We start from the raw sequence: 72,089 nt of genomic DNA, 5'->3' as shown, positions 1-72,089 counted from the left end.
TCCACCAATTAGCCAAAGTACGTTGCCACATAGCCTGGGCTGAACCTTGCCGCTCTTGATAAGCATGTTGACTGTGGCTTCCTAAAATTCAATTAATGACGTCTTTTTTAAGACAAAGTTGGCACCAATCAGGACCATCAAGTTTATTTGTCTTAGAATTTTCTGACATTCTGACGTTATTGCGAGATGCTATCTGATATGCCAACTTCGCAAGCTGTGTACTCAGTCTGGGAACAACTGGGTTAGGTGGACAAGAAATGTAGGGGAAATAGGTCAAAAACTACCGAGGCATCTCCCTGAAATGATATGGGAAAGAAGTCCAGAATCGATCCATTCAGATCAAAGAAAAGCTGCGCGGACCATCCATAGATTCCGATAATAACCGTTCTCATCAAAACGTGCAAGTTTAGACAGTTGTGGTTACCAAAGTACTGTAGAAATCGCCTCTCAGTTTGCTGTCTTCTTCTCAGCATTTATCAGAATCCAAGTCGTATCATTTATATTTTTGTATTCGACAGATCCATAATATTACTTTTGAATGTCTAATTGCTTTAAAACAGTTTCTCGAATAACGATTATAAGTTTCAGTACAACTATTCACTTTGGACATTCAGATATTAGCACCACAAGACATATCCAACGGAAAACTTAATTGAACTCAGTACTGGTAAATGTGCTTTACGACAGAATAGATTCTCTTGAAAATCGAAAATAGCAACACGAGAATTCAAAATATTTTGAAACTTCCCCTTAGAACAATTATACACGACTGTCCTTCAACTGACACACAATATTTTGTTAGCGCAACGCAATCTGACTTTCAAAATTCTCTACAAAAGAATGGCCCTGACTAACATTAAACTATACCTTTCACAAATCACTTACCTCACAAAAATCTTCGCTGCTCAAGCTACTGCAATACAGCGAGCGCCACTACTGCCAGCTAAATAAAAGATTCAAACTATGGAAGGCACTAACTACTGATAGGGATAGTTAGCAAATGAAAGATATTAATAGAGAACAAACAATGTATTTACCTTAATATCATCACAAGTCATAATATATATATCAGTTCATGACAAATTACAAATCTCCGCCATCTCTCTCCCCACATCCACCACTGCTGGCGGCTCACCTCCAACTGAGCAACGCTATGCGCTGTTCACAGCCAGCTGCCTAACACTACAATGGCGAGTATTACAACAATGCAAAGCAGCCACAGACTGCACACAGCACAGCCAGTGATTTTCATATTGAGCGCCACGTAACGTTGCCAATAAGAAAACATAAACAGCCTACTTACACAGAGAAAACATAAACAGCGTACTTACATAGAGAAAACATAAACAGCCTACTTACATAGAGAAAACATAAACAACCTACTTACATAGCCCCCATGCTCCCCACAAAAAATTTTACAAAATATTTTTGGGCAGTGGCCAATAATGATTTGATAAAATTTTTCATAATTACAATAACAAAGAAATCAAATGCACACACTTATTGATACAATGTTGGTCAAAAGCTAAAATTGTCTCACAGTCCATAAAGACAGTCCTAATCGTACATAACAGGAGAATAGCAGTGTTTTTCTCAAAGTCTGAGCAGTAAAAGAAAATGCACACAGAAGTAGTGGATTTCCATGCAGTCTTGAAGAAGTAGTGTTGTCCTTCCAATGGAAAGACAGTGCTGACTCTCGACATGCAGACAGGTAATGGGCCACAACAGAGCAAACCCACAGCAGAGTCAGTCGAAATTTTGAAGAGTATTGGTAGGTAGGTCATCACAGAGCAGATCCACTGTAGTCCTGGTAGAGATTACGGTATTGGTGGGCCACCAGAGGTGCAGACCCACTGCAGTCCTTGTAGAAATAATGGCATGGTGGGTCATCACAGATGCAGACCCACTGTAGTCCTTGTAGAGATAATGGTACTGGTGGGTCATCAAAGATGCAGACCCACTGCAGTCCTTGTAGAGATGGTCAGCAGCCATCTGTTGTGACTGTGTAGGTGCACAATCACCATTGAAGAGTCTTGCGGATAATGTAGCAAGTCCATAACCACCACTTGTGCACTCACAAAGTTTTTGAAATTGTCCTTAGAACCAGCAATGCTGTTATCCAGTCCCTTGCTGAGTTATTAACACACATGCAAACACTAACAGTCCCTACTTCTCACATATTGTCCATATACTATGACCAACGGAAATGTGTGCAGTGAAATGAATGCTTACATGTTACTTAGTTTGATAAACTGGTGTCAATTACAATTTTATAACATGAGAATACAATAACAAAGGTACAGAATACATCATTAAAGAACATAACAATACAGATAACATTTGTAGCAAAACAGGCTTTACAAAAGAATAGAAATAGACATATACATCTGTGTTACAGGAATTATGACGTAAGTAGATACATAAAATATCAGAATAACTTTTGGGACATCAACTTTATACATGAGCACTTAAACAGAATGAATAATGTCTAACATCTTTACAAAGTAAATAACATATTATTAATGCCAATTATATTTGAGGATAACAGTATTCCTCATCATAGTGAATGTAGCTTAATATTAAAAGAGAAAAAAATTCTATGAAACTACACAGAGACAGGAAGAAAACAAATACACAAGGGTACACAAACACATACTGGGATAACACAAAAGGAAAGGACAGGGTTCGTTTTCAGTGTAACATTTGGTACTGCAGTCCATCCCAAAACTTCATTCCATAGATCTTTCGTCTTATTTCAACCTTTGCTTCCACCAAAAAAATCTTATCCAAGCATGCTTTCTGTATTCTGTTCATATTTCTTTCAAAATAATTATTTCTGATTGTACAATACTCATTTGGGCCCAAATCCTTTTTATATAACTTCGCAATGCATTCTTTACCTATTCTCCATAGTCAGTTTCTCATATAGTCTACCCCCTCTTAAGCTAACTTAAATCTACTGAGCTCAGATGCTAAACTAAGGGACGAGGCAATGCAGCAGCACGTAAAACAATTATTATAAACAGCAATGAAGAAAATGGAAAATTGCAAAGCAAGCTACAGTATAAATTAGCAAAAGTCAAATTCAATAACACTATGCCTGGCAAACAGCAGCAACTTATACCTAAACATGACATAGCGCAAGCAGAAAAAATATTACACTAAAATGGCCATGTCTAATACCTATGTCACATCTTAACATTAGAGTGATGCATCACAATTTATTCTACAAAAGAAATTACCAAGTACTTGAAAAGAAAATTATGAATGCAGTTCCTGTGAGGGTAAATGTCGCTTTGTGCTCCCTCATTTTTTTGAAAAAAATTATTATATACTCGATCTGTAGACAGAAAATATTTATATTAGTACATCTATAAAATTTTATTTTAACCAATGCTGCAGTGCAGCTAGAATCTTGATATTAAACAAAATGTGTAAATAAATACATAAAGCAAGCCATATGGCATTTTTCTTAACTAGCAAGGCAATAGCTGTGAAATGTTTCTCATCGTTTCATTAGGCATTTCAGTAAATATCATAAATTACGAGCTCCACAGTATGCTTACAACAAGGAGATGTCAGTAGCGCGGACAATGGCCTTCCCTTTCTTTTTTTTCTACCTGTGCTTCTGACGAGGCACTCACACTAATGGCTTGTTCTCCAGGCGTCTGACACACCTGGGTGCCCACGACGCATTATGTGCAGGTGGTCACTTAACTTTCGTACGGAAATATTTACGACAGCAGTTTCCGCTACAGTGACAGTCATATATACAAAATTTCACAGGTCGAGAATTTACTTTGCAAATGTGTAGAAACAAAATCCTATGAATATAACAGTGTCCAAAAAAATTTTCAGTGGCATTGTGATACATTCACACATGATTCACACATGTACACACATTTCATAATTCTAAAGTACGATTCTTGGTTTCCAACATCCTTTTCCATAAGTCAGAGTCCCTAATCACTATTCATTACTCCTTACCTTATTACACATATTTATATTCGTCGACACGTCAACCTTGCGACGACACTTCAATATTTCATCATAATAAATACATAGCATAACCAAATTCCTCATATAGCACCAGCTTATTAATCATAAACATACCTCAGCAGCATAATACACATCGTCGTCGTAAAAAATATCATAACACCTCAGTCAAATCTCAAAAACGTCGTAGCTTTCTGCAATAATTTCAAAACCTAAAAAAATTCTCTGCTCATGTCAAAAGTGTCATCTGCCACAAACGTACTTTAAAAATCATGAATCCATACCAAATACATCATTCAAAGCTCTCATAGTATCACAATGGTTCCGAAAAAATATGAAGAGTTCACACAGTACAGACAAAATACAATTTCGTAAGTGTGAAGTTATCTAACGGTGTAATTACGTAAACATCTGTCACTGACGTAGTAAAAAATAAAATGTTTGTTTCTCTGTCAAATAATCAGATAGCTGTGTAATTGTGTGTTAGAGAAATATGGTACCGAAGTGTAAAGTTGTATAAGCAAATACCATATTAGCTAGGGTTCCTTGTGGTTGCCACACACATGGTACACAAAGTAAGCGTGTACCCCCCTGAGGATTAATGTAATTATACCCTCAGGTGTTACAGATTACAGCAATGGAATGAAATGTATCACGGAAAACTTTCTTTGTAATTCAAAAATCTTTAAAAATAAATGTTTTAAGTACAAAATTAATCACTCAAATACATGTACTGTAGTGCTAAATGTGCGTCTTGTTGCAACATAATCTCTGTGGAAGTGTCGTAGTTATCGTCCTCCGAAAGCTAAGTTCTGCAGAAGTCGATATACTTACCACATGATAAACAAAAGTGAAATGCTTTGCGTATAGATATCTTAGTTATTACGCTTATTGTTGTGATGAAGAAATTACTGTGCTGTAACGTATGGTTGTGCTACGGAAAGGCTGTCTCATTGTAGCTATATCACAAAAGTTACTACTAAAACATGTTTTACTTTCCAGAATAAAACAGAAAAACTGTGCAGATATAAAACAGAAACACCGCAAAAGCAACATTGTATATTGTCACTCATTAGTAGCGTCGTGATAAAATCATGTAGCTGTCACATAAACTAACCACTGTGTCATCTGGTATCTCACAGAAAGTACTTTAAATCCAGAATATATTTTCAAGTAAACCAAAATGTTTCATTAAAATCTCATTAGCAGTACTGGTAAATGTTCTAAGTATGTAAGCCTTATAGTCGTTCCATAATCGTGCAACTAACAAGCAAGAATGTACAAATACAACACTGTGTCATCTGTTCACTATAACAATGCATTCGTAATTTCTGTTTAAAAATGTTCCCTAGGTTCTAGACTGGATACTTAACTTCAAACATTGTTGTATGTTAACAGATTCTAAGTCTGACAATGCATATTAGAAATGTGAAGTGAAAAATTTTATGGCAAAGACTAAGTTAAAAATTAGATTATCTTTCAATAAACGGTTTTACATGTGAAGTGTGGTGCAATCCTTTACTCTTCATAGTACTCAGAGTTTGAACTTGAATGCAATTGTCAGGCGGTATACGTCGGTAAAGAATACTGGAATTTTTCTCAAGGTTAGCGTCTATGTTATTTTTCTCTGAGCCACCTGGCGCACGCGGCTGCCTGCTGTGCGAGTCATTGTCTGTCTCTTTGTTGGCGCGCGTTGTTATTGGGATTAGGAGACCTAACTTCTACAAATTCGCCTTTCCGAGAGGGCCCAGCTCTGTTAGAATCCCGCCAGTTCTGATGAAATTCACGTCTGTCGTTTTGTCGGTAGTTTACATAGTTTCTTGTTTGTCGGTCATGTGGTGGAGAATTTCTCCCTGAATCGTAACTCTGCGCCGAACTGTTGCGTCTGAAGTTATTCTGCCTCCCTTGATAATACTTGTTTTGGTTCCCATATTGTCTGTTTCTCTGATTGTCTCTGTGATAGTCATTACTACGGAAATGCGATCTTTCTCTGTAACTATTATTACTCTGCCAACGGTTGTCGTACGGGTGGTGTCTATTTTGGTCACGATTTGCGTTGTAAGAATAGACCTGTCGTGTCCAGTTATTGTTTCTGTCGTCACGGAATTGTGACGGATGTGACCTGTAATTGTTGTGTCCTTGTTTTCGCGTTCCGCGATTGTCAGTGTCACTTTCCAGTTCTTGTAACAGTCCCTGAAAAGCTTCAATGTCGTCTTTGCAACGTCCCGCCAAAATAATATGTCGTAAATGTTCAGGCAGTTTGATTAAGCAAATGCGGATGAGTTCTGAGGGGCTGTATGGGTTTGAAAGATACTGATTCTTATGCAACATGTCTTCAAAATATTTGACAAGACTGGAAAATTCAGATTGTTCAAAGTGTTTCATCATCATGATGCTATGTTTTACACGATCTTGTGTGGCTTGAGACCAATATGCTGAGAGGAAGGCATGGTAAAACTCTCCTTCACTGTGGCAATCGTGAATTACCGATCGCATTCTTACAGCTGGTTCATTCTCCAAGTAGCCACACATAAATTCTAATCTGCGCTCTAATGACCAGTTGGGAGGAAAACAATGAGAGAATTGATGGAGCCATGCTTGTGGATGAATGTCGTTGCCAGAATTCTTAAATGTTTTGAATTTACGTGTAGTCATGAACAGCTTATAGTCAAAATCATCGTGTCGGCGAGTAGCATCTCGGTCATAGTTACGTCGTGTCGGCGGTTCCATCTCAAAATTCGGTGTACCTTGCCAATTTCTTTCATAATTACCGAAATGCCCTGTGTTATTATTTTGTGGCTTTTGCGTATTTCTAAGTTCCTCTTCCCGTGTTGGAGCGCGAGTGTCTTCTGAAATACGTAATTCTTGTATTACCTGTGTCAGCTGATCTTGTACTTCCCGGATTTCTCTTTGGTGTTGCGTATCAATTTGATTCAGATTTTGTTTCAGTTTCCTAATTTGTTCGCTCTGTTCTGTGTCATTAAAGACTACCGGTTTTGCGTCATTCAGATTATCATCTACCTTCGTAGATAAATTATTTAGCTGATCCGAAAGTTCAACTACTTTCTCTGATAATGAACACATTTCCTCAGTGTGTTTTTCTGAACCAAGTTTCAGAGTGTCCATTTGTGTTGAAATCGAATCTACTGTGTCCTTTAAGTTTTCTTGAGTTTTTGCAAGTTGCGTAACCGAATCGGTAGATGCAACTGAGTCAAATTTAGCTTGCAAGGTCTCATGATTTTCATGAACAATAGTTTGCAGTTCTTTTATGGCTGCTTCGTGATTCCGTAATGCATTTTCATGCCGCGAAAAAATAGGTTGAAAATGCTCACAAATTTGAGTTTTTACGTCATTACAGACTTTTTGACATTTCGATTCAATGTTATGTAACTCAGTAGTTATATCTTCACGTGTTTGTTCAAGAGTTTGTTCCAATGAGTCTAACTTTTTAAGATTTTGTTCCACTGTGTCTAACTTTTGCTGTGTTTGTCTCTGATTTTGTTCCATTGTGTCTAACTTTTGAAGCTTTTGCTGTGTTTGTCCCATTTGTTGTATTAATTGTAATAACAATGCATTGGTGTCTGAAACATGTTCCTCAGTGCTTTTCGGCAGTGAATGTACACCGGAAACATTCACATTTTGACAAGCGGAAAATGTGTCTTGACTCATTTGAGAAAACGGTGAGGATGCAAAACCTGAATCTACAGTGTTTGCAAAATTGTGTCCTATCATTTCGGATTCCTGAGGCGAGCTGTTGCCGACCGATCGATCGATAATGCTTCCCTGTTCACTACCTGTTTCACTGCCTACGCCATTGTTTGACGCCCGCTCCATTTCCCTATGCACAGTTACCAAATTACTACTTTGAACATTAGTAAATTCATTACTCGGCGGCGCTGATAAGCTACGCTCGTCATCACTATTATTTCTCAGTTTAGTTTGGAGCCTAGTGTTACGTTTTTCACACGCCATTATTGTCACAGTTTTTCACACGACAACACAGAAAAACACAATTTGAAGATCAAAAATAAGAGAACACATTAACATAGCACTGAAAATAATATCTAGTTAATTGCAAGCGCAGCTGCGAAATACTTGGTGCAAATCTACATGCATGCCACAATTGTTTTACAGTACAACAATGAAAGACTGCAACTACAAAGGAGATTTTCTCTACAATTACGCGCTAGCAATAAACAATAGCTACACTAATTACACAAACTACAACAAAAAATCAGAAGATTCCAGTGAGGTATCCTAGGCTAAGGGTCGACATATGAAACATCCCCTTTAAACATTTATACAGGACTGTGCTTAACCTGACACACAATATTTTGTTAGCGCAACGCAATCTGACTTTCAAAATTCTCTACAAAAGAATGGCCCTGACTAACATTAAACTATACCTTTCACAAATCACTTACCTCACAAAAATCTTCGCTGCTCAAGCTACTGCAATACAGCGAGCGCCACTACTGCCAGCTAAATAAAAGATTCAAACTATGGAAGGCACTAACTACTGATAGGGATAGTTAGCAAATGAAAGATATTAATAGAGAACAAACAATGTATTTACCTTAATATCATCACAAGTCATAATATATATATCAGTTCATGACAAATTACAAATCTCCGCCATCTCTCTCCCCACATCCACCACTGCTGGCGGCTCACCTCCAACTGAGCAACGCTATGCGCTGTTCACAGCCAGCTGCCTAACACTACAATGGCGAGTATTACAACAATGCAAAGCAGCCACAGACTGCACACAGCACAGCCAGTGATTTTCATATTGAGCGCCACGTAACGTTGCCAATAAGAAAACATAAACAGCCTACTTACACAGAGAAAACATAAACAGCGTACTTACATAGAGAAAACATAAACAGCCTACTTACATAGAGAAAACATAAACAGCCTACTTACAATTTCTCAATTCAGTACAAATTAAGCACTAACCGCCGGTGGAACTTCGTTTGGTTACTTATCGCGCTAATTGCTATTTAGCCTCATCTTGTTAGTCATTTGTCTCACTGGTGTTGAATGATGTGACAGTAAGACGCGCGTGACCCAACACTGCTTCTCAGATAAAGCTCTCGATCCGTTAATAAATCAATAAATGTCACAGAACCTTCTTGCCTAACACGATGGGTAATGATGAGGGCAAGCATCGAATCTCAGTGATAACCGTTTCATTCTAAGATAACTCATGGGAAAGATACGTAAGTTTATAAGAACTTGTTCTGCAAGAAAACTGTGGTAAATAATCGTAGTAAGAGGGCACTCATTGCAACGGCCACTTTTGAGTTAAGACTTCCTGAGATACAGTTCGTCCCAGAGGATCATTCCCGTAAGCTTGTTTAAGATATTCAGCCATTTAGGTAAATATTATCCCTACCTTAACGCACAGAGTCACATTACATTGTTACTCCCCTAACTTAGACAACGCAAAAATCACCACGAACAACAATCACTCTGTAACGAAAGGAGATATAAATAATGTACGTAGATGTGATAACCCTCTGTCGCGAATAGTAGAAGACAGAATTAAAATCATGTAGGCTGTAGGCTGGAAAATTATTGCTACAGATCAAGCGAGGCGGACGTGACCAGACTATCTCATGTGTAATGTGTAATGTGTACTCGACTAACAAGAGCGGAGTATGCAGTATCACGAGGCTCAAGCACAGTTAGTGGCAACCCTTGGACGCAGCAAACAGTGGAGAATGGCTAGTTCAAATGGTTCAAATGGCTCTGAGCACTATGGGACTCAACTGCTGAGGTCATTAGTCCCCTAGAACTTAGAACTAGTTAAACCTAACTAACCTAAGGACATCACACACATCCATGCCCGAGGCAGGATTCGAACCTGCGACCGTAGCGGTCTCGCGGTTCCAGACTGCAGCGCCAGAACCGCGCGGCCACTTCGGCCGGCAGAATGGCTAGTTCATCACGTAGGCATCACATGCTGCCGCGTGACTAGCCTACTCAGGGCTCAAAGTTCGGGGGTGCTAGAACCTTCTAGAACAAGTGGTGCCGGGTGCACTACCCCCTATAAAAGCGGATAGCCGCTAGATCGAAGGACAGTGATGGAGTGAGGTACTTAGGACGCCGGTCCATGTTAGTCTGCGTCGGGATGCTGCAAGAGTTGCAGGAGAGTATTGAACACAGCAACAAGTAGGGACTTAGGCTGAATCGACACAGCTGACACTTAGCCTGGTGCGCTCGCCTCTGCTGTATTAGGACTTAGGTTTGGGAAGTTAGGAATGGCAACTGCATAGCCAGATAGACAATCATTGGAGACTGTATATACACTCCTGGAAATGGAAAAAGAACACATTGACACCGGTGTGTCAGACCCACCATACTTGCTCCGGACACTGCGAGAGGGCTGTACAAGCAATGATCACACGCACGGCACAGCGGACACACCAGGAACCGCGGTGTTGGCCGTCGAATGGCGCTAGCTGCGCAGCATTTGTGCACTGCCGCCGTCAGTGTCAGCCAGTTTGCCGTGGCATACGGAGCTCCATCGCAGCCTTTAACACTGGTAGCATGCCGCGACAGCGTGGACGTGAACCGTATGTGCAGTTGACGGACTTTGAGCGAGGGCGTATAGTGGGCATGCGGGAGGCCGGGTGGACGTACCGCCGAATTGCTCAACACGTGGGGCGTGAGGTCTCCACAGTACATCGATGTTGTCGCCAGTGGTCGGCGGAAGGTGCACGTGCCCGTCGACCTGGGACCGGACCGCAGCGACGCACGGATGCACGCCAAGACCGTAGGATCCTACGCAGTGCCGTAGGGGACCGCACCGCCACTTCCCAGCAAATTAGGGACACTGTTGCTCCTGGGGTATCGGCGAGGACCATTCGCAACCGTCTCCATGATGCTGGGCTACGGTCCCGCACACCGTTAGGCCGTATTCCGCTCACGCCCCAACATCGTGCAGCCCGCCTCCAGTGGTGTCGCGACAGGCGTGAATGAAGGGACGGATGGAGACGTGTCGTCTTCAGCGATGAGAGTCGCTTCTGCCTTGGTGCCAATGATGGTCGTATGCGTGTTTGGCGCCGTGCAGGTGAGCGCCACAATCAGGACTGCATACGACCGAGGCACACAGGGCCAACACCCGGCATCATGGTGTGGGGAGCGATCTCCTACACTGGCCGTACACCACTGGTGATCGTCGAGGGGACACTGAATAGTGCACGGTACATCCAAACCGTCATCGAACCCATCGTTCTACCATTCCTAGACCGGCAAGGGAACTTGCTGTTCCAACAGGACAATGCACGTCCGCATGTATCCCGTGCCACCCAACGTGCTCTAGAAGGTGTAAGTCAACTACCCTGGCCAGCAAGATCTCCGGATCTGTCCCCCACTGAGCATGTTTGGGACTGGATGAAGCGTCGTCTCACGCGGTCTGCACGTCCAGCACGAACGCTGGTCCAACTGAGGCGCGAGGTGGAAATGGCATGGCAAGCCGTTCCACAGGACTACATCCAGCATCTCTACGATCGTCTCCATGGGAGAATAGCAGCCTGCATTGCTGCGAAAGGTGGATATACACTGTACTAGTGCCGACATTGTGCATGCTCTGTTGCCTGTGTCTATGTGCCTGTGGTTCTGTCAGTGTGATCATGTGATGTATCTGACCCCAGGAATGTGTCAATAAAGTTTCCCCTTCCTGGGACAATGAATTCACGGTGTTCTTATTTCAATTTCCAGGAGTGTAGAATCTTATGTAAATCACAAGTGCCAGGGGTACTTCCAGTATAATCGTTCTATACATCGAGTGTTCATACATGAAAGCTTCCCTAAGATCCTATCCGAGTTCCGTACTCTAGCTCACCTTGCAGCCTTCTCTACAACAGAGCAGTGAGGAGTTGGCGGCCCACACCACCGAGACCTCGTTCCAAGTAAGTTCTCTGACGCGCACCAACGCAGTCCTTCCACTCCCTCTCAGGACACGTCAGTGGGACACGACACCTCGGAGTTGTGATCGATAAAGCTACGTCAGTAGCTCGCTTCGTTGTTCTAGATACCTTGGCTTCGTTGTTGTTGAAGTTCAGTCCAAATACTGGTTTGACGCAGCTCTCCATGCTACTGGTGTCGCCAAATCAACTTTTCTGGAACTAACTCTGGCTGTTTTCAATACCATTTAGCTGGCAAATGAGTGGTTTAGCTGCGGTCTGGAAGTAAGGCTTTTTTAAGCATGATTTAGCTTCTTTCCTGGTTTTCTTTCTCTTCGATGTAGGAAAGCATTACATTCCAAGATCATTAAAGGAATATTATTTGCATTGAACTAAGATTTCAAAACACACTTTAGTGTGCAATGAAAACATATTATCAGATTGAATTAAAAATCTGAACAAAATTAACCTAAAGTTGTGTTGTTACATGTTCCGGGGTCATAAGTATACACATACTCAAGAAAAATAATATATAAACAGTTGAGAGCGTTACTGGAAACACTGTTGTAGCATAGCTGACGTCGGTAAAGTAACGCAACTGTGCAAATAATGAAAGTTGCAGTTCTAAGCGTAGCATACACCACGTGATCAAAAGTATCCCCACACCTCCAAAAACATACGTTTTTCATATTAGATGCAGTGTGCTGTCACCTACTGCCATGTACTCCGTACCAGCGACCTCAATAGTCATTAGACATCTTGAGAGAGCAGAATGGGGCGCTCCGCCGAACTCACGGACTTCGAACGTGGTCAGGTAATTGGGTGTCACTTGTGTCATACGCCTGTATGGGAGATTTCCACACTCCTAAACATCCCAATGAAGAAGCAATGTGGCTAATTTAAATGCGAAATTTGATTGTTTTATGTATTTTGACATTGAAGAATAGTCGCTGATTTCAATATTTAGAAACTTTAACACAGTATAATTGCTGCAAAAATAAAACTGGACAATAATTCACCTTTTATTCCAGCTTTTTGTCTTGCTCATTTCTGTAGACACATTTAGATTACTTCGTTTTGGTGAATTGGCAACAATGTGTGCTACTCTCTCCCACAGAAGCCTCTTCATCATTGCACAACTACTGCCTTCTATTGTGCCACAGCACTCATTTCTCCCTGATTTGATTTCAGTAGTTACTCAATCTCCCAACATAATTTTCAGGATTCTTCTGTAACACGACATTTCGATTCTTTTCTCTCTGTGTATCGACCGTGTCTCATTCCTTTTTCACTTCGTTTTAAGATCATGTTTTCCACAAATACTTCCAGAAAAGACTTCATAACACTTATTTTACGTTCGACGTCAATGAATTCCCTTCTTCCAGGAACGTCTTCCTTGCTATTTTCAGTCTGCATTTTATATGTTCTTTATTTTTGCCATCGTCTGTTGTTTACGGCCCAAATAAACTCTTCTACAACTTTCAGTGTATCATTCCCTAATCTAATTATCTCAGAATCACCTGATTTGATTCGACTACACCCCACAACCCTTGATTTTTGCTTTTTATGATGTTCTTTTTAGATCTTGTTTTGAAAAAATGCTTTTCAGGAATTCTTTCCTTGCTATTGCCAGTGTACAATTTATATGCTCTTTATGATTGCCGTCGTCCGTTGTTTATTGTCCAAATAAATTCTTCAACAACTTTCAGCATCTCATTCCGTAATATAATTCTCTCAGTGCCACCTGATTCTTTTCGACTACGCACCATAACCCTTGAATTTCACTTTTGATTATGTTTATTTTATATCTTGCTTTCACGACACTATTTAGATCAACTGATCTTCCAAGTCTTTTGCTCTCTGTTAGAATTACACTTATTACAGTATCATTGGCAAACGTTATCTTTACTGACGTGAAAACGTCTATTGCCTCGACATCTACATCTACATCTACATGATTACTCTGCAATTCACATTTAAGTGCTTGGCAGAGGGTTCATCGAACCACAATCATACTATCTCTCTACCATTCCACTCCCGAACAGCGCGCGGGAAAAACGGACACCTAAACCTTTCTGTTCGAGCTCTGATTTTTCTTATTTTATATTGATGATCATTCCTACCTATGTAGGTTGGGCTCAACGAAATATTTTCGAATTCGGAAGAGAAAGTTGGTGACTGAAATTTCGTAAATAGATCTCGCCGCGACGAAAAACGTCTTTGCTTTAATGGCTTCCATCCCAACTCGCGTATCATATCTGCCACACTCTCTCCCCTATTACGTGATAAAACAAAACGAGCTGCCCTTTTTTGCAACCTTTCGATGTCCTCCGTCAATCCCACCTGGTAAGGATCCCACACCGCGCAGCAATATTCTAACAGAGGACGAACGAGTGTAGTGTAAGCTGTCTCTTTAGTGGACTTGTTGCATCTTCTAAGTGCCCTGCCAATGAAACGCAACCTTTGGTTCGCCTTCCCCACAATATTATCTATGTGGTCTTTCCAACTGAAGTTGTTCGTAATTTTAACACCCAGGTACTTGGTTGAATTGACAGTCTTGAGAATTGTACTATTTATCGAGTAATCGAATTCCAACGGATTTCTTTTGGAACTCATGTGGATCACCTCACACTTTTCGTTATTTAGCGTCAACTGCCACCTGCCACACCATACACAACTGAGACGATACCCCATAGGCCCGCAGCTTGGTTAGAAGTCGCTTGTGAGGAACGGTGTCAAAAGCCTTCCGGAAATCTAGAAATATGGAATCAACTTGAGATCCCCTGTCGATAGCGGCGATTACTTCGTGCGAATAAAGAGCTAGCTGCGTTGCACAAGAACGATGTTTTCTGAAACCATGCTGATTACGTATCAATCGATCGTTCCCTTCGAGGTGATTCATAATGTTTGAATACAGTATATGCTCCAAAACCCTACTGCAAACCGACGTCAATGATATAGGTCTGTAGTTCGATGGATTACTCCTACTACCTTTCTTAAACACTGGTGTGACCTGCGCAATTTTCCAATCTGTAGGTACAGATCTATCGGTGAGCGAGCGGTTGTATATGATTGCTAAGTAGGGAGCTATTGTATCAGCGTAATCTGAAAGGAACCTAATCGGTATACAATCTGGACCTGAAGACTTGCTCGTATCAAGCTCATTGAGTTGCTTCGCAACCCCTAAGGTATCTACTTGTAAGAAACTCATGCTAGTACAGTCGTCGGTAACAGTACCATCGGCACTGCGCAGCGAAGGTATTGACTGCGTCGACAATCGCACTCTCTTGTGCGACAAAACACCATCATATTTTAGTAGCCCATAGTTACAAGACTAATAATGCATAAACAAGGGTTGAGCCCACAATGTGTAAATCATTTCCGTAGAGTGCTGCAGAGTAAAGTGGCCGACAGACGGCAGGGCACACATGGAGAGAACAGTAGTGGTGGGGGTTGTGGGCAGGCGCCATAGAGGAAATGCCGAGTTCTGGAGGGGAAGTGCCGTTATAAACTGAAGACTATGCTCACATTTTCTGTTAATATTAAGTGGGGCCCTTCAACACCCACATCTGCGTGGTGACCACTCAGAGAGATCTAATGTCGCCTCTGCTTTAGTTGGTGTCTAGGAAGAATTCCACTGAAAATGCAACAAAAGCAGTGATTTATTTTCGCCTGTCTTGTTAACTATTTGTAACATTCAAAGAAGTGGCGAATTTTGAGTAAAACCTACATTTATCTTGTTGTTGTGTTAAAATTTGCTTCTTTTGCCAAGATACTGCGGAGTTTACACAATGTCACGTCTGTGGTGTCACCGCCAGACACCACACTTGCTAGGTGGTAGCTTTAAATCGGCCGCGGTCCATTAGTACATGTCGGACCCGCGTGTCGCCACTGTCAGGGATCGCAGACCGAGCGCCACCACAAGGCAGGTCTCGAGATACGGACTAGCACTCGCCCCAGTTATACGGAAGACGTAGCTAGCGACTATACTGACGAAGCCTCGCGCCTTTGCCGAGCCGATAGTTAGAATAGCCTTCAGCTAAGTCAATGGCTACGACCTAGCAAGGCGCCATTAGTAACATTGCATGTATCTAAAGAGTCTCACTTGTATCGCCACAATCTCCAGATGTACCAAAAGGATGGATTAAAGTTAAGTATTCCAGAAGCTACGTACTTTTCTTTATAGCATTCATTACGTATCCTGTTTCAGACCTCAAGCCATCCGGCTTGGCTTAGCGCGTGCCTTTCGGCTTCCTCTCATTGTGTCTAGGCTGTCTTGTCTAGACACAACAACGTCACTAACAAATTGTGCAGATACAGTTGCGAGAGAATCGTGAAACAGTAATTTATTAAGTTTATTAAGTGAGGAGCTGAGGAAAAGTAAGGTCGGTAGCTCATGAAAAAGCACATACTCTGTACAAAATAAAAGTGTAATGTCTTCAATTACGTTTTTCACAAACCCATAGGATTCCTCGTTTCTCCAGTTACCAATGGATCTTACAAATTACATTCTTTCATCAAAAAAGTATGTAGTTAGCGGAATAACATGGTAGATAATGAAGTTTTGCATAATAAACATATGGATAAATACTCTCCTCTTTGTGTACTATCATTTCCCAAAATTTCTTTTCGATATCTCAAATCGTTCTTGAAATATGAGGAGCGATGTGAATATTTCGCTCTGCTTTTATCGCTAGTGCGGCGCGACCACAAATGTGTGTGCTACATCAGATCAATTTTCTCGAAATTGGTGGCCTCTGCCCAAGACTAACGAAAAATTCGACGAGTTACTGAAATGTCATGCGTGGCAACATATGTAATATGCACCAAACGCAAAATCATACCGACCTCTATTTTTCACTGAAAAATGGTTTCGCAGCACAGGGTGGATCAGGTTGTGGAAAGGGACCAAAGTCAATTACTGTTAGTTATACAAGAACACACACAACTTTATTACTTAAACCAATGCACTTTAAAGCAACAAAGCAACAAAACGGCTGAGGGCCCAAATAATTTCTCCAGAATAAGTTTAAAGGATTGTTTTTTAAAAACCAGGATTTAGAGTGACGGCTGAAAGCCCAATTTAAAAAAATTTCTTTACATAATAAAAGAGAGACTTTAAGAATAAGCCTTTACACAGTACAACAGAAAAACATCTTAAAAAACTTGAGATATCTTGTCGGCTGAAGGCCCAAGCAATTACTCAAGAATAATTAAAGATAACCTTAAGATAAACATTTGCAGAACACGGCTGGAGGCCGTTTCAAGAATTCAGAATAATTAAAGAGAAACCTTAGAAACAAGGATTTACATATTAAAGCCACAGATTCTGAAACAAACGTGACTGAAGGCCAAAATACAGAGCAACAAGAATTGTAAATGAAACACGGCTGAAGGCCTAATCTTAAGGTTGTTATGCAGTTCGACTGAAAGCCATATACTAAACATAAAACAGACAATATTAATACACGGCTGAAGGTCTGGCACAGTACCTTCGACCAAATAAAATGACAATGACAAACAAAAAGCAGTGGTGCTCAGAAGTGTTCCAAGGGTCGGCCTGGGGAAGAAACTCTAACAACAGTTTAGATGACACAGGCAGCCAAGCTTAACACTAAATAATCGTGTGGCAGCACGACCTATGGACGGCTGAAGAACCAACAAGCTGTTGTTGTTGTAGTTGTTGTTGTGGTCTTCAGTCCTGAGACTGGTTTGATGCAGCTCTTCATGCTACTCTATCCTGTGGAAGCTTCTTCATCTCCCAGTACCTACTACAACCTACATCCTTCTGAATCTGCTTAGTGTATTCATCTCTTGGTCTCCCTCTACGAGTTTTACCCTCCATGCTGTGCCCTCCAATACTAAATTGGTGATCCCCTGATGCCTCAGAATATGTCCTACCAACCGATCCCTTCTTCTAGTCAAGTTGTGCCACAAATTTCTCTTCTCTACAATTCTACTGAATACCTCCTTATTAGCTATGTGATCTACCCATCTAATCTTCAGCATTCTTCTGTAGCACCACATTTCGAAAGCTTCTATTCTCTTCTTGTTCAAACTATTTATCGTCCACGTTTCACTTCCATACATGGCTACACTCCATACAAATACTTTCAGAAACGACTTCATGACACTTAAATCTATACTCAATGTTAACAAATTTCTCTTCTTCAGGAACGCTTTCCTTGCCGTTGCCAGTCTACATTTTATATCCTCTCTACTTCGACTATCATCAGTTATTTTGCTCCCCAAATAGCAAAACTGCTTTACTACTTTAAGTGTCTCATTTCCTAATCTGATTCCCTCAGCATCGCCCGAATTAATTCGACTACATTCCATTATCCTCGTTTTGCTTTTGTTGATGTTCATCTTATATCCTCCTTTCAAGACACTGTCCATTCCATTCAACAGCTTTTCCAAGTCCTTTGCTGTCTCTGACAGAATTACAATGTCATCGGCGAACCTCAAAGTTTTTATTTCTTCTCCATGGATTTTAATACCTACTCCGAATTTTTCGTTTGTTTCCTTTACTGCTTGCTCAATATACAGATTGAATAACATCGGGGAGAGGCTACAACCCTGTCTCACTCCCTTCCCAACCACTGCTTCCCTTTAATGTTCCACGACTCTTATAACTGCTATCTGGTTTCTGCACAAATTGTAAATAGCCTTTCGCTCCCTGTATTTTACCTCTGCCACATTGAGAATTTGAAAGAGAGTATTCCAGTCAACATTGTCAAAAGCTTTCTCTAAGTCTACAAATGCTAGAAACGTAGGTTTGCCTTTTCTTAATCTAGCTTCTAAGATAAGTTCTAGGGTCAGTATTGCCTCATGTGTTCCAATATTTCTACGGAATCCAAACTGATCTTCCCCGAGGTCGGCTTCTACCAGTTTTTCCATTCGTCTGTGAAGAATTCGTGTCAGTATTTTGCAGCCGTGACTTATTAAACTGATAGTTCGGTAATTTTCACATCTGTCAACCACCTGCTTTCTTTGGGATTGGAATTATTATATTCTTCTTGATGTCAGAGGGAATTTCGCCTGTCTCATACATCTTGCTCACCAGATGGTAGAGTTTTGTCAGGACTGGCTCTCTCAACCTAATGAATTCCCTTCCACCCGACCAACGCCACGACAACCAAAAATATCAGGATGAGGATACCAGCAGCACTGCGTCTTGAAAATTGGCGTCTAAATACAGTCAAGGCACAATAAATAACCACTGAAAAATGTGAACAGACACGAAGGCTGTGGAACTACACGCCGAGCCAGACTGCATCAACACACACTCGCTGCTCTGTCGCAACCGACCGACTGGCTACTCCAGTACGCAGACAGCATTCCTCTGGTCAGTGGAAATCATAGAAGCTACACGCAGTTCCACGTAAACACTTGAACCAAGAGCTCCGGCAATCGTAAAACTAATCACAGTGGAACAATAAGGAGAAATGTCAAGTCGACACACACACAGTTTCCATAGTCGGCCTCCGACAAAATCCACATCGTCTGATGAGACGCCGACCGAACGACCAACCAAGGTCGTCCCCACTCAAGTTACACTGCTGGCCATTAAAACTGCTACACCAAGAAGAAATGCAGATGACAAACGGGTATTCATTGGACACATATATTACGCTGGAACTGACATGTGATTACATTTTCACGCAATTCGGGTGCATAGATCCTGAGAAATCAGTACCCAGAACAACCACCTCTGGCCGTAATAACGGCCTTGATACGCCTGGGCATTGAGTCAAACAGAGCTTGGATGGCGTCTATAGGTACAGCTGCCCATGAAGCTTCAACACGATATCACAGTTCATCAAGAGTAATGACCGGCGTATTGTAACGAGCCAGTTGCTCGGCCACCATTGAGCAGACGTTTTCAGTTGGTGAGAGATCTGGAGAAAGTACTGGCCAAGGCAGCAGTCGAACATTTTCTGTATCCAGAAAGGCCCGTACAGGACCTGCAACATGCGGTCGTGCATTATCCTGCTGAAACGTAGGGTTTGGCAGGGATCGAGTGAATGGTAGAGCCACGGGTCGTAACACATCTGAAATGAAATGTCTACTGTTCAAAGTGCCGTCAATGCGAACAAGAGGTGACCGAGACGTGTAACCGATGGCACCCCATACCATCACGCCGGGTGATACGCCAGTATGGCGATGACGAATACACACTTCCAATGTGCGTTCACTGCGATGTCGCCAAACACGGATGCGACCATCATGATGCTGTAAACAGAACCTGGATTCATCCGAAAAAATGACGTTTTGCCATTCGTGCACGCAGGTTCTTGTTGAGTACACCATCGCAGGCGCTCCTGTCTGTGATGCAGCGTCAAGGGTAACCGCAGCCATGGTCTCCGAGCTGATAGCCCATGCTGCTGCAAACGTCATCGAACTGTTCGTGCAGATGGTTGTTGTCTTGCAAACGTCCCCATCTGTTGACTCAGGGATCGAGACGTGGCTGCACGATCCGTTACAGCCATGCGGATAAGATGCCTGTCATCTCGACTGCTAGTGATACGAGGCCGTTGGGATCCAGCACGGCGTTCCGTATTGCCCTCCTGGACCCACCGATTCCATGTTCTGCTAACAGTCATTGGATCTCGACCAACGCGAGCAGCCATGTCGCGATACGATAAACCGCAATCGCGATAGGCTATAATCCGACCTTTATAAAAGTCGGAAACGTGATGGCACGCATTTCTCCTCCTTAAACGAGGCATCACAACAACGTTTGACCAGGCAACATCGGTCAACTGCTGTTTGTGTATGAGAAATCAGTTGGAAACTTTTCTCATGTCAGCACGTTGTAGGTGTCGCTACCGGCGCCAACCTTCTGTGAATGCTCTGAAAAGCTAATCATTGGCATATCACAGCAACATCTCCCTGTCGGTAAATTTCGCTTCTGTAGCACGTTATCTTCGTGCTGTAGTAATTTTAATGGCCAGTAGTGTACGTGTGTCGGCAACGGTCGAGCGAGTCTTGGCTGTCCGGAGCTCACTACAGCTCCAACCCGACTCAACTCTATTGTCCGTTGGGAACTCGGAAACACGGCGACCCGGGCACACTGGCTCGGGCCCAACCATGCAGAGGTAACTCTTGCCCATTGGCCACGACATCTATGTACGTGGAAGGAACCGACCCACGTCCGACATGATGACCAACTGAAGAGACCCAGAAACGGTCAGAAGACCACATACACGTCACCTGATGAGACGACCGACCGAACGACCAACCAACGGTCGTTCCCGCTCCAGTCTCGTTCCGTCGGACAGTGCATGTGTGTGGCCAGCGGTCAGCGAGTACTGGCTGTCCGCACCTCACTGCAGTTCTGTCCCCACTGAACTCCCGACAAACGACGACCCGGAAACACTAGCGGTCGCTCGAGAGATAGTACGAGAGTGCACTTATCGATAAGCGCTGCTGCTGCCACTCACGGGCAAGCAAACCAGCAAATTAGTGACTGCAAAAAGACTGGATAAGAAAGAGGCGACAGAACACGATGACGAGTAATAAACGGCATGACCGCGAGCCACGCAAGGCTCATTCATTGCAAACTTTTTCGAATTTCTCGCAGTGTTTCATTCCATATAAATATCACAATAACTATGACCGTTAATGAAATGATGGGCATAGCATCAGAAAGCCATATAAAGCTATACATAATGCACATACGAATTTTTTTACCGAACAGTTTCTGTAAAATTATTTGAGACGTTCGCCAAGATTCTGTCATCGCAGTTCGTAGCCAACTGGCCGAAAGCGAGGCAAACAATGTCGGCCATCCCTTCCACACAAAAGAATGAACTTGCCCGGCCCTTCGTCACCGTATCCTATGCGGACCCTACGTGTCTGTCGCACGCTATTTGTTTTTCCTGTGACGTCATCGTATCAGTGTAGTACATGTACGTGATTGTTACGAATTAGCTTTATGTAAAGTTATAAATTGGTATTGTGCGGAAACGCGTTTAACTAGGACACAGATTCGGGTGTCATTGTGGAGAGCTTGCGGAACACTACTAGGTCGCAAATTGTGATAATAAAAGCATTCGCAGGAATATAAGTGCAAACCGGTATGAAAGTGAAAATTACAAAATAATGAAAGATATCTTATCATATGACTCGTAAATACGCTCAGAATTGTAGAAATCGCAGTCAGAGGTAAGGTATGTCGAAAGGAATCCAGAAAGCCTAAAAAGTGGAGTGCTGGGTGATTGCGACAGCTATAGCAGCATAAAAAAAGTGCAAAGCGATTATGTAGCTGGCCGATGGAGCGTATGGAGTATTATAGCGAGACCACCGAAGCTCATGTCACGTGCACCTGTAATATGCTTCAGGCAATTGTCGGTTTTATGGATCTTGTCACTGCTGATCATACTGACCTCATCTGTGATGAAACTATGGACATCGTTAAACGTCCCTCGCTCGATAAACTTGTTCGACTTCACGAGCCCACAGACCCCTGGTATATGGTATAAACTTGCGATTTATCTGTTATACAACTCTGTGTAAACATTATATTCAAGAGATCGACAAGTGAATGACGTATTAATACGAAAGACTTGTTATGATTTTATCCCGACGTTTTCAATAAAATCTATGGCACGAACCCGAACTGTGCACACAAATTCAACTTTTCATCTGTGAACTCTACTTACTTTTCGAAATTTCTCCTTAGTTTCCGTTATTGCTTGCTCTACCTGCAGATAAAATTACAGGGGGAACAGAGTACACGTTTGTGTAGTCCTTTCTTTATTTCCGTATCTCTTTCAAGCCTTCGACTCTTACAACTGCTGTTTTTTTTCTGTACAAGTTGTAGATAGCCTTTCGCTCCCTGTGTTGCTTTATAACTGAAGAATTTCAAAAAAAGATGTTTCCTAGTCGTGTGGTAGTTGTTCAGTTTTTTGTGATGGTCTTAGTATATATTTAAAATATGGCATGTAGAGCTGTGACTGTATAGATGTAGGTAGTTCTCAGAAAAGGCATTTATTAATGTTTTGCGGAACATCTTTCTCACACTCACCTCTTACAAAAGGACATTTTTTCAATTGATTGTCATATGGTTAAAAGCTGTTGGGAATCTTAAATGTAAGTGAACTTACGTTTTCTTTAGCGTTTTAGGATACACCTGTAGGTGAGTCTTGTGACGCTAGAAGGATCAGAGCTTAAGTTTATGCCCACCTTTAATACTGAGTCTTGCCCAGACAATCCCACATGCAGTCTTAATTCCTATCTCCGTGGATTTAGTTTCCTTGTTTACTGTGACAAATATATCACCTTCATTTACTATTTACCTAACCTTACGATATACACTTTGTTTCCTCCCAACATTAGTGCGGGTGGATTTAGAGACTAAAAATAGAGCTTCGAGCCGGCTGCGGTGGCCGAGCGGTTCTAGGCGCTACAGTCCGGAACCTCGCGACTGCTACGGTCGCAGGTTCGAATCCTGCCTCGGGCATGGATGTGTGTGATGTCCTTCGGTTAGTTAGGTTTAACTAGTTCTAAGCTCTAGGGGACTGATTACCTCCGATGTTAAGTCTCATAGTGCTCAGAGCCATTTGAACCATTTTTAAGTAGAGCTTTGAGCCGGTAGCTAGCTTAAGGTGGTTGGGGATAAAAGTGGCGGCTTTGGCTATGGTTAATTCACGTCCTTAAAATTTATTTTTTGTTGCACGAAAATTTGAGAGTAATGTTTTTTTCTCGCAATCTTTCCTTTAGGTACACTGCACAAAACATGTAGTCACTCTTTTGAATCCCCATCGCTGTTGCCGGCCAGTGTGGCCGAGCGATTCAGGCGCTTCAGTCCGGAACTGCGCGACCGCTACGGTCGCAGGTTAGATTCTACCTCGGGTATGGATGTGTATGATGTCCTTAAGTTAGTTAGGTTTAAGTAGTTCTAAGTTCTATGGGACTGATGACCTCAGATGTTAAGTCCCATAGTGCTCAAACCCATTTAAACCCATCGCTTTTCCTCATTGCTACGCAAAGGTGTGAAATTTGTCTCAAAATTACCTACAATCTTCCTCTTTAATGCTGCAAAGCTAGCACCCTGTGAGGTCACCCTCGGGCATGGCGCCGCTTCAGTAAGGTGTCGACACGTACGTAAAAAAGGCCAGACATCAGAAGTCCACGTGAGGTGTGAGTTGGGTTAGTGATCTCACCACACCTCAGCTGTGTGGCACTACGTCACTGGCCGCACGTAATATCTATGGGATGTCAAAACGGGAGCCTGCCACTCCGGCGCCTAGGAATCAGTGAATGGCTGTCGGCACAGGAACATTTTTAAACGCCCAACGACGGCGCGCGGGTGGCACCGATTATGTTGCCGAACTAAGGTCTTGGACGTACCATTTGACATTCCATTCGCGTGAGTGTCAATGTCGGACGCCATTCCCCCGTAAGCCTTTTCTGTGATTGTGCCAGACGAGGGTGCCCAACAGGAGGGCTGAGAACCCATAAACTCCCTTTGTCTTTCTCGTCACGTTGGAATCTCATCGAATGATTATCAAAGGTTCCTACTATTTCCATCCTGTACATCAGGGCAAAAAATTGCTGTAGCGATGCGCTCTAATGGGGTCAGATCACGTTCAATGGAACTGCCCACCAACTATGTTGAATCATCTGGGGTGTGTCAGCAATGTGAAAGGTTGTCAATAAAGCCGTTCTGTTGGTCGTCGCACCCACGAGAATGTGTGATTTCATTGACGTTCTTTATGCTACCTTTTTCGTGTCAATTCTGAAATGCTTCCCTCGGTTAAATATGAGAAAACCGTGTGTTTTCAATACTAGTCGTCGTGATTCTGACCTCCATCGCGTAGTCGTCAAGGGAACGGGAGAAAAGTGGGTAAGGGGAGGTGTGACAACCTTCTCACCATGTGACGTTTCGTCGTTTGTAGCGACATGTGGTGCCAATGTGGTATTATTAACCCACCTTACACCTCACATGACCATCTGAGCAGTGGCCTATTTTTAACACCTGTCGGCTCCTTGCTGTCTGAAGCGTTGTCGAGCTCGAGGTTGACGTGGCTGGGCGTCACCCTTTTGCACCGTTACAGAGAAAGGTTGCAGGCAACTTTGACTCTATTTCCCGTATCTGCGTAGCAATGGGGTAAAATGACAGCGTTTTAAAAAAGTGACCGTTTAATTCTTTTGCGCAGTGCATAAAATTGTTCAGAGGTGTGTGACTTCCTAAGGGACCAAACTCCTGAGGTCATCGGTCCCTAGACTTAATACACTGCTTAAACCAACTTAAACTAATTTATTCTAAGAACAACACGCACCCCCATGCCCTAGGGACCGCGCAATCCGTGACATGACGACTAAAACCGCGCGGCCACACCACGCGGCACGCAGTGCAATTGGCCTTTCAGTTATTGACTTTGGCGTTGTGAGAAGTTTAACCCTATCTTGCGGATCAAAGGAAGGCTGGCGACCCTTGATGATTAGTAGTGTAGCAGAGCAGATAATTAATTCTGGTCCCCCAGATAATGTTTCCTACTAAATCCACGTGTATGCAGGTTTCTTGTACCCAATGTGTCGGGTGTCCATTGGTTTTCCGGTGAACGAGGACGTCAAGGAAGGGGAATGCACCACGTATGGATCAAAGCAGAGAGAGATGGTGCATTGCTCTTCCTTGTTGTCTTCGTTCGCCGGAAAACCAATGGACACTTCAGCCACAATGTGTACAGTAAACCCACAAACTGCATGATCTTACCCCTACCATCCGGCACAAAAACGCGGTATTCTTAACACCCTCGTCCACCAGGTCGTCGCCTCAGTCACTGAAGATCTGCCACTAGAACTAAGCCACCTCCGAAAAGTCTTCTGCGGAAAACGGCTGCAATCACCGCCAAGTCTCACGGGATATTTCTAGTGGGACACCAAGGAGAAATACCAACGAAGGTGAGAAGAAGGGATTTGTGTTTTTGCATTTCCGTGGCACATGGGCGGGAAAGCTTCGCCGGCTCCTGAAGAGACACAACATCTCATCAGTGTTCAGGAACTCAGGAAAAATACGACAGCTCATGAGGTCTGTGAAGGACGATCTAGAGCTAAGAACGCTTGGAGTGTACAAGACACGATGTCAGTGCGGCAGCTACTACGTCGGCCAAACAGTACGCACTGTGGAGAAACGCCGGACAGAACACGAGAGATGGTTACGCCTATGCTGTCCTGAAAAATCAGAATCAGCTGTGGAAGAACACTTTAGAAATCGGACACCGAATTCTACTCGACATAACATCTGTCAAATTCAAATGGCTCTGAGCACTATGGGACTTAACATCCGAGGTCATCAGTCCCCTAGAACTTAGAACTACCTAAACCTAACTAACCTAAAGGCATCACACACATCCATGCCCGAGGCAGGAGTCGAACCTGAGACCGTGGCGGTCGCGCGGTTACAGACGAAGCGCCCAGAACCGCTCGGCCATCTGTCATTATGAGGACGAAAGAAACTGTCAGAAACAAAAATATCTGAAAGCACCATCTCAGCAGCCTGGGACCCAACCATCGCGAGGCTGAAGTAGGCGCAATGGACGCGATCGAAAACATTACCACATTTACATGAATCCACGGTGTATGTTCCTTCGGACATGCCCGAAGGAACAGCCACCACGCAGTGCCTTCAGCTGTTATTCATTATATGTAAATTAAAGGTGCAGAGCGGAAGAAAGGAAAGGGAGGGTATCACTGCTGTCAGCTGCACCGCGACGTTACGCGGAATCAGCGGCGACGAGTGAAAATGTGTACGGATGCACAAATACACTACTGGCCATTAAAATTACTACACCAAGAAGAAATGCAGACGATAAACGGTATTCACTGGACAAATATATTATACTAGAACTGACATGTGATTACATTTTCACGCAATTTGGGTGCATAGACGCTGAGAAATCAGTACCCAGAACAACCACCTCTGGCCGTAATAACGGCCTTGATACGCCTGGGCATTCAGTCAAACAGAGCTTGGATGTCGTGTACAGGTACAGCTGCCCATGCAGCTTGAACACGATATCACAGTTCATCAAGAGTAGTGACTGGCGTATTGTGACGAACCAGTTGCTCGGCCACCATTGACCAGACCTTTTCAATTGGTGAGAGATATGGAGAATATGCTGGCCAGGACAGCAGTCGAACATTTTCTGTATCCAGAAAGACCCGTACAGATCCTGCATCATGCGGTCGTGCATTATCCTGCTGAAATGTAGAATTTCGCAGGGATCGAATGAAGGATAGAGCCACGGGTCGGAACACATCTGAAATGTGCCGCCAATGCGAACAAGAGGTGACCGAGACGTGTAACCATTGGCACCCCATACCATCACGCCGGGTGATACGCCAGTATGGCGACGATGAATACACGCATCCAATGTGCATTCACCGCAATGTCGGCAAACACGGATGCGACCATCATGATGCTGTAAACAGAACCTGGATTGATCCGAAAAAATGACGTTTTGCCATTCGTGCACCCAGGCGCTCCTGTCTGTGATGCAGCGTCAAGGGTAACCGCAGCCATGGTCTCCAAGCTGATAGTCCATCCTGCTGCAAACGTCGTCGAATTGTTCGTGCAGATGGTTGTTGTCTTGCAAACGTCCCCGTCTGTTGACTCAGGAATCGAGACGTGGGTGCACGATCCGTTACAGCCATGCAGATAAGATACCTGTCATCTCGACTGCTAGTGATACGCGGCCGTTGGGATCCAGCACGGCGTTCCGTATTACCTTCCTGAACCCACCGATTCCATATTCTGCTAACAGTCATTGGATCTCGACCAATGCGAGCAGCAATGTTGCGATACGGTAAACCGCAATCGCGATAGGCTGCAATCCGACCTTTATCAAAGTCGGAAACGTGATGGTACGCATTTCTCCTCCATACACGAGGCACCACAACAACGTTTCACCAGGCAACGCCGGTGAACTGCTGTTTGTGTATGAGAAATCGGCTGGAAACTTTCCTCACGTCAGCACGTTGTAGGTGTCGCCACCGGCGGCAACCTTGCGTGAATGGTCTGAAAAGCTAATCATTTGCATATCACAGTATCTTCTTCCTGTCGGTTAAATTTCACGTCTATAGCACGTCATCTTCGTGGTGTAGCAATTTTAATGGCCAAACCTCCTGTGGAAATCTCAGAGAGTGAATGATAGTTGGCGCTCGATGGGAGTGTGGATCGGTCGTGACGCGTGCTGAGATAGTCTACGCTTTGGGGATAACGCTGCGTCACGGATGGAGCAGTGGCTAACGCTCCTGCGTAATAAGCAGGAGATCCCGGGTTCGAATCGCGGTCCGGTACACATTTTCACTCGTCGCCGCTGATTTGGCGTAAAGTCCCGATGCAGCTGACAGCAGTGAACCCCTCCCTTTCCTTTCCTTTCTTCCCCTCTCCACCTTCAGTTTGCCGCATTTGGCGAAAAGTGAGCGCCAGTGGCGTCACAGCCGGCAGTGTGGCTATAGTACTACGAGGCCATGGCGATACGGCAGTCATTTATCACTTGACATCGCTTGAGGAGAGCTCGGTTGAAAGCTCGTTTGATTTTAACCACCTGACGCGACTGAAAGCCCGAAAAGATTTTATTAATTCATATCTCCGGGAGGCCATCCATTCATACAAAGAAAAAGATGCCCAAGTGAACAAAGCTACGGATAAATATATTACATATCGCTGCCCGTAAATTTGCAGTTGTTATGTATAACCATTCTGAGGGAGAAACGAATGGATTTGGATACGTAGAACACGTTGCATGACGAAGGGACGCACATTTAGCAGAAGAGCTACCCTCTGACCACTTCTGAGCATGATATCATTGGTGATCACACACTGGAAATTCTGTCGATAGCTTGTGAAGTGTCTTGACATTTGCCCACTGAGCATTACTTAGCAAGAACAGCGGTTACTCGCGTAGTGGCAAACGTCACCTTTCTCAGATAAGTCCTGAACAACTCTTATCAAACACAAATTGGTATGGTATAATAAGAGACTAACAGGAGAAGTGTCGATAGCTGTTCAGGACTTAGCTTGTGGTCTATTACTGTACCATATCCAGTAACTAGTCTCATTTCTGCACTTGTACAGACACTTCTATTTTACGCATGTAGGCCTTCCTTGCAACAGTTCATTGGCGTAGCGATGTACAGTCGGAAAAAGCATTGCGGAAATGGTTTCAACAAAATGATGCAGGTTCTCTACAAGAGGGTGGTGTAAAAGTCAAGGCGACGAGCGCAGAGGGGAAAACGGTGCGAAGGGAACTGGGCATCGAGCTGTTTTTGAAACGCAATTTGAAAGCTATCCGTGTCTTGTAATGGCTAAATGGCAAATAGATATTTTGAAACTTTTGCATAGATTTAATTCCATTTTTTTTTTTTTTTTTTTTTTTTGCCAAAGCCCTCTGATAACGCTATACGACTCGAAAGTTTTAGCGACAAACGGTTAACTTCCGCAAGCAGAAAGTAAATATCACTGATGTTTTTCCGAAGGAAACAATGTTAGCTTGTAATTTTGCAAAGGTAATGCCGATTCGTGTGACAAATCCCATCTCATAGACGAAGATTCGTGCAATGCAAATGTCTTTGCCTTTTGTACGAGCTGAACTTTTAAATCCTAATGATTATCGACGAAATTACTCAGGAGACCGATCTGAAATCGTCACTGCCAATAGAACTGCATTCAGTGACAAACTGACACGCCAATACTTACGTGGAACTGAAAGTATTACATGAGATAAAAGAATAATGCATCGTGATACAAAGTGTGTGTATTTCTCTTGCCAAATGAACCGTTAAATGGGACAAAGAATTATGAGAAAGATAGTACTGGTTGTGAATAAGGGAAGTCACGTGGTTTCATGCAAAGGAAAATTTTAATATAATGAATAGACCGAAGTTGATACTTTTGTAAAGGCGGTCTTATATAAGTACTTTGGTAAACCGAAAAGCCAAAACACTATGACCACTGCCCGCCGTGTCGTTGGATGCCTTCTGGTGGCGTTGCCGGCACTTGACGCGGAAACATAAGTATGTAAGCAGAGCGACTCGGAAAGCGGAGTACCCTAGCGAAGACATGAGCTGCAAATGGGGAAATTGATTGAGATAAGTGGCTTTGTCAAAGGGCAGATTATTATTACGCAGGGCCTATGGACGAGTATGTCGAAAACGGCGAAGATGGTCGAATGTTTATGCGCTGCTGTCGTGAGCAGCTACGGAAGGCGGTAGAAGGACAGTGAAACCAACACTAGACGCTAAATAGTTGGACGTATACGACTCTTCATAGAACGTGGGTATCGGAGGCTTGTCTGCTCTGTAAAGTACGATAGATGGTGATCTGTGGCATCTCCGCCGATAGAACAACGGTGATGCAAGCACAATAGTTTCGAAGCACACCGATCATAGTACATTGTTAAAAATTGAGTTCCGCAGCAGACCGCCCCTATGTGTTCTCATGTTGACTCAACAACATCGTCAATTACGATTGCAATGGGCAGGCGACCAAGACTACAATAACAAATTCAAACAATGCCACCCAGCCACAGACTGCACACAGCACAGTCAGTGATTTTCATACAGCGCTACGTGACGGTGGCGTTACCAATATAAGAACCTAAACAGCCTACTTACACTATAATTTCCTTCAAACCACTGTAGCAAGGTTCCGGCTCCGAGACACGGAGAATTATATGGCTGAATGATCGGGGAAGACATCAAGCATGAAGGGGTGCCGGTGGTTCGCAACTGTCACCTTGTCTTCGATTACTACTGCAGGACCATGTAAGCACAGGAGAATGTCTTGTCCTTTCGCTTGTGCCTTATTCCCGTGGCTCTACCCTTCATTCGATCCCTGCGAAACCCTACATTTCAGCAGGATAGAGCGCGACCGCATGTTGCAGGTCTTGTACGGGCCTTTCTGGATACAGAAAATGTTCGACTGCTGCCCTGGCCAGCACATTCTCCAGATCTCTGACCAATTGAAAACGTCTGGGCAATGGTGGACGAGCAACTGGCTCGTCACAATACGCCAGTTACTACTTTTGATGAATTGTGGTATCGTGTTGAAGCTGCATGGGCAGCTGTACCTGTACACGCCATCCAAGCTCTGTTTGAGTCAATTCTTCTAGGTATAGCAATTTTAATGACAGTTGTGCATTTATTTCTCAACATAGTGAGGCTGGCGACGAACTCATTTCTACTAACAAGACCCAAGTTTGTGGATATCCTCACTGTAGAATATTTGTCGACGGAACTACATACTGACCTCCATCACCATTTCTTGCTACCCGGAGTACCCTCGTGGCCTTAGGCACGGTTTGCGCCCCCCCCCCTCCACCCCCACCCCCCCCACCCCGACGGAGGTTCGAGGCCTCCCTCGGGCATGGGTGTTTGTGTTGCCCTTAATGTAAGTTAGTTTAAGTTAGATTTAGCCTAAGGACCGCTGACCTCAGCAGTTTGGCACCATAGGAATTTACCATCTATTTACCACCACTATCATAGTGAATTCCTCGAAGTTGTTCTGTAAGTTCTGGAAACAGATGAAAATCGGGACTGTATGGAGGACGATTAATAACAATGAAACCGAGGCGTCAGTGTGTTGCAGATGTCGCAGCGCTTGTGTGTGGTCTGGCATTCTCATTCTGAAGGAGAGGGTTCTCCATGTGTGCAAGAAGTCTTAGAACTCGAAACTCGATTACAGCAGGCGGTTTCTCAAGCACCGACGTAGTTACGTTACACACCATCATGTTACACTTTACGATTAGGAGGCCTCTAGCGACAGAGAGCAGCAAATATGTAAACATGAAGAATAGAAATGTAGGATGTTAATAACGTTTGTTTTATTTAAAAAGCCTTAAGACTGACGAGAGGTATCGGTGTCGGTCGGTGAGGCCTGGCACGAATTAGGCGTTCCAAAACATCCCAAAGGTGTTCTATATGATTCAGGTCAGGACTCTGTGCAGGCCAGTCCATTATAGGGATGTTATTGTCCTGTAACCACCCCGCCACAGGCCGTGCATTATGAACAGGTGCTCGATGGTGTTGAAAGATGCAATTGCCATCCCTGAACTGCTCTTCAACAGTGGGAAGCAACAAGGTGCTTAAAGCATCAATGTAGCCCTGTGCTGTGATAGTGCCACGCGAAACAACAAGGGGGGCAAGCCTCCTCCGGGAAAAACACGACCACGCCATAACACCACCGCCTCCGAATTTTACCGTTGGCACTACACATGCTGGCAGATAACGTTCACCGGGCATTCGCCGTACCCATACTCTACCATCGGATCGCCACATTGTGTTCTGCGATTCGCCACTCCACACAACGTTTTTCCACTGTTCAATCGTCCTTAATCCAAGCGAGGCGTCGTTTGTCATTTACCGGCGTGATTTGTGGCTTATGAGCAGCCGCTCGACCATGAAATCCAAGTTTTCTCATCTCCCGCCTAACTGTCAGAGTACTTGCAGTGGATCCTGATGGAGTTTGTAATTCCTGTGTGATGGTCTGGCTATATGCCTGCCTATTACACATTACTACCCCCTCCAACTGTAGGCGGTCTCTGTCAGTCAACAGACGAGGTCGGCCTGTAAGTTTTTGTGCTCAATCTGTCCCTTCACATTTCCTCTTCACCATCACTTCGGAAAAAGTGGACCTAGGGATGTTTACGAGTGTGGAAATTCCGCGTACAGACGTATGACACCAGTGACAATCTATCACCTGACCAAGTTCCAAGTCCGTGAGTTCCACGGAGCGCCCCATTCTGCTCTCTCACGATGTCTAATGACTGCTGAGGTCGCTAATGTGGAGTACCTGTCAGTAGGTGGCAGCACAATGCACCTAATACCGAAAGCGTATTTTTTGGGGGCGTGCGAATACTTTTGATCACATGGTGTAAGTACTCCAACACACAATACACTGTTATACCTAGGGGGACTGGGACTTCCCGGACACACACACACACACACACACACACACACACACACACATACACTGAGAGAGAGAGAGAGAGAGAGAGAGAGAGAGAGAGAGAGAGAGAGAGGGAGGGAGAGAGAGAGAGATGATCTGTTTTCTCAAAATTAACTTGATGACTTCTACAGCTACACCTGATTGCTTCTGTGGTTAACATCTTGTTGACCAACGCTACGTTTACAGTAGCTGCCAGATCTGGTTTTCTATAAACCGATTTTCCAATGACGTAATGCAGTTCTTCTGATCTTTACATTTCAGTTTCCCCTAACACGTGTGAGTCGTGATTGTGTTGTTAGGTTGCTACTGGATTTGTGAGTTAATGTGAAAGAAGAGATTTTGTGTTATATAAAGAAAAAGAAGCAGTATTGAAGTGAGCAGAAATTATTAATTCCCTTTGTTTAGTTGACGAGAAACAGATTTTTTCTCTATGAGATGGAAAGAGACACATGAATGCTAATATATTTACTGAATCTAAAGTCGAACTGCTGGGCAGCAACCCTGTATCCTGCGTAGCACGCTAGTTTGTAACTTGCTATACCTTTTCTCGCTTTTAACGGCAAAAGTTCGCCTACACATTCACTGACTGGTAACAAAAGATTCTCTAATTCTGTGCTCAGGGATCAGAATATGTTTTCTGTCATTTGCAAGTTTTCTAGCCTTCTCGAGCATCCAAAATGTTAGTGTACTGATACTCCACAATTTATCAATTCGAACTGTTACCTCAACTTCCGTGATCTAGGTGAGTCTAATGAAACGGTCTCGCACGCATTAATTGACGAGAATAAGATTTTTAAAACATTTTCTGGAAGATTTTAAAAATTGTTTGCTGAACAGGCTTCCCCTGCTCCGCCTAAACGTCACTGACATCCATAAAGAAATCGTATTCACTGTTTACCGACAACGTTGCGAAACTACTGACGACATCACATCATCGTGCCGACGAATAGTTTAATACACTTGACGCTCCGAAAGCCGATATCTGACGAGGCATTGTAACTAAAAGAAATACGTAGTAGTTTTCCCGCATAAATAGACACATGCAGCTATCTTCGTTTTATGCTTCGGGCAGTCCGCATCTCGTGGTCGTGCGGTAGCGTTCTCGCTTCCCACGCCCGGGTTCCCGGGTTCGATTCCCGGCGGGGTCAGGGATTTTCTCTGCCTCGTGATGACTGGGTGTTGTGTGCTGCCCTTAGGTTATTTAGGTTTAAGTAGTTCTAGGGGACTGATGACCATAGATGTTAAGTCCCATAGTGCTCAGAGCCATTTGAACCATTTTTTGCTTCGGGCAGTTTGAGCTGCTGATGCAAGTCTATGGTACTGTGAGTATAGTTTTTAAAAATTTAAGCACCCCTCCTCCCACCTCCCCCTCCCCCGCCCCCTCAGCCACGTTTTTATTTCTGTATATGAAGGCTAATCTCAGAACATGCTACAGGGATTTTGACACGGTTTGCACACACAGATAGAGTGAGAGAAAGCCTTCGACTGTGAATGGCATTTGGGCCTCCTTTTCAAACTTCAGACACATGCACTTCCAATTAACTATGTCCACCATATTGCATCCTTCGCATCTAATCGCCCATCCTTTGTCACTTTTAACAATACCAATTCCTGTACCTTCCATTGCACTGCAAGAGTGCCTTAAGGCTCCGTCGTCTCTCCTCTCCTCTACACTGCTGATTTTAGAGGTGTGGAGAATAGTGGAGGTCTGTAATCTGCAATCTCGGCCTGTTAGTAGTTTTGTTCTATTCTGGGCGTTCTGTTGGATGATTAGTAGGTACGGTTTCCGTATTAGTTGCTGATTAATGGTTAGTCCAAGATACTTTAGTGTGTTAGTTAACTGGACAGGACAGTCACAAATGGTAAGGTAGAAGTCATGGAGGAGGAAAGTGCACTACACTGCCGATCACCCCCACTAGTCCACATCCTTCGGTGTGCTGATTGCTGATGACACGGCTTTTCTTGCCCTCTGCTCTACACTCCAGAAATGCCGACGATTACCCCAAATTCTCTTCAATCTGTTTACCTCCTGGTGTAACCAATGCCTCCTCAAGATCCACCCCTCCTCAAGATCCACCCCTTCAAAACACAGGCAATAATGAAAGGACAATCCACATGCGCTTTCCTCCTCCATGACTTCTACCTTACCATTTATGACTGTCCTGTCCAGTTAACTAACACACTAAAGTATCTTGGACCAACCATTAATCAGCGACTAATACGGAAACCTCACCCACTAAGCATCCAACAGAAAGCCCAGTATAGGACCAAACTACTAACAGGCCGAGATTGCAGATTACAGACCTCCACTATTCTCCACACCTCTAAAATCCTGATCTGACCCATGTTCTTTTAAGCCAATGCTGCATGGATATCTGGCCCACCCAAGTTCTATAAGTCCCTCAGATCCTCGAACACCATAGACTGCGCCTCACTTTCTGCATCAGTTTACCTTCAACCACATGCATTCTTCACGATCTTATCAAATTTTCACTGCTCCTCACCCACATTGGACACCTCTGCATTTCCTGTACTATCCATAAACTATATTCCAGTAACCCTATTGTCTCGATACTGATCATAAACCCTGGTATTCTGCCATACCTTCACAAACATATCCCTCCATCCCTACATCTACACGCACTCCATACCCTACCTCAACGCAACTGCAACCAACTCCCTCTCCCAGACAAAGAGATCCGCCCTGATAGTTACATCACCTACCAACTTTAACCCTTCCCCACGTATCACACTCCACATCAGGGCTCTTCTCTCCTTTTGCCTCTACACTCACCGCTATCCCTTTTATCTAGTGCCAGTACCCTCCCTGCACACAATTATTGCTCCTCATCATCTGTCCTCATCTCTATTCGCACTATCTGCTTCATCTCCTATGTATCATCTACAGAGTTTCCCCAACTAACAGACTCGTATCTTCATGTCCACACATCCCAAATCTCTATAGAAGGTATTTCCACCAAGTGCAGGTCCTTCAGATGTTAAGTGATCATTGCAACATTGTTTTTAAATTGTATATATTCTCTGTTCTTTTACGTGCCCGTCCCTTCTCTTTGAAACTTAAAACGTAAACAGTCCTCATATTTATTCTTTTATCGCTTTTGTCATCTTTTTATGAATATTTTTGGCTGAGGAGCGGAGTATTATACAGCTGACAGCCCGCCCCCCACCGATGTGGGGCATGAAGTATGAAATAAAAATAAAGAAGAAAGACAGACAGACTTATTCTCGAAAAAGATTTTCGTGTATAATTCATAAATAATGTGTGCAGATTGGCTAACTAAGCTGAATTTAAGTATCCCAACACGTTTTCTCTCTGTATGTGAAGGCTAATTTCATGAACCATTAAAGGGATTTTGATAAGTTATCGCTAACTGATAGACTGATTCACGAGGGAGATTTGTGTGTAATTTACTACTGCTACGCAAGACAGGTCATCCGGCCAAAGACGTTGAGGCCACGACGTTCGGGTCACTGATTTACTTCAGACTTTGTACGCCATTAGTAGGCAATTAAAACAACGTAATGTGCAAATAGTAAGGTGCGCTATTGGGGCGATTCCGAGAAAATCGCGAGAGAAGTTTTCCGCTTCTGTTATGTAAATGTATCTGTGCAAAAGCGATGTCTGTAAGATGTGATTGTGGTCAAATGGTTAGCATTCGAGTGATACAAGCAGATTGTGGACCAGTCTGCCGTCTGAATCTATCACTTACTTTTTTAATCTACATGTTTTATGTCACCGGTCATATTATTTAGTTTATATGACGTCTGAGAGGTGACATAATAAAAAAAACCACACGTATTTTCATGAAATTGAAGTAAATTTCATACGTCATTTGGCTATTTAGTATTTTTAAGTAAATTTTCAACGACGAGGAACAGGCTTGGAAAGCCCAAGCCAAACTGTAATAAATGACTATGCGAATGACGTTATTCACAATCAGTAATGTAGTAAGTCACAATGTGCCAGACCACAAGAGTAAAGTAAAATTGCTTATCGGATGTGCTCTCGACATCACACGTTGCATAATGGCATTTGGCATACAGACTTGAAAAACTCCCATTGAAACTTCATGTAAATACAAGTGTTTCTTTTTTTATTATATAACCTATCAAATGTAATATAAATCGAATAATATGACCAGTGATTAAAAAATAGATAAAAAATAAATTTTGAGCGTGAGTCGAACTGCTGCCTCATACACTTTCGACTTATGAAACTGGGACGCTAATCACTTGACCAACCACGAACTCTACCGTCCAGCACCTATTCACAGATACATAAGCCACATAATAGACATGTAAAACTTCTCTTCCGATTTTCTCGGAATTGCGCATTATGTTGTCTCAATGACCTGCTAAAGGCGTACAAAAGCTGAAGTAAATCTGTGATCCCAACACTGTGGCCTCCCCTTGTTAGTTCTACATGTGCGAAGCTGAGGTCGGTCACTAGTGAAAGCCGTGTTATATACCAGCTATGCTGCAACCTCTGCACAGCGTTTTACATTGGTATCACAACCAACCAGCTCTCAACTAGGAAGAATGGCCACCGCCAAACTGTTGCCAAATTCACGGTGGACCTGGCTGCTTCACAACCTGTGCCATCTGGATCCTCCCCACCACCAGTAGCTTTCCTGAGCTGCGCAGATGGGAGCTATCCTTATAGCACATCCTTCACTCCTGTAATCTCGCTGGCATAAACCTAAGGTAACTTTCTGTCTCCACACCCCCACTCAGTAGTATGCATGTATGTGTGTGTGTGTGTGTGTGTGTGTGTGTGGGTGGGTGGGTGGGTGGGTGTATGGGTGTGTATTAACCCCATCTCCAGCGCCAGTACCCCTGCCCAGTTTGTGTCAGCTACACACATGCTCATAAATTAAGGATAATTGCATAATGTGTTGCCACACAACATGGCATTACACATAACTGGCGCTAGTAGCATAGGCACATACGGAACACACACGACACAGATATGTAAGTCCACAGTATCGGTAATAAGTTGGGAAAACCATCCCGAAACACATGTGCTACAAAACGCCACTGTTTCTTGCGCATGTACCCCAACATCAATATGGGATATGATCACCATGCACACGTACACAGGCCACACAATGGATTGGCATACTCTGGATCTGGTGGTCGAGCAGCTGCTGGGGTATAGCCTCCCATTCTTGCACCAGTGCCTGTCGGAGCTCCTGAAGTGTCATAGGGGTTTGAAGACATGCAGCGATACTTCGACTTAGAGCATCCCAGACGTGCTCGATGAGTTTTAGGTCTGGAGAACAGGCAGGCCACTCCATTCGCCGGATATCTTCTGTTTCAAGGTACTCCTCCACGATGGCAGCTCGGTGGGGCCGTGCGTTATCATCTATTAAGAGGAAGGAGGGACCCACTACACCCCGAAAAGGCGGACATACTGGTGAAAAATAAAGTCCCGATACGCCTGACCTGTTACAGTTCCTCTGTCAAAGACGTGCAAAGGGTGTACGTGCACCAATCACAATCCTACCCCACACCATCAAACCACGACATCCATACAGGTCCCTTCCAAGGACATTAAGGGGTTGGTATTTGGTTCCTGGCTCACACCAGATGAAAACCCGGCGAGAATCACTGTTCAGATTATACCTGGACTCGTCCATGAACATAACTTGGGGCCACTGTTCCAATGACCATGTACTTACTGTGTTCTTGACACCAGGCTTTACGGGCTCTCCTGTGAACAAGGATCAGTGGAATCACCTTGCAAGTCTCCGGGTGAGTAAACCATGTCTGTTCAGTCGTCTGTAGACTGTGTGTCTGGAGTCAACTGTTCCAGTGGCTGCGGTAAGGCCCAGAAAAAGTCGAACTGCAGTACTCTGTGGCTGTCTGTGGGCACTGATGGTGAGATATCGGTCTTCTTGTGGTGTTGTACACTGTGGACATCCCATATTGTAGCACCTGCACACGTTTCCTGTCTGCTGGAATCATTGCTATAATCTTGAGATCACACTTTGTGGCACACGGAGGGCCCGTTCTACGATCTGCTGTGTTTGACCAGCCTCCAGTCGCCCTTGTATTCTACCCCTCATAACGTCATCAATATGTGTTCTTTGAGCCATTTTCGACACACAGTCACCATTAGCACGTCTGAGAACGTCTGCACACTTACCTGCTGCACAGTACTCTGACATGTACCAACACACCTCTGCATGTGTGGACTGCTGCCAGTGTCACCGTGCGATGACTGCAGGTCAAATGCACCACATGGTCATACCCCGAGGTGATTTAAACCCGCAAACCGCCCACCAGAGCGTTGTTTCACCATGTATCAGCATTATCCTTAATTTATGAGCATGAGTGTAGTTTCGTGCTGCCTTCTCATGCCCTAGTCTATGAAATCACATTTCCAGCTGTCTGCCACCTGCCCCCTCTACCTGCATCCCTAGCTAGCCCACAGATGGCTCCCCACTCTTCCACGAGCCGCTAGACGCTTCCCCCCAACACTGTCCCTGCCTCACGCCTCTCTCCATCCCTCACTCCACCCCACCCCTCAACCATCATCTCACTGCAGGAAAGAGCTGGCAGCTGACTGAGCACAATGTCGGGAGACAGGCGTGTGCATGTGTGTGTGTGTGTGTGTACATGGGTTTTTTTTCTTTCTTTTTTTTTAAAGAAGGAAGTTCATTCAGAAAGTTAGAAAAGCTCTGTACCATTTGTTAGTGTACTTATCGATGACGCCGTGCTTCTGCTTCTCGGTGAGTTGTCTCCTTTGTTCCTAAATAATTCGTAATTCTGAACGAGAACTTTCCATACACTAAAATAAATAAATGTAATACCATTACACGCACATAAATATATATTTATTTTAAATCTGAAATAGCATTTGGTTCACATGTTTTCACATTTCGAATGGGTAAAACTTGAAGCAATGACACTTAAATCACATATACATAATATGTATATAACAAAACGACTAGGTGCCAGATGCCATGCAGCCAGTTTCTGGTGTGTCTTAGAAGACTCTGTTCATCTCTGAACAGCAGAAGCCGGCATTCAAGGAGTACAAATTTGGGGCTCCTCAGGAGACGAGTCCTCGTCCCTTACACTGATTTGTAGACTTTGGTACAGATGATGTCGTCTACTTGCATTGTCTGAAATAAAAAGAAAATATTTGTCATACTGATTTCAAGAACACTGTGTCATTATATACATATTTCGAAGCTACAGTGCCCCTTGTTTAATTTTTTGAGTAGTCAGAAAGTATAAAAACTTATGAATTACTTACTTGAGAAATGATGATTTTCTATTTATTTTCATGAAACGAGGCCGGCCGCGGTGGTCTAGCGGTTCTAGGCGCTCAGTCCGCTACGGTCGCAGGTTCGAATCCTGCCTCGGGCATGGATGTGTGTGATGTCCTTAGGTTAGTTAGGTTTAAGTAGTTCTAAGTTCTAAGGGACTGATGACCACAGATGTTAAGTCCCATAGTGCTGGGAGCCATTTGAACCATTTGAACCAATCATGAAACGAATGATTAAAATACTTTCTTTTTTAAAAAAAGGGCCCCTGTTCGCCGACTTAAAAAAATAATAATGATTGTGAAAATTAAAACATCTAACGCATTATGTTGTTGTTTCGTCTGCAGTTCAAAGACTGGTTTCATACAACTCCCCACACTTGCCTATCCTGAGAAAGTCTCTTCATTTCTGCACATTACTTTATTCATCTTACTGATTGTTTATCTCTGTGGTTGTTGATTATATTGTTCGAAGAATTACAGCAACCAACCACTTTTTATGTAATTTGATTTACACCAATAAGAGTTCAGGCTTCCGTACATCTTCAGTTAGCGTATTACATGTTTAAATTTTCAATTAGCACATTGTTAAAAACATCGATTGCAGTTTGGGTGAGAGTTGTCCAGCGGAAAACAAAATTTTGTTGCTCGAACAGTCCACGGGTGTATTGGCGGTCCATAGTGTTCAACGGGCACAATATTTCGGCGATCAGACATGTCGCCATCATCAGGTGCGCTGACGAAATGAGCTCCTGAGGGCAGGCAGCCGTCTTAAATCCCCTCCGCCTGCGAGGCGTCCGTCAGCGCACCTGACGATTGCGACTCGTCTGATCACCGAAATATTGTGCCCGTAGGACACTATGGACCGGCAGTACATCGTGGACTGTTCGAGCAAGAAATACCCTGGGAGAAATTGAAAATGGTTCAAATGGCTCTGAGCACTATGGGACTCAACTTCTGAGGTCATCAGTCCCCTAGAACTCAGAACTACTTAAACTTAACTAACGTAAGGACGACACACACTTACATGCCGGAGGCAAGATTCGAACCTGCGGCCGTAGCGGTCGCGCCGTTCCAGACTGAAGCGCGAAGCGCTCTTCGAGTTGTATATTTACAAAATATTACTTGTCAGCGTGTGGGGAGCAGTTGGATATGACTTCAGGTCGTAGCTGGTAGTCACTGGGGGAACCCTGACGGCACAGTGCTATGTCACAGGCAGTCTGCATCCTGATGCGACAGTGCTGTAGTGCCAGTATTTGACAGCACACCCTTCATCCACAGACGACACGCAGCTCTATGAACTGCCTCCAGGATGTTCATATACTTCTGATGCCAGCAAGTTCCCTAGATCAGCCACTGATAATACAAGTGTGGGACCAGATCGGAAGTCAGCTCCATCGCAGCGCCAGTATCCAGCATATCAAGGACCAGTAACAATAATTGTAGGCCACTGTGCCACAGGAGACCGTACAAAGGCTTTATAACATCCTTCCCAACCGATTCAGAGCATTCACCCAGGCCAGTGGGGGCGCAACATCGTACTGTTAAGTGGGCAACTATTGCCAAGTTCGTTGTGTATTTGACTCGCTTTAGTATTCACTGAAGCAACATCACGTAACCTCTCAATCAGTGAGGTGCCATTTCGTTTCGTCCTTCCCATCTGGGCTTTTCACTTCTTTTTGTCAGCCAATGTATACGAGGTGTGGCTGTAAAATAATGGGACTGATGCTGTCACAGAGTAAGTACGCATGTGCCAAAGATGAATGACCAATATCTGTGAAGAGCGCAGCCTTTTCAGTCACATGTGGCACCTCTGATAGCCATAGACAAATCGGTGTAGCCATGACCTTGATTTACATAAGAGCTGTTATTTTGTTTTGCTGGAAAAATATAAGTGTAATAAAAGAGCAACGAACTGTCGCGAAGTTTCACATGAAACCTGGAAAAACTGCTACTGAAACATGTGTTTCAATAAAAGAAATTTGTAGCGAAGACTGTTTATCACGTACGTGAGTTTTTGAGTAGTTAAAGTGTTTTCGAGATGGCTGAGAAGACATTGAACATAACTCAAGCTCGGGAGGCCCTTCAGTATCAAAATATGGAAATATTGAAAAACTAGGTACTCTCATTCGATTTGGCCTCAGATGAGTATTCGATCGATTGCTGAAGCTGTAGGAATTGAAAATAACTGTGTAAAGTAAACTTCGCATAACCGATTTGTAAGTGTCAAACAAATAACACACCCTACATTGAATTCCTGAAACAACGCCGGTTAACTCGACATGTCACACGAAATAATACGCCGATTCAATAAACAAGCTGCCATTTTGTGAATAGAACCCACTGTCTCTCACACTAATAATTGCGAGCAAGTAATTTCGCAGACCTGAGCTACGAGACGCAGTTCTGAGGGAAGGAGAATTTTACGATGACACGACCATCCCACGCGGCTGAAATCTCACGGCAGGACACCTATCAGACAAAATCACCAGCCACCAGAGCCACTGTGTAGCCCATTGGCAACAGCTGACCCTTGTCCCTTCTTTTAACGACGACCCTTTGGAAAACCTTTCTACAGGAACACGGCTGGAGATGGAAGGTAAAGGTCCGCAGAAACCAAACTCAAAACTTTGGTGACTCACTGTAGTCACCTGTGTTAAGTCCGACCCCGGTAGCTGAGTGGTCAGCACGACAGAATATCAATCCTAAGGGCCTGGGTTCGATTCCCGGCTGGGTCGGAGGTTCTCTCCGCTCAGGGACTAGGTGTTGTGTTGTTCTCATTATCATTTCATCCCCATCGACGCGCAAATTACCGAAGTGGCGTCAGATCGAAAGACTTGCACCCAGCGGGAGGCCCTAGTCACACGACATTTTTTACCTGTGTTAAAACTCGCATGAAAGAAAAAACTGTTTATCTCAGTGTTATGTAGCAGAAATTAAACCCTACCTCGCCGAAAAACGGCGCCTGTGATACGCTACAATATGAACGCTCTGACTGGCCCGAAGGAAAACGCGGGGCCACCATCTTTGATATAGGCAAATTGCAGACAGAGTAATTCGCTTCTTCTCTTGCAGATCATCGTCGAGTGTTTGAGCAAGGCGACTCGCGCTACGCTGAGACGAATGCGAGAGTCATTATGTGAACACTTGTTCACAAGCTGGTCTTAACTTGTAAGAAGTTAAACTGCAGAGTCTCCTAGTATGGAAATCGCACCGAACACTGACAGTTAACGCCTGTGAGCGATTTGAGGGCAACAACGTACTCGGTATTCCAGCCAATTCCCTTAGTTAGGGCGGATACTAGGAGTCTTGGATTCATCGAAGACATAAAAATGTATTCAACAGGTGTTTAACAGTCGAGAGAACAGACGTGCTCACTCTATGGCAGCAACTGATATTTGATATTCAATTGACACTCAGAACTGTGATCGTCTCTGTATTTTATAATATTTGTAGATTCAACCATGACCTGTAGTTAAACATATTCGTGACTGTCGGGCTTAATTGAAGCAGAAACGTGATATATCCGATGTAACGAAAAGGGTTACTCAGCCACTGTAGAGTGCTTTATACCATGGATTTCATGAACTGTTTTAACTGTGTACTTCTTTTTGATTGCTCTTTACCAACACCTCATTCTATTTTGGTTATTTTCATTGTGCATTTTAGCGTATTGATATCTCTGGCCCCAATTGTATTTAATTTAGTTGTATTTTTATCGACCCCGAGATAGAGTCATCAACCATCTTACCACTAAAGAACCTTATAACAGTCATAAATTTCGCTTCACAGTTGTGAACACCTAGTATCAACATTTTACTATCCAGTACGTAATTTTGCTAACACTGCTATGACATGAAGTCTTACTTAGAAGAAAAACAACCTTAACAATGATTTTCATTTTTGGTGACATATAGTTACGCCTGAACCCACACACGTTTCCTTTACAGGGAGTGTAGTTGAACCGACTTTGAGATCATTGTCTGATTACACCGCTGTCTGTACTGCTGTACTCGTCTGAACTCTGCATGGGTGAGATGGTATCTTCCTACCTTGCAGGCCGTAGGGTCAACACCAAATCCCTAAAACACTCACAGATCGTCCTTGCGCAGCTGTGGTAGAAAGATATATCAGAACCAGTCTCATATATATTAGAAATTTAATATGAGAGAAGTGTGTGTAAAAGTGGTGCCAAAAATTCTCACGATCGAACAAAAAGAAGTTCGTGTAAATGAAAATGTTTGTACTCACACTTTTGATAGCATTGAAAACTTGTGACAGATCTTATGATCTAGAAACTAAGCTCTAGTCCATGCATTGGAAGGGCCTGTCTTCACCTAGAGCGAAAAAACGTGATTGAGCAACTCAAAATTCAAAGCGATGAAGACTGTTTTCTTTTTTCGATATTGATGGAACACAGGACTCATTATGGTCAAAATATTTTTTCAAAATTACTGCCTTGACGATCTTGCTCAACTCCGTGAGAAAATAAAAAAAGGACCTGAACTGTGGAAGAGCGACTCATGGGTTGTGTAGAGGGACAACGCACTAGTTCATACCGTGTTGTCTGGTTAGAGGTTTGTAGCGAAGTACGGTATCACAGTCTTAGACCAGCAACTTTATTCATCTTGCCTAGCACCATATGACTTTTGCCTATTCCCCTAGGCCAAATTGGCATTAAAAGGAACAAGATTTCAGTCTGTAGAAGCAGTGAAAGAAAAAGCGGGACGTGTAATCAGGAAGCATGCAGAGGAAAGCTTCCAGCACTGTTTCCATCAATGGAAAATCCGGTTGGAAAGTTTTAGGGGTAGAGGATGGGAGTATATTGAGGGTTAGAATAACTAAATATGTATGTTTTTGAAATAAAATGTGTTACAGCAGTAGTCCCGTTATTATGTAGCCACACATCGTATAGCGACGATCCAAAACTTAAAAATCCAATGACACCATAACAGTTTCTTCCCATTAGAACGAGGCCTGTAGCGAAACCGTCGTACATACTTTCAGTTTTCTTTCTAGGCAGTACATCTACCAGCAACATACATTAAATGTATATCGGCACTTCCAGCAGTGATCCATATTCGATAACCAGTCTTGAACCATAAACTGTGGCCAACTCCACCATCGACACACAAAACTTAAAAATCCAATTACACCATAACAGTTTCTTCCCACTAGAACGAGGCCTGTAGCGAAACCTTTGTACGTACTTTCAGTTTTCTTTATCTGTGGAGGGTCAGGAGCAGAATCAGTGCACCATGTGTCACTGTTCAGTTATTAAGGTAGGCAATGGCTGGAGCGTGGAGACTGTAAAAAAGTAGGCTGTTTCAACACTGTCCCACGTTGCATAGGCGCTGCGCCCTTCAGCACACTCGCGGGCAGGCACAGCCCCATTCCACATGCATGCACGAACGGCTTGGCCAACCCTGCCGGCCGTGAGTCAGAGCAGTACGGTCGCGGTCATATACGTTACAACTTGGCCTCCCGACTGCCCGCTTCTCAGCCGTTTGCCTACCCCTGCCCACTGCAGCCTGCAAGTGCCCATCGGTCTGCGGACGGGTTCTCGAGCTGGAACAGCCTACCACAAAGTATTCTCCGTCATTGCCTGCGCAGAATACATTACACTTCCGGCTTCTTACTATCAGTATAATGTGGCGTTGTATGGAATCTACTCACTATGGTGACTCGCTCTGGAGTGAAGCGCCTGGTGATGGTGGTGTCCCGGTCACCGCGCTGCAGGTGGAACAGTGTGCTGTCGTCCTGAAGCTGGATCACTGACTTCACCTGGACGCCGTCGTGGCGCTCCTCTGAAAACTCCTCACCCAACTTGAACTTGAGGACACTCGTCTTGAAGGGAGACACAGAAGTGAATGTGTACGTTTCGCCGTCCCGTGACAACTCCACCACTGGGGTCGCCACCTGTACCATCTTCCGGACTAGGTAACTCGCACCTGTAGCAACACATTTCTCCAAAATATTTCCTATAAACAGCGCTACGCAAAGGTTTTTTATTTAAAGATAGGCATCAGGGAAAGCACAAAAATATTCTGTGATATGTACTTTTCAAGAACAACCAGTTTCAGTCAGGCAACCTTCTTCAAACGACCTATATATTAATAAAAAGTTATTAGAAATATTATAAGCCAAAATAGTTAGAGCATCAAATACATAATTACTGTTAGCTGCAGCAAATAAATGAAATAATTAAAAATATATTCACAAAGACATTAAATTTCATAGTATACATGTGTCTACACAGTGCAGATACGTAAATATCTAACGTGAGTGCCTGTTTCTTATACATGTATGCATTACCTTACCCATTTTTCCGTCAATCACTCAGTGCGTTTCACTGTTAAACATGTCTCTGTTAAGTCAAGTATGATTTACATTGTAGCTTCATTAAAGACAGATTGTTTTATGTATTACTTATTTTCTTTTTTTTACGAAAGAGTAAAATATCGAAATGATTTTAACAAGGCTGTCAGTACATGATAAGTTTTTAACATATCATCTGTTCTTAGAATGTTTGCTGCACAGACTGATGTAAGTTTTGGCAGTTTTTATTATTATGTAAAATTACCAAAGTCGTATCTTGTAATGCCGTGTAAGATGAACTATTTTGTAGACAAAATTTACGTTCACTGTGTCCGAACATATAATGTTTGTATGCCTTGATGTTTATACTCGTCTAATCTACGATTTAGTACATACATTTTAATGCTTCACTGTCGATGTGGTTTCCTCTGTTTTTCAAATTTCGTTCATTGCCCACAACCAAGAAAACATATATTGTAAGCTATATATCTCTGATGATGTTACTATCGACTATCTTTGCCCATCCTATACAGTAATGAAAATCACTACTGTGGCATGAAAACAAGTGTTTCCTGATTAAGTTGGCAGTATATGATACGACTTTGGTCAGACAGTATGCTAAATACTGCAACGGACTGTCGATTTGTGTGCTTAGTGACTGATGGAAAAGTGTATAAAGACAAAGGGTGCAACAATAAATGACAGGTATTCATGTTACATGAATACAAAATGTATACAATTGTACAGAATACATTTTATTGTCTTTCTGCATAAAGTAGTTCTAAATATTTCATATAGATACTACACCTAATAATAATTGTATATAAAAATTATATGTCTGACAATATTCTGACCTGTAATATTTCTCAGACATTTTCATTAGTATGTAGTATTAGCTGAAGATTTTGGTTTGACTGAGGGTGGTTGTCCATGAAGAAACACACTTTGCCAAAGTTTTTGGTGACTCCTATGTTGTCACTCCGTAAATGTATTTCTCCATTCAGTATGACCCTTGATACGCATGTAGAAGGTGCATGTCAAAAGATGTTCAGTCCGCTGTCGACACAAAATTCATTAGGAACATGGTACTAATTTGGATTCGATAAGGACGGGGGAAAGAAAACACTGTGACCTTCTACAAGGAACCATCCTGGCCTTTTGCTAAAGCCAACTGAAACGGATAGGGCTGTTGCTCACATTCATGGAGATAAATATAACTGTAAGTTCGATTTCCGTTAGTAGCTTTTACTTAAATTTAGCTTTACTTTTACTTAAATGACATCATTATTAACAAACAGAGACGTTAATTAATAAATACTGAAAAGCAACATCTCTTTTACTTTGGATTACTGGTCATACAAAAATAAATTAAAATGTTATAGACATGTGGAATGCCTTGTTGTGAAATGAAAGAAGGTAAAGCACGTCATTAATACTGCTCATTCTGTAGCTACAAAAAAAATTAAATTTTCTGTATGATGTCACACATTTTACACTAATTTTTAGTTTATTGTGACTATTGGCATTTTCGCGTAATTAATAATTAAAAATAAAAGAGTGTTGTTCTTATTAAAATAGTGTTTCGATATTTGTTAATGAACATTTATATATGTAAATAAATATGGAACTTAAATGAAGGTAAACAAGTTACTATTACAATATTGGAACCAGCGAACGATTTTTTTGTGGCTTGATATTGAAATCCTATAAGTATATAGAAAATCTAAGAGTGCCACACCGGAAAGTAACCTTGTTAGTGGAAAAACTTGAAGAAAATCTATCACCAATACTGTCATTAACAACAGAATATCATATATCGTGAACTCAAAGAAGGGATGCCCGTTTATGTACCATCTGTCCAAAACGTTCCTGGAGTGTAGGGGACAACAGCGCAGTGTCGTAGGTGGCAGTTTGAACTAACAAATGTAAACAGGTGAGATTCGACTAGTCAGTTGTGAGCAGGCAGTGTTAAGTAGTGGATGTGTGGCAACAGTGCGTCAAAGATGTTCATTCTCAATTCACATTGGAGCAACGAATTGAACATGTCTAAATCAAGTGCTTTTCCAGAATGCTTTGAAGAAAAGAAAAGTGTGTGCAAAGTTTGTCCTGCACGACTTCACTCTTAAACAAAAATAACGACGCATGGATACCTGCCCTGAGTTGATTGAATGGCAAACGGAAACAAGTCTTCTCTGCAAAAAATCATTTTAGCTGACGTCACTTGGTATTATCAATACGAACTTCGCCAAACTATAAGGTGCCAAATGGATCAGTGACAGTTTCCCAACATCGAAGAAGGTACGAATGTCTTGCGTGAGTTGAAAAACATCCCAAAGAAGGACTTTTATGACTTTGTCACATGGTTGTATGAACTTTCTGTGCATTGTACGCAAGTGATGGGAGACTATGTAGAATAGCTGAGACATTAAAACTACCATCTTAACTTTTATCTATTTTTTTATTAATCCAGACTCGAAACTTATTGGAATGACGGAATGCCATAAGAATGCCATACCCGTTAAAGGCAGTAACTTCCTACTGGAAAGCCCCTGATTTGCATAACATGGATTCACTTCTCTAGTTTAGTTTGACTAATTTCATTTTCTGTTACTTCAACAGGAAGACTCAAATGGTAGTATGCTAAAGGCAAGGAGGGGAAGTGGAAGTAAATGCACGGCAAAAACTTACGAAGACACCGTAAAAAATGTTGAAAAATGTTGCAGTTGGACGTGTTATTGAATGACAATATTGAAATAAGTTAAGAGAGTGAACGATAGCGTCTCGAATGAGAAAATTCAATTTCTGTTGCATTCTCAATAGCAGTATCTAATAATAAATCATAATAGATACCGATATCAGTACCCGAAATTTATGTGACTACCTGTATTAACAAAACATAAATTAATGGGTAATAACCTTTGTTGGTTAAGTTAAGCTAGATGTGTAATTGAAACTCGGACAAATCTGCCTTTTCTCCCCAAAGGCTGTTTCAATTGTTCCCCAAAGACCAAGTGAGAGACTCGACTTACCGTTGGCGCCTTCTTATTCCTCTGGAATTTCATCTATGTCTTCCTGTGTGAAAGACACTGACAAGAGACAATCGCAAGCTGGAGCTCTGAAATACTGTACGGTTTGTAAACGGAAGTAGTCTTACCCACGAAACGCAAGTCTCTGGGATCGAAGCTTAGCGGAACATCTACTCATAGATTTAATTTACCATAAATGATCAAAACAGCTTTATGTCGTTCCTGCTGGGCTGTGGTTAGGAACATGCGACAGTTTACGACAACAAAAGACAAAATAAAACAATTATCTGTGCCAGACACTTTTTATTTAATACCACGACACTTTTAGAGGGCTTGCACCTGATCTTCGTGTGGCTCAGTGGATTGCATTACCTTTTTGTTTGTGGTTGTAGCCAGGCATCTATTTTGAGTTTTATTTCGGTACAGTTAAAGTATAATTAGTAGCTGTTAAAGTGATACAACACTGATCCCACGAATTTTAAACAATAATAAAACCATTTACAAAATGTTCCAGTAGAAAGAAACCTTAGGGTCGTCATAAATATACATTGTCATCTTTAGATATCACAGAAACATGAACCAATAACAGAAAAGGTCCCGAGATTCTACAGATGAGGAGCTACAGTGCCTTTCGAAGATACAGGGAGCAAATGTATAATTGTTCAGATCTTTAAAATATTTTTTGTTTACGAATATTATTATTGGAAAAAAATAAAAATATGAAAAACAAAGCAGTTATAAACTTACTTTCAATATATTTATCCCTTATGCTTCAGTTTAATGATTTGGAAATTATTTTGTGATTTAGGTCGCTCAAAAACAGATAGATGCAAAAGTTACGGTGCATCGCCTAGCTTGTTTAAGAAGCGCCTAAATAAGTTCACTGCCACTGTCTGAGCTTTGTCATTGAGTGCGTTTTGCCCATGCCTTCTGTTATGATTAAATATCTCACGTTCTTCGTAGTGGTTCAGTCTATGACCATAGTTTAGTGTGTGAAGCATTCTTAGGTTTTAACTGTGTTGTCAAAGCCGGCCGAAGTGGCCGTGCGGTTAAAGGCGCTGCAGTCTGGAACCGCAAGACCGCTACGGCCGCAGGTTCGAATCCTGCCTCGGGCATGGATGTTTGTGATGTCCTTAGGTTAGTTAGGTTTAACTAGTTCTAAGTTCTAGGGGACTATTGACCTCAGCAGTTGAGTCCCATAGTGCTCAGAGCCATTTGAACCATTTTTTTGTGTTGTCAAAAACATGTTCTGTGTCGTAGTGCTACTATCTGATTTGGAGTGATGTAACCGATGAAACAATTCCCAAATCGCCAAAGTAAAAAATAACAAATAAATAAGATGAAATTAGGTTTGTAGGTTTTTCAGTTTTCGTATTTTTATTTATTCCAATAATAATATTCGTGAGCAAAAAGTTTGTAAAGAACTAGAAAGTAATATATTTGTTTTCTGTGCCTTTGATTCGCAATGCAAGCAGTAATGAATTCTCTTTGACTTACAAGGTGCTGTATCTCAATGTCTGTACAATCTCCGAGCTGATTATGTTATTAGTTCGTGGTTATTGGTATCTAAAGATCACAATACATATTTATGACGAACCTCTGTGTTATTTCTGCAAGAAGATGTTATAAGTAGCTTCCTTATTGGTTAAAATTTGTAATCCTAGTGTTTTATTACGTTAACGACTGCTGATTAAACCTTATTTGTAGCGAAATGAAACTCAAAACAGGCAGTTGACTCCATCTAGCAAAGAAAAATGTAATGTAATCCACTAACCGTCAGAAGACGAGACTTAAAGCCGTCGAAAAGCATTATGGGATAAAATAAAAAGTGGCACAATTAATTATTTTAATTTAGCGTTTATCATCAACGAGGACACACGGTGGCAAGAGTACAACTGCCCTTAAAATGGTATGACGCAGAATAATGTCTCAAAAATGAATTTTTGTTAAACAGGTAAACACTCGGTTTCCAGAAACATAATTTTGTTTATGGCACGTCTACCAACCAAATCTTCGTCATTTTTGCTATACTCTTACTCCTTCTCTTCCACTCAGAAAAGTAGTTCATCCAATACTCACACACAAATACGAAACAAAATCACCTCAGGGTTGCTAGATTACAGACCAGTACTAAATACTTCAAGGAGGACAATTCAGTCAGATTACAAGTTTTACGTCTGAAATAATCGTGTGACACCTACTGCATCTTACTGATTTCGCTACGTCCCTGATAAGAAGTGGCTGAATTCCGATATAGACCTTAGGCTTTAACTGAATAGCACAGAGCATCATCCAGAGGTTATTTCGGATTAGCTGAACAGCTAATTAAAAGATACAGACAATGTCTGACACTATCACAATTGTTTCTATCGTAACTTCAATCACGTGCAGCGGAGGTCAGCAGTGTTTTGGTTCCCGTGGGCAACTGTGTCAAAACTTGAACATCTTGTGACACTCACGTATTTCCGTTGTAATATTTTAAAGACGTTTCATTAAGAAAAAGTTAAAAATCAACACCTTTTCCGTTTTACCAGTATTGTAACTAGACATACTGCTGGAGAGATTCTTGGAGATAAAAATAAAGACCTTTTTGTACCCGAGCTGTATTGCAATCTGAAACATGACTGAGAAAGGGCAGTACTGATAAAAACAATAGATGTCACATCTACATATGCACGAGAGACTCCCGATTCAAGTTTATTTTTAATCTTCGAAAAAATCATGTTGCCGCCTTGAGCTGCTGACAGAATTCTTTATTTACACAATCAGTTTGGGCAGAGTGACCGCCACAGGTTCTCACATAAAAGTATTCACTGCATCATGGTCGCTGAAATATAAAATTAATATCTTCAGATGATAAACCATCAATTAGATACTATTGTCGTATTGTAATACAAATTATATCGTCGTCTATAAAAACAGCGCACTCTTCCATGCTATAACTGCAGTCGCCATTAACGCTGTAACAATCATTTGATGTGATATGAATCTGTTTATTGCGTTGACGCCGATTGCACTTGTAACATGAATGAATGTACTGCCTAGCAAAGTTTTATAGACTGACGATGTAGTTTATGTTACAATACGATAACAGTGTCTAATTCAGGCTCTTATCCTCTGCGGTTAATTATTTTACTATACATTTCCTCGCAAATGATGTTGTGAGTAGTTTTATGTGAGAATCTGATGATGGTCAGTTAACCGAAACTGGTTATGTAAATAAAGAATTTTTCAAATATTTACGAGCTATCGGGCACGGCCTACTGAAAATTTATTTTTAATTATCCCAAATGAAAGCAAGATGTCGGCGGACGTTAAGGAAGGTGGTGATGAACGCATTCATTACTTAGCATTGCACGGATAAAGATATTTGCTTCGGAAAAGATATTCACAAACGTGTTTTCAATCCACCTTCATAACCTTTGATAAGTTTTCTTATGTTTTGACCACATTTTTATTTTTCCAATAACCTTGCGAGTTTCGACTTTACGTCACTTTCAAAGGCTCACTGGATTTGTACAGACGTGGAACTGCGGCGTCCCGGAAACAAGTCTTCAATCTATAACAGCCGAGAGATATCATTGCGCTACAATGAGCTTGGCGGGCAAAAAACACTATTTTCGCAGCGCCGTCATTCCACGTTTGTTCGAATGGAGTGAGCCTTTGAAAATGATGTACAGTCGAAACGCGTAAGATTGTTCGATAAATAAAAGTGTGGTCAAATCACAAGAAAAGTTATCAGAAGTGCATCCAAATGGCCGCATCATCTCACAGCATTTTCTTGTAAATTGCAACCACCTACATCACTTATTGTATTCCAGACTTTTGATTGCAGAAGACTTTTGATTGCAAATACGGTCTTCCGAAAAAAAAAAAAGATTGCTATGCTAAAGTTGTCGCTGTGATTTTCAGCGCTGTTATACAGTGTCTACAGCTGCGCTAGAGGTACGTCAGACTCACCGAAAGCCTTGAGGAATTCATCGAAGTTTTCGGTCTTCTCGAGTTTGTATTTGCGACCCAGACACTGCTCCAGAGGCATGGCGGTGGGGCGCTGGACAGAACAAAGAAGCGCAACGGACACACGCAATAGCGCCACTCCCGACTGCTGGCCACCTTACATTACTCGTTTGAGTGGAGGCGGCGATTTAAGCACTCCATCAAGCAGACACGAGTGCGCAGCTGGTCGGCGAGCTCTGCGTAACGCCAGCTTCAAACTTTCCCCCGTTTATCAGCACGCAGGCCCACAGCAATTGTCCTTTGCGGCCTACTCATCCTTTGCCCGAAGCGTGAGAAACAATGTCGCAATTGTGTTACGGGGTAAACCACATGAAAGAGGCTGATAACGTATCTTCTGAGGCTGAAGATAGCGGCTGTTGAGTGCATTTGTGAGCTGCCACAAACACTCATCTAGCGGTGAAGTGCGCCTTACATTCCGCAACACTGTTCAACAGCTAGCGTCGTACAGGAACCAAAAAACAGGATCTAACAAAAAAGTGTGGCAAACGTCCAGGCAACATTCCTCACACATAGAAGTTTAAAATGTATTATATAGACGTGGGTCTGGAAAAGCTTCATTTGCAAGTTAGAGCTCATTTTCAGCTTCTCTTGACAATCACTTTGCTCATGGAAAGCACACAGAAACAGAACGTAGCACTATTAAATGAAAGGTTGTGTTACACGAAATTTTTAAATTACCCTTTTGCTTACCTTTGGTTAGAATACTCAATGAGGTGTAATTCTTAGGTTCACCGACGGTGTTCTTATTCCAGTGGAATGCAGGTAATTTTGACACGTGGCTCACTTCACTGCTTGTGTTGACATGAGACAAACCTCATTCCTCTGCTAGCACCAAGTACATAACATTGACTGTACAGTGTGCATAACGGACTTGTTTTTCGGTACATTGTAATGGAAGTATACTCAAATGTGATGTCGGCATATGCCCATTTGCTGTACTGTTTGGTAGATGGCAACGTTTGTATAGGGAGACATTTCTAGAACAATGGTTCTCCGACAAGAGGACATTTGAGGGAACTGATTGTTGTCTTTGTGAGAACGGGAACGTTTAAGTCCACTACTGGTGACTGGGGAGGGCGGCGTAGCACAATAACTCCTCAAGTAGAGGAGAAACTTCTTCCTGCAGTTTGACGACAACCGGAGTATCAGAAAAAGACAATTAGCTGCAAGTGATGTCAACTGCACGAGTGCTACATGAGAATATCGTTTACCTGTACCACGTGCAGCGTGTGTAGACACAATCAGCAACTGATTTTCCTGCATGGGTACACTCGTGCAAATGTTTCATTCAACAATGTGTCGATCTTTATTTTAGTGCAAATGGGCTGTTCGCGGATAACGTTTTTTTTCACGTGATAAAGATATCGCCACTTTTGGGTTATCGAGAATCCTCACGAAATTATGCAGTCATTCCGACGACAAAGATTTCCAGTCAACATTTGGGCCGCCGTTGTTGGTGACTGTTGGCTCGGGCCTCATGTTCTTCCGACCAGGCTTAACACAGTTTCTCAGAAAATGTATAATGCTTCACCTGTTACGCTACAATTTGTGCGACAAAACGTGTATTTCATGCAAGATGGAGGCTCTCCTCATTTCAGTGTTAATGGTCGTAGGCCTCTAAATAACAGATTTCGTGGGAGAAGGATACGTAGAGTTGGACATATTCTTTCGGTCTCTACGCTCTCTAGATCTAAACCCATTAGACATTTGTTCGTGAGGGCATTTGAAAGTTCTTGTGTACGGAACCCTGGTACAACATATTTAGAGTCTTTCGCTCGTATTTTGTACTGTGAAACAATATGTAATTCTCCAGGAATTTATCAATGCTATCCGGATTCATCGCGACCGCGAATTGAAGCATGCATCCTCGCTAACGGAGGGCATTTTGGACATTTATTTAGGAAAAATGAAATGAGCACGTGGCATTGTTGGCCGGGAGATCCCATTCGGGGAAGTTCGGCTGCCGAGTGCAAGTTTATAGTATGTCACTTGTGTGCAAAAATATTCTCGTATTCTCGGACCGCCCCTTCCTATAAGAGTGTCGAGACAGGCCGATACCAATGCACTTTTCAAGCATACAGTCCCATACGTTCAAAAAGGAGATGTGATGACTATGAATGAGCTGGTATCGTGTACGGATGTCAGACCCCACTCATCGCTACTTAAATTTGAGGGCTGTGCAGTATCGGAATAGAACCCTAGAACCTATTACCGTCCCCTAAAGCTAGCGTTTCGACAATGCGTTCGTCTTTTAAGACCATAATGCAAGAGCACACGGCGTTCACCTGGTGAACTCTGTCCTCCAGCAGGCAGGGATGAACCAGAATGAAAGGCCTGTGCTGTCTGTTGGAGTAGCCCCGACTCACTCTCTTTGAGAGCAGCTGAAACTTGTGTCATCGCAGAATCTCTTCTGACGCGCTTGATGACCGTAGGAAGACCACCATTGAAGAATGGGACAGGCTTGTTCAGACGCGTTGACTGTCTTGCGGAGAGTATACCACGTAGGATAAATGGCTCTGAGCACTATGGGACTTAACATCTGAGGTCATCAGTCCCCTAGAACTTAGAACTACTTAAACCTAACTAACCTAAGGACATCACACACATCCATGCCCGAGGCAAGATTCGAACCTGCGACTGTAGCAGCAAGTAGGATACAAGCCTGCTAAAATGCAAAGAGTGGAGCAACACCATACTGAAAGTTACCCAGCACCAGATTTTGATTTCACAAATGTGCACTTTCGAACAGCCAGCCTTTACTCCGGATGTTCTTTTTATTTGACAGTGAAGTTCACTTTCATAAGTGTTGTTCTTTCATTCTCTGCTTCCTTTGAATCTAAGGCAACACACATTCTCAGATATGCAGGTGCTGTAACAATATTTTTAACGGTCTCCGAACGCATTGTATCCCGAAGATTTTTGTTTTCACCCTGTGACTGAATACAATTTTATGCTGAAATAATCACGTCATTCTGAGAAAGGTGTTACTTTACTCACTTTTTCGTAGTGACGAGGAAAAGATGGAAATATTGCCTAGTAATTTCCAGTGAAGTGAACGAATGTGAAACCAGCATTTTGAGTATAGTAGATAATTTTAAGAGAACTGGTGTCACAGCATATGCGGCACGAGGATACATGCCTTCAGATACTTGTAGATGTAATCCAGTTATCTTTCGATGTTTATCGATACTAAAAACATTAAAACACTGGTAGGCGAACTTAACATTCTTATTAGTTTCTTGCTAGCTGGGCTCAGGACGAATTAGACTTCTTCTCACTGGCAGGTGCCGGCCGCGGTGGTCTAGCGGTTCTAGACGCGCAGTCCGGAACCGCGCGACTGCTACGGTCGCAGGTTCGAATCGTGCCTCGGGCATGGGTGTGTGTGATGTCCTTAGGTTAGTTAGGTTTACGTAGTTCTAAGTTCTAGGGGACTGATGACCACACTAGTTAAGTCCCATAGTGCTCAGAGCCATTTGAACCATTTTTGAACTGGTAGGCAGGAGACACTACGTAGTAATCTTGGGGCAAATATTGTGGATCCTCGTTTGGTAAGGTTTGTTTATCTGCAACTTTCAAGGTGTAAGATAATATTTAAAGACCGCGCCTGTGTGCTCATCTCATTCGGTACTGGATCGGCAGGACCAGTTTCCGATTTAAGGGCAATGAGTTCTTCGTTCATCTTGGCCTATCTTCCCCTTGTCCTCCTAAATGGATGTTGGTTGGAGTCAACTGCGCTGACTTCAAAGGCGAGTTACGTTGCCGTAGTGGCCCGTGTTTTCCAGTACCTCTCGCAGAGAAAGGTCTCAAAGATCGAGCAGAAAGCAGCAGCTTACAGAAGCGCTATAAGCGGGAGGATAAACTGAGCAAAGATAACGCCTACATTCTGCTCCAGATCCTGTGAATGCCTAAATGTTACTGTGTCTTAGCAGAAAGCTGTTCCTTTCGATCTCTCGAACAGCCGGGGCGGGGGAAACGTGAATTCCATTCTCAGCTACCTGTGCTGAAAGTCGGCCTTCGACTCTAACAAGTTTAAGGCGTCCTTCCCTGTTTCTTTAAATAACTTACCTGGTACCATCCAGTTTGGATGCTTCCCATTCTACAGAAAATAGTAAGCCCTCATCGTGATAAAAGAAAAGCTAAGAGAAGAGGAAATAAGCTGGGCAATCACTGTGATGCAGCATAAGAGTGCGATTACGTTGAGCAAAGAGATGAGCGTATTATGTTATGAAGTATGTTGCATGACATTTTTGGGAAAAACAGACATGTAACACATGGAAATTGGAATGTGGTTTTTTGTGTGACTACTTCCGTATTGACTTCCTACTTTATTCCTGTTTTGTGTTTTTGGAGATTATCGGTGGAACTTGCTAGGGTCTAGCTGGAGGTGGTGTGTGAGCGATGTTCATATTGATGTCTAGTCAGAATCTTCCTGAGAGTAGTTAGATAGAAACAGGGTTCTCAGTTATTGACTTTGGAGCAGAGAGAAGCTCCACCTTGTGTCGCAGGTGAAAGCGACGCTGTCGACCCTAATTTATACAGATCTTACATGTTTATCAGTGCAGAAAATTAACACAGGTCCGCCAGTAAACGATCCGATTAACCTACAGAGCAGAGAATCGTATAACTTGTGTTGAAGACTGCACATCGGCAAGAGTGCGTGGATTCTGGCTGTGGCTGGAAGTTTCATTTCGCACGACGCCACAGGAGATCCAAGGCACAGATGTAAGGAACATTTCAAAGCTAGTTTAGTTCCAAGACAGTATGGTTTTATTGAATCCTCTCCAGAGAAATTCACACCCTAGTGTATATATATATATATATATATATATATATATATATATATATATATATATATATATATGTTGTGTCCCACGCCACTCACCATGCCGGGTAGTTCACCGTTCCATCACAGTGGTATATCAGTGTAACCAACACCTAGGTGAGGTCAAGAGTGGCGAGCACTTTGGCAGTTGTCCACAGAGATCGCCATCAGTGGCCGCACTATGTTTCTACATCTGGTCACATGCACCAGTAGGGAAAGACAATGATAGCGATCCACCCGGGAAATCAACGATCGGGATGCGGGTTGTCGCCAGCGTCCTCAGCCACTCAGGCAGAGTGGGTGTATCGATTTATGTAACCTTATTAACACTATGCCGTCCGGCGACACCACAGTGGTGTCGTGTGCATAGTGTCACTCAGTGGCCGGCGACACCACAGTGGTGTCGTGAGCACAGTATCGCTCAGTGGCCGGCGACAGCACTTTAGTATCTTTTGCATTCTGTTGGCGTTTTCTTTAGGTAACAATAAGTTACACACGTCAACAAGTTTTTTGTTTTTATAAGTACTTGTGCCCTTTCATCGTGGTGGACGAAAGAGACAATAGGATTATTTACGATGAATGCGCGGACGTTTTGGCTGACGTTCCGGACGACTTGGCCGGTTGGGAAGAAGACAATGGATATAAAAAAGATGAAAGTGTAGCAGAATCGTAGGAAGATAGTGAAATATGTCCAAGAAGAATTCGGCGAAAGCTACGGTTGCCAACTGATTCCGCTGAATCAGACGAAGAAGACAGTGCACAGTGGTCAGACTTTGATTTACCGAGGACCAATAATAAATTTGAAGGATCCCCGGGTCCAAACATATTTCCCAAAGATACACAGAGCTTCGAGGATATCGTAGAATTATACATTGGGAACTATCTACACTCCTGGAAATTGAAATAAGAACACCGTGAATTCATTGTCCCAGGAAGGTTAAACTTTATTCACACATTCCTGGGGTCAGATACATCACATGATCACACTGACAGAACCACAGGCACATAGACACAGGCAACAGAGCATGCACAATGTCGGCACTAGTACAGTGTATATCCACCTTTCGCAGCAATGCAGGCTGCTATTCTCCCATGGAGACGATCGTAGAGATGCTGGATGTAGTCCTGTGGAACGGCTTGCCATGCCATTTCCACCTGGCGCCTCAGTTGGACCAGCGTTCGTGCTGGACGTGCAGACCGCGTGAGACGACGCTTCATCCAGTCCCAAACATGCTCAATGGGGGACAGATCCGGAGATCTTGCTGGCCAGGGTAGTTGACTTACACCTTCTAGAGCACGTTGGGTGGCACGGGATACATGCGGACGTGCATTGTCCTGTTGGAACAGCAAGTTCCCTTGCCGGTCTAGGAATGGTAGAACGATGGGTTCGATGACGGTTTGGATGTACCGTGCACTATTCAGTGTCCCCTCGACGATCACCAGTGGTGTACGGCCAGTGTAGGAGATCGCTCCCCACACTATGATGCCGGGTGTTGGCCCTGTGTGCCTCGGTCGTATGCAGTCCTGATTGTGGCGCTCACCTGCACGGCGCCAAACACGCATACGACCATCATTGGCACCAAGGCAGAAGCGACTCTCATCGCTGAAGACGACACGTCTCCATTCGTCCCTCCATTCACGCCTGTCGCGACACCACTGGAAGCGGGCTGCACGATGTTGGGGCATGAGCGGAAGACGGCCTAACGGTGTGCGGGACCGTAGCCCAGCTTCATGGAGACGGTTGCGAATGGTCCTCGCCGATACCCCAGGAGCAACAGTGTCCCCAATTTGCTGGGAAGTGGCGGTGCGGTCCCCTACGGCACTGCGTAGGATCCTACGGTCTTGGCGTGCATCCGTGCGTCGCTGCGGTCCGGTCCCAGGTCGACGGGCACGTGCACCTTCCGCCGACCACTGGCGACAACATCGATGTACTGTGGAGACCTCACGCCCCACGTGTTGAGCAATTCGGCGGTACGTCCACCCGGCCTCCCGCATGCCCACTATGCGCTCTCGCTCAAAGTCCGTCAACTGCACATACGGTTCACGTCCACGCTGTCGCGGCATGCTACCAGTGTTAAAGACTGCGATGGAGCTCCGTATGCCACGGCAAACTGGCTGACACTGACGGCGGCGGTGCACAAATTCTGCGCAGCTAGCGGCATTCGACGGCCAACAACGCGGTTCCTGGTGTGTCCGCTGTGCCGTGCGTGTGATCATTGCTTGTACAGCCCTCTCGCAGTGTCCGGAGGAAGTATGGTGGGTCTGACACACCGGTGTCAATGTGTTCTTTTTTCCATTTCCAGGAGTGTATTTGAATACATTAGCAACGAAACCAACAAGTACTACAGTCAGAATTGCAATAGAAGGAAACTGGATTTAAAAAATGCCAAATTTGTCGACGTTGCGGGACCCGAACTTAGAAAATGGTTTGGGCTTTCTATCCTTTTGGCAACTGTAAAAAAGCAAAGATCGATGATTATTGGTCTACAAATCCGTTGACAGACACACCGATATTTCGCAAGACGTGTCCCGCAACCGATTCGGACAAATATCATTTTTACATTTTTCCGACAGCAACGATAAACCATATAACGTCGACCGGCTTGTCAAAGTGAAATTCGTAATTGATTATTTTTCCAATAAGTTTAAAGGGACGTTTAATCTAAGTCAAATCATTTCAATTGATGAAGGAATGATAGCGTGGTATGGACGGTTAAATTTTAAAGTTTACAATCCGTCAATTAAGAAATACGGCATTCGGATGCTGTGTGATTCGAGTACGGGATACATTTCCTCATGCAAGATATATTCCGGCGCTGGACAGCCTTTAGCAAAAACATTGATGGAACTATTAACACCTCCTGATGGAAAGTGGCATCACCTCTGCATGGATAATTATTATAACAGTGTAGAACTTGCAGAGAAGTTACTTGAAAAGAAAATTCGAGTTTTTGGAACGATACGGCAAAATAGAGGATTTCCGGAAAATTAAAGCACGCAAAAGTCGATGTGTTTGAAGCCTGTCATCAACGAAAAGGTGGCAAGCGGCCGGCGACAAGCCAAGTAATCCGACTTAGCACTGCCGGCGCCAAGCGAATAAATTTGTACGAGATGTGCGGACGGCAAAGTGTTAACAGATGACCCAGTGAGTCAAAGACAGTTACTCACCCGTAGCAGAGGAATTCATCATCCAGCGAAGCCAAGGGTTCACCATCCAATGGAGCCAAAGGTTTGCGTTTAGCAGCAGTTAAAAGGACACAGCCAGGAGTCTGCAATTAGCTGGCTACCGCAAGCAGAGCACGAGGATACGCACCACCGCAGCAGCCCTAAGTGCAGCGATGTGGGCAATGGAGTTAGTCTCTGGACTAGTGTTACTTTTGTCTTGTTATCATGACAGAAGTGCCTGCCCACATACAGTGGCACAGTCGGTTGGATATGAAACCGCCCTGCATCAGTTTACACGCAAGGTCATTCAGGTCAGTAACGTGCGATGTTCCTAAATCATCGAAGATGATTTCGATTTCATCATCGACGTCCAAACATCTATGGGAAAAAACAACATGCAAATTGGTCTAATATTTAATTTATTGATCATCAAATTACATATTCTACAATTCTTTGCCTCCTGTCTCATTCCTTCTGTCAGCATTTCCGCTACAGTCTCCTCATTACTCACGTTATGGCAAATTAATTTCATTTAAATTTGCAGCTGGATGGCCTTACTGTCGCTTACCTAATAACGGGAAGCTGTGCGCCACCTGTCTGTGAATTGTGCAAATTTTGCTGTGTGTGCCATCGTATCTTAACTGTTCACATATCGCATTTATTTCACAATTACTTGCATACAGAGTCTTATACTTCTTTATTACTTGTTAATAGTACCAGTAATGATCCAGGTATGAAATCCACATTTAACAAAACGCCAAAGTCTCCTCCTTTCTTGTAGTGCGTACCCCAACAACTCAAATGGTAGAAAATAAAGTCTCAGCGACGACACAGACCAGTTTACTCCCTCTTCCCGGATGTCCGCGATCGAACTGACACCTCTGTCCCTCCCCTCGCTCCTGGTTTCCAGTACTTGGACAACATTGCACACACGGAACTCAATGCCCCTATCACTACACAGGATCTCATTGCTACACTCCGCACAAAACGCAACACCGCTCCTGGTCACGATCGTGTCACCTACCGTCACCTTCGTGAAGCTCCTGTCTCTTTCCTCTCCACCCTGGCCAGGCTCTACAATGTAGTCCTGTCCACCGGTTACTACCCCGACCTGTGGAAAACCTCCCGTATCCTTATGTTCCTTAAACCTGGCAAACCGCCGTCCGCCGTCTCCTCCTACCGTCCCATCAGCCTTACCTCGGTCTTCAGCAAGGTCCTGGAATCTATCCTCACCCGACGCATCCACCAGCATCTCCGCCAGCACCGCCTCCTTCCCGTTACCCAGTGTGGCTTTCGGCCGTCCTTCTCTTCCGACGACCTTCTCCTTCACCTCACTCATCTCCTTTCCGAACAGCTTACTTCCCGTCGCTCCGCAATCTTCCTCTCCCTGGACCTCGAACGTGCTTATGACCGCGTATGGCATTCCGGTCTCCTCTTCAAGCTCCAAACCTTCGCCCTTCCCATTAACTACGTCCGTCTGCTTGGCTCCTTTCTCTCCCGCCGTCCTTCCTATCTCACCATCCATAACACAGATTCATACACCTTTTTCCCCTCTGCCGGTGTGCCCCAAGGCTCCGTCCTCTCCCCCCTTCTGTACCTTCTGTACACGGCGGACATGCAGCCGCCGTCGCCCCCCGTCCACCTTCTCCAGTTTGCCGATGACACCGCCTTCCTTGCCCTTGCCCCCACCCTGCAGCGCTCCCAACACCTTCTCCAATCCCATCTTGACTGGTTCACCGCTTGGTGCAACCAGTGGTTGCTCAAGGTCAATCCCTCCAAAACCCAGGCGATCATTGTAGGCAAAACCACCCCTCCCTTCTGCCTCCTTGATTTCTATCTCACCATCTATGGCCGTCCTATCGCCCTCACTCCCACCCTTAAGTACCTTGGCGTCACCCTCGACCGTCGCCTCTCCTGGACTCCCCACCTCCGGACAATCCAAGCCAAGGCACGCTCCCGACTCAGTCTCCTCAAGCTCCTCTCTGGCCGTACGTGGGGTCTGGACCCCTCCACCATCCTCCACACCTATAAGTCCCTCATCCGCCCTATCCTTTGTTATGCCCATCCGGCTTGGATCTCCGCCCCCCCTACCTTTTATAAATCCCTCCAAATCCTTGAACGTCATGCTCTCCGCCTCGCCTATCGCATCCGTCTCCCCTCCCCCACGCGGATCCTGTACAATCTCATCCCTTTCCCCCACCTCCTCCTTTTCCTTGGAAGGATACGGATCCTGTACACCTCCCGCAAACTCGATCCTCCTCACCCACTCGTCTCCCCGCTCCTCTCCCACCCCCGCCCACTGCCGCGCCTGTATTCGCACGTCCCACCCGGTCTCCATCTCTCCACCCTCCTTACCCTCTCCCAAGGTGGCTTCCGCCAGCTCCCCCTCCCTGATGATGTCCTCCTCCCCTGCATCTACCCCTCCTATCAACTTTGATCCTCTCCCCCACCTCCTGTATCCTTTCCTTTAGGCACCCTCCCTCCCTCCCTTCCCTTCCCTTCTCTTTCCTTTCCCCCCTCCCTCCTCCCCTCTCCCCCGGGCTTCCTCCCCTTCCTCCCTCCCCCTCTCTCCTTTGCCCATGGCATCTCTGCTCTCCCCTCTCCCATTCCCCTTCCCCTTCCTCCTCCTCCACCTCCTCTCTTGGCAGGTCCCCGGACTCGTACACGCTCAGTGAACATTCGCGCGCCGGAGATCATCGCCATCTGTGTGTCGTGTGTGTGCCTCGATTTGTGTTTAGTGTCTCCGTCACGCATCAACTGTTCACGTGTGCCGTCGCCGTCATCTGTGTTCTGTGCGCCATGTCACCAAGTGTTTCCTGTTTTTTCGGGTCCAGCGTGAACGGCTTCATGTTTATTGTTTTTTAAATCTCCTTTTTTGCCCGCCGTTTTTACTGTAGTGTCTGTATCACCCATATGTCTTGTTATTGTTCCGCTTAAGGCTGAAGAGCAGCGTACTATGCTGCTGACAGCCCGCCTGTATCAGGTGATGAAAATTACAATAAAGGAAAAAAAGCAGACCAGTTGCTGGCGAATACCGTCTGCCTTCCCTGCCGTATTCTTTGTTACTCGTATTTAATGTAAAAACAGAACGGATGAAAATTAAAGAACTTGAAAGTATTTATTATTCATAATAATTACCTTTCTAAGCCACAAACGAACAGAGTAAAATTACTCAAGAAATGACAGGACACAGACATATGAAAAACGCTCACTTCTTTTTTCCTTGTAGCAGCTCTTATATTTGCATGGGTCAAACGTTATGTGGCGTATCATAAACATAAAATACATTTGCTTGAGTCAATTTTAGCAACTAAGAAAACGTTCCAAACAATATGGCCCTACACTACTTGATACCACAAAAGCACGAACTGAGTGAAAAAAATGTTTTAAATGACGAAAATATTATTCACGATTGTAACAATTAGCTTTTTTTTTTCAAACGTCGATATTTGGTGTTTAACATCAATGTTACGATATTTACAAGAATACATTATCAGTAATATTGGAACATCGATTTTTAAACTCCCATCATCGACATTTTGTAACTGTCAAGAATCGTTAAAGATGCTTTGTTCACGCATGACATAAGCGCTGTGTGTGTCACTGCGTGGGATCCAGACCATAGGAGGGAGGCTGTTATCGCCGAATGCGCTCCACAGCGTTGCCCAGACTGTGGCAGGTGGCATGTCGCTTTTAGACTAACTTCATCAAACACGCCTCATAGTACTGTCATAGACACATTGGCCGTGTATGCTCTAGCCCGCTTCTACACGAAATAACTGTGTCTTGCCTTTAGTTTTCTGAAAAGGATAAGCTCGCAGTACACAGTACACAGCTCTCTTACCAGTATGAAGTTATGGTTTGGTGGAAAAATATAGGTCAAATTATTGTTGCTGCACTAACTATACTCATATCGCTGTTTTTATATCATGTAGGGGATATCGATGTAAATGACGAGGACTTACAGAACTCTAGTGCCGATTATTTCGCAAGTTCACGCGTTTCCTTAACGTCACAAGCCTAGGCAGATGCGCTCTATGCCACCAAGAAGACCACTTACGGCAATAAACTGACCCCGTGTTGCACCGAGGTGGTCACCAGACGTCAATGTCCGCCTGCTAGTCAGTACTTGATTGGTTATCACAACACATTGCCATTCGGCGTACGGGTTTCTATAGTCGAAACACCACAACTAACCTGTTATGGCATGAACAATTACAGCTGAAATGTGTGGAAGTAGCAAGTCATCAAGTCTTCAGCCATGATAGTGTCGGCCTCCGTGATCCTTAGAGGACCACATACCAAGGGGATGAGGCCGCCACCCTATGAGCCAAGGGTGGTACTGTGGCCCTCCTAGCCACTGGGATGCTCAGCAGCGAAAGCTGCCGGCAGTCAGTCGCCAGTCCAGCGTTCGCTACCACAGTGTCTGCCCCAACGTCACTCGGCCACGCCTGTGTCGCTCTAAGCATAGCACTTGCTGGAGCCCAGCTACAGTACTTCACTGCTGGGGTTCGTGGATCGAGGCTCGCCTTCCAGCACCACCTGATGTGTGTGCTATGAACTACTGGCTGTAATACAGAGATTGCACAGCTTCCGGCTTTGTGCAGCATCCCAACCTACCATCCTGCACCAGATCACATCCACACCCTGCACACTCCATAAAAGTGCATTTATAGATCAGTTCCAGTATCTCAGCAACAGTATCTAATTCTATCAGTCGACGCACTACTGTTACACTTTCAACTCAAGTTTACGCAAAGTTTTGCAAGAAGATGCTACTGACACGCCCTAGAGTGTTAAATGGAGCACAATTTTTTTCGGATCTTTTTTGCCAAGGGCACTACTATCTCGTCTGAGTCAACTGAGACCGATGCACTCCCTACCACAGTCCGAGGAACAGTTCTGCGAATATACAACAATAATACAGTGCCTATGAAAAGAACCATACTTCCATTCGCGTTAATATGTTTAGGAACATAAGGAAAAAATTGAAAGCTACATAACAGTACGAAGAACTGCCGAATACAACACTACCCTTTGAAATTTGTTGTGTGCTGTATTTCCTGGCTAGACTTCTAGAAATAGTCTGCCTCCGTAGCTCGGTGGTCATGCAGATGGCTGCCTTGAGGAGGACTCACAAAGTTCGATTCTCGGTACTGCGAAAGGTTCTTCATTGGTGGAAAGACTGGGACGGGGCGTTCTCAGCCTCGCGATGCCAGTCGCGGAGCAACGTGAATGAGAAGTGGTGGCACAATGTCTGCTAAGCCGACTACAGCCGGGAGAATGGTATGCTGAAATCACGGCCCACCACACAGCATCCACAGGACGACATTGGCTGACGAAAGAGACGACGAAATGTTTTCACCTGTCAGTGGCCAGAACCATGGTGCGTTCCTTGTAGAAATAAAAAGTGGGCCGTACAGATATGTACTTGAAACATATTTCAAGAGGTACATATTACACAAGAGAGATGATGTTCTAATACGAGGGTCATTCTAAAAGTAAAGAACGTGTTACTATGGCGACCCACGCATTTCTGCCACCAACCCCTGTGCCTGTCAGAGACCTGAACCGTTGTCAGCATGACTAACAGAGAGCGAGAGCATTTGTTTCTGCTCATTTGTTCGTTATCAAAATGAGTGAGAGAATTAAGGATCCTGCCAAGTTTAACGCTCGTAGTGTCATACAACATCTAAATGCAAAACAGTCCGTCCTGTCGATATTTCCAGACGGATAAGCGAAGCTTACGGAAGTGTCATGAACGAAACTTCAGTTCTAAAATTGTGCATCATGTTTAATAGCGGACGCACAAGTACGAGGGTTGGAACTTAAATAGTGGCAACTATTTATTCACAACCGATACAAAAGAGTTACATGTTTGCACCTGTTACTGTCCTTCAAAGAAGTCACCAGCGTTGTGTAGAACTCGTTTCCAGCGATGTGGAAGGCGTAGTATATCGTTAACAGAGCCTGTTCTGTTGATGGTGCGAATGGAACGGTCTATTGCCTGTTGAATCTCTGGACCAGTTCTGAAGCGAACACCACGTAATGGTCCCTTCATCTGCGGAATCAAATCAAAGTCACAAGGACTTAAGTCCGGGGAGTATGATGGCCATCGACGCTGTATGCGCCCTCACATTGTCGTGCAAAATGATGGGTGGGTTACGCAGAAAGCGTCGCCACTTTTTTCGCAAAGCTGGTTTCAGGTGATGCTCCAAAAACGAACAGTAATACTGTACATTGACGGTCTGCCGTGGAGGAACGTAATGCGTTAGCATAACACCATCACAGTCGTACAAGAGAATCACCAGAACTTTCACCATACTGGGGCTCTGACGCACTTTCGACTTTCGCGGCGACCCATAATGACGCCGTTCATTGGATTGGCGTTTCAGTTTTGGCTCGTACGATGTGGCCCATGTCTCATCCAGTGTGACGACACGGCGTAAGAAAGCCACTCCTTCGCGCTCATAACCTTCTAATTGCGTCTGAGCAGCATCGTAACGGATCTATTTCTGTATTTCCGTCAAGTCATGCGGAACCCATCGTGATGCAATTTTTCGCATGCACAGGCGTTCCTTCAGGATGCGAAGTACAGCACAAAACACTAATCTCGTTTCGTGGGAGAGCTCACGAATCGTATGGCGTCGATCACTGTCCACTAACGCGGCAACAGAATGCACTTCTTCTACAGAGACGCTAGGACGACCTGCCCGATGCATGTCTGTCACAGTTTGCCGACCTTCGTTGAAGTCTTTTACCCAAAGTGCCACTGTTCTGTACGAAAATGACGATTCCCTGCACGCCTCTTGAAGACCTTGATGACACTGCCATGCTGTACGGCCTCTGGCACATTCAATCTTGATCCAATTCCGTTGTTCCTGTTTAGAAAACATAGTGACACCGTTACGTTAGATTGCTCGCTCACAAGTGACTGTGTTCTCCTCGACTGTGTGCACGCCGGTGACGTAGGACGGGAGAGTCCATTTTCTCGGAGGTGAGGTAGGTATGTCAACAACGTGTGCTGTCAGCGACAACAGTAGATTCCATTGGGTAGTGTCTCCACAGCAGTGTTGCCACTATTTAAGTTCCAACTCACGTATTCGTGGTGAAGAATGATTGGGCGGAGCCACAATTGTGAATCACGAACTGTAATCAAGAACTGAAGAAAAAATGGCAGGACACTCGTTCCACTATTTCTCGACAGAGCTTGTTTTTTCCTGGAATTTCACGATCAGTTCTTTATAATATTGTTGGAGCTGATACAGAAAAGTGCACATCAGATTGGTTCCTGGATTCTTGACGGATGAACACAGGAAACAACGAACGAAAACTGCATTGACTTTTTTCACTGGTTAGATCAATGATACCAAGACTTTCTGAACAACATTTTCCCTGATGACAAAACACGGATTTCGCATAAAAGACCAGACACAAAGAGCCAGTCACTGGAATGGAATCATTCACGAACCCCAACAAAAGCAAAACGTGCCAAGTAAATTATGCGCAACAACAAGGCTATAGCTATGGTGATTTGGAATCGATAGGCCATTTGTTTACCGATTTTATGCGTAGAAGGGAGAGTCATACCTGCCGACTAACTTTGAAACAAAAGGCGTGGACTGTTGACTAACAGAACCGTGCTTCTTCACGACATAACGCTCCCCGCAATCTGCTACATTGACAACGGATTTACTTAGGCAGTTAAAGTGGAAAGATTTTCAATATCCACTTCACAGCCTAGTATTGGCCCCGAGTGATTACCATCATTTTCCCGAAATGAAAGATTTTTGTGGCAGGAAGCACGAACTGAAAGAGTGGCTGGCTCAACAACTTCGCAGCACCTGAGTATGCATGAGGCACAGGAAAGCTTGAGGAAGACTGCGACAAATGATTAAATTTTGTTGGTGACTGCGCAGAAATAGCGTAGATATAAAAATATAGTGCAAAATAAGGTTTCATTTATTACACTGAATTAAAATGTATGGAGAAACAAACATTATTTACTTTTAGAATGACCCTCGTATATAACCTAATGACATGTAGACTAATCTACATATGCATCCAATATTATATTTAATGTTCATACTAGAAGTTAAATGAAATTAAGTCTGGCCGCGCGGCATTAGCCGAGCGGTCAGGGGCGCTGCAGTCAAGGACTGTGCGGCTGGTCCTGGCGGAGGTACGAGTCCTCCCTCGGGCATGGGTGTGTCTGTTTGTCCTTAGGATAATGTAGCTTAAGTTGTGTGTAAGCTTAGTGACTGATGACCTTAGCAGTTAAATCCCATAAGACTTCACAACCATTTGAACATTTTCTTTTTTTTTTTTTTTTTTTTTTTTTTAAATTGAGGCTGTTTTCCTTACTCCCTATTAGCCGTTGTTTGACACCCTCATAAAGAAACATTGAGTGTAGCAACTTACATGAGGGTTTTTACTCTGTAAGTCTGGTGGATGGAGAATCATCGACGACTCATATTTGGAGGAGACTTTAATAATTCAGAAACGATCAGGAACATTGCAGGTTTGTAGCCGGTGAGCGTGTGGTACAGTATCCTGTGGGGTAACACTGAATGCCTTCTCTGAAAGCTACCAAGTACAGTTTGCTAGGATGGAAATATTTTAGATCTAATGTCAAGAAACAGATCTGACCGCCTCAAGGATGTCCGTCTCGAATCTCGTATCAGTGATTATGAGAAAGTTGTAACAACAACAATTTCAAAGTATAAAGATAACTAAAACAAGTAGAAAGGTTTAGATATTCGTCAATTAGATTAAGAGACAGTCGTGTCGCTTGTCAAAGAGGAAGTCAAAACGTTTACGTCCAGACAAGAGCATGCATAAGTATTGTGACTCAAGTTTAGAGGAATAGTTGGGTAAGTACTGAATAAATATGTATGGTACATTGTAGAACATTTCGTAATGAGAGGGACACCACATGGCACACAGCCTCTGTAAAATAACTTGTAAAGAATCAATGAACTCCATACAAGAGACGTAAAGCAAAGCATAGGGCTAGAAACAGAGAGATGCTGAAGGAAGTGAATGTGGCTGCCGAAAGGGCAGTGCGCAAAGCCTTCAGTGAGTATGGTCGCAGAATCTTATCGAAAGACCCCTACAAAATAAAACTAAAGCAGTAAAAATCCTAGTCACAAGTAGAAGACGCCAGTGGTACTAAAGTTAGTACCCAGACGCTCACCGAAGAGACAGGAACTAAAATTGAAAGTAGCAAAGCAAATGCTGAACCCCGTGTTCAAATATTCAAATGGTACAAATGGCTCTGAGCACTATGAGACTTAACAGCTGAGGTCATCAGTTCCCTAGAACTACTTAAACCTAACTAACCTAAGGACATCACACACTTCCATGCCCGAGGCAGCATTCAAACCTGCGACCGTAGCGGTCGCGCGGTTCAAATATTCATTTACTAAATAAAAAACAGAAGTACTGCTTCCCAATTCTTTTCCCACCACTGCAAAGATGACTGAAGTAGATATTACTGTTTGGGCGATGGGAAACAGCTGAAATCGCCAAATCTATGCAAAGCTTTAGCGACCGATGGATATTCCAGAAACCGCAGGATCAAAAAAACGGTGGTCAGTAGTTGGAGCAAAGCACAGGTCATATCCCTCTATGAGAATGGTAGCAGAAGTTATCCACAATACTGCCGTCCACTATCCTTGACATCTACTTGTTGTAGCTTCTTAGAACATATTCTGAACTCAAACGTTATGAGATAATTCGAATATAATGAACTCCTGCTTACCAGCCGGCATAGATTCCAAAAACACCGGTCATGCGAAACCCAACTCGTGTTTTCTTCATATGACTTTCGTAACGCCAAGGACGCAGGTGCTCTGGTAGATTGTGTATTTACTGACTTTAGAAAAGCATTTAAACCAGTACTACGCCTAAGTTTACTGTCAAAAGTTCGATCGTACTGGATATCAAGCGATATGTGAGTGGGCCAAAGATTTATTGGCAGGGAGGACGCCTCTTGCTAACATGGATGTAGAGACTTCGAGAGATGTAGAAGCAACTTCGGATATCTCCCAGGAAAGTGTGTGGGGACTCTCGCTGTTTGTGTTGTATATTAATAACCTAATAGACAACATTCGTAGTAACCTCACATTCTTTGCATATGATGTAGTTATCTATAATGCAGCATTTCATGAAAACAGCTAGAGACATATTCAGTCAGATATTGATACGTTTTCGAAATGGCGCAGAAACTGGCAACTAGCTTCAAATGCTCAGAACAGTGCGTTTCACAAAACGAGAAAACGTAGTGTCCTATGTGTGGTGTCGTCCGAGGAGCGAAGTGCGAAAGCAAGGTCAATACGTCGGAACGCAACCACAAGATTCCATAGTCGCTCCAAGTCTCCAAGTCGCATCGACTGGTGAGCGACACCGGCGTAGCCACACCCACAAACGTTTGTCTACGCCGACGCGTGCGCTAGACTAATGACGGCCGAGCACAGGACCGCTCAGGCATAGTCTGCGGTCATCCAGCAAGTCGACAACATCGTCTTCCAGTAGACTAGCTGTGTGATCAATGTGTTTGGCGGAACTATGAGAGAAC

The 72,089-nt window shown here is 43.6% G+C and overlaps 1 protein-coding gene across 1 annotated transcript; it reads right to left on the bottom strand.

The window, feature by feature from the left end:
* Nucleotides 1-39,736: 39,736 nt before the first annotated feature.
* LOC124545507 (fatty acid-binding protein-like) lies at nucleotides 39,737-53,778 on the bottom strand. Its single transcript, XM_047124449.1, has 3 exons — nucleotides 53,467-53,778; nucleotides 45,839-46,113; nucleotides 39,737-40,019 (listed from the first exon to the last, which is right to left on the bottom strand). Exons 1-3 carry the CDS (start codon nucleotides 53,543-53,545, stop codon nucleotides 39,969-39,971), a joined length of 405 nt encoding a protein of 134 aa, XP_046980405.1. The 5' UTR covers nucleotides 53,546-53,778; the 3' UTR covers nucleotides 39,737-39,968.
* Nucleotides 53,779-72,089: the final 18,311 nt, after the last annotated feature.

The sequence above is a fragment of the Schistocerca americana genome, chromosome 8 (assembly GCF_021461395.2).
Source record: "Schistocerca americana isolate TAMUIC-IGC-003095 chromosome 8, iqSchAmer2.1, whole genome shotgun sequence".
In the NCBI taxonomy this organism is placed as follows: Eukaryota; Metazoa; Arthropoda; class Insecta; order Orthoptera; family Acrididae; genus Schistocerca; species Schistocerca americana.
Note: the sequence above shows the minus strand (reverse complement) of the source record. Positions and strands in the feature narration are given on the sequence as shown.

Bases quoted from the DNA above. Each gene is read 5' to 3' on its own strand.
- LOC124545507 (XM_047124449.1), bottom strand. From the start codon at position 53,545: ATGCCTCTGGAGCAGTGTCTGGGTCGCAAATACAAACTCGAGAAGACC. The intron at 46,114-53,466 runs GTGAGTCTGACG...GTGTTGCTACAG, and splicing joins TGAATTCCTCAAGGCTTTCG to GTGCGAGTTACCTAGTCCGG. The intron at 40,020-45,838 runs GTGAGTAGATTC...TTTTTATTTCAG, and splicing joins CTCCAGAGCGAGTCACCATA to ACAATGCAAGTAGACGACAT.